The sequence below is a fragment of the Alosa sapidissima genome, chromosome 10 (genome assembly GCF_018492685.1).
Source record: "Alosa sapidissima isolate fAloSap1 chromosome 10, fAloSap1.pri, whole genome shotgun sequence".
In the NCBI taxonomy this organism is placed as follows: Eukaryota; Metazoa; Chordata; class Actinopteri; order Clupeiformes; family Clupeidae; genus Alosa; species Alosa sapidissima.
The window spans coordinates 35,957,147-36,024,646 of NC_055966.1; the positions used below are offsets into that span (position 1 = coordinate 35,957,147).

Genomic DNA, 67,500 nt, shown 5'->3' on the forward strand with positions numbered 1-67,500 from the left:
TCTCTCTCTATCGCTCTCTTTCTCTCTCTCTATCTCTATCTCTGTTTTTCTGATTAAAGGGATACCAGGCAACGTTTTTATGTTAATTAATCATCTTCGTAAGTCGGTATAATGGTTAAATGAATCATTACAGGGCGAATGAAGACTCTCTCGCCCGCCCCTACTGCCTGTAGGAAGAATATCCCGCTTGCAAGTTCGGTGTATCGTACCCGCCGACTTTCAGTCTCACAAAGTCTCAGACATCGCGAGAAGCAGGATCAGTTTACATCCTGCATCCCCAGCACAGAGGCAGGCTAACGAAACGCTAGAGATTGTTGCAAACGTGTGTATAATGGCAGAGCCGGCAAAGAAGCAGTGAAAACCCTTGACAGAAGATGCAAAGAAAAGGAAAAGAGCTTCAGACCGAGCGAGGGCTCACACACGTATCAACACGTACAGACGCTAGGGGGAGCTTCGAAGAGAAAAAGCATCAGGCTTGCCTGGTATCCCTTTAAAATGTTCTTTGGAAGTGCGTGGTAAAATCTATATATATCTCAGATACCAAGGTCTTAGTTCATATGCTTAAAGCTGGACTGCTCTAACCCTCCATACGCAGAGAGAGAGAGAGGTGACATCAAAGCATCAAACACATTTGGTAACTTGATGCCATTTCCTGGCTGTGCTGCTGACGAGACCTCCTTGTGCGGTTTGAGTGGAACTGTGATGTCAAACGAGATGGAGATTAGTCCGAATGGCCTGATGTGCTTTGGAGGTCCTTTGCTATTAACTTAATCTAATCATGGCCTCTTACACCTCTCTTTCCTCTGTCCCTCTCTCTGCCTTTCCTCTTTCTCTCTGTGTCCCTCTCTCTGTCTCTTTTCTTTTCCTTCCTCCTTTTCTTTCTCTCATTTGCTTTTTCTCTGTTTTCTCTCTGTCCCTCTCCCCCTCTTTCTCCTTCTCTGCCTATCTCTCTCTCTCTCTCTCTCTCTCTACCTCTCTATCTCTCTTTCCTTTTTACCTCTCTCTCTCCTTCTGTCCCACCCCATGTCTCTCTCCCTCTCTGTCTCTCTCTCGCCCTCTGTCCCTCCCCACACTCTCGCTCTCGCTCTCTCTGTCCAGTGTCGATGGACAGTGGCTCTCTGCTCATGTCGGAGATTGTGGACATCCCCGACGACAGCTCGCCCTCGGAGGACTCGTGCCTGCTGGAGGTGGGCGTGGGCCTGGTGCGTCGCCGGGGGGCCAGTGAGGGTGGTGGTGGCGGTGGTGAGTACGTCAGCTTCCGCTGCCTCACGCCACACACGTCCGAGGGCTCGCCTGTGGCCGCAGCAGGCCAGTCCAGGCGCTGCTTCCGCGGGGAGAGGTCCAACTCCTGCTCCTCCCCCAGCACCTACAACACCTCCACCTACAGGTCAGGAGGAGACACTGCACATCTTTTTTAGTGATGGGAGGGATGGATGACCAAAGAATAGACAGTCTATCTATCTATCTATCTATCTATCTGTCTGTCTGTCTGTCTGTCTATTTATCTATCTATCTGTCTATCTATCTATCTATCTATCTATCTATCTATCTGTCTGTCTGTCTGTCTGTCTATCTATCTATTTATCTATCTATCTATCTATCTATCTATCTATCTATCTATCTATCTGTCTATCTGTCTATTTATCTATCTATCTATCTATCTATCTATCTGTCTGTCTGTCTGTCTATCTATCTATCTATCTATCTATTTATCTATCTATCTATCTGTCTATTTATCTATCTATATATTTATCTATCTATCTATCTGTCTGTCTGTCTGTCTATCTATTTATCTATTTATCTGTCTCATTTCTCCTCTCATCTCTCCTCTCCTCTCTCCTCTCTCATCTCTCCTCTCTCCTCTCAACTCTCCTCTCCTCTTCTCTCTCCTCTCTCCTCTCCTCTCATCTCTCCTCTCCTCTCTCCTCTCTCCTCTCATCTCTCCTCTCTCCTCTCCTCTCTCATCTCTCCTCTCTCCTCTCATTTCTCCTCTCCTCTCTCCTCTCCTCTCTCCTCTCATTTCTCCTCTCCTCTCTCCTCTCCTCTCTCCTCTCATTTCTCCTCTCCTCTCTCCTCTCCTCTCTCCTCTCCTCCACAGGTCTCCTCTCTTGCGCAGGCAGGCGTTGTTGGCCTGTAGCTGTTCCCAGTTGGAGCAGCTCAGTGACGCCACACGTGGCTCTCACTGCTCGTCCATCCCAGAGATCCGGCTCCTGCCCTCCACGCCGTCACGTCACGACTCGTCCCTCCACCACGGCCCTCCTGCGGCACGTCCGGCGGCCCCGGCTCAGACAGACGCCTCAGATCACCATGGCAACCCAGCGCTGGCCATGATACCGCTCCCGCGCCTGTGGCACACCAGTGGGCGTGGCCGGAGGGACAGTGACAGCCCCCTACAGCTGGTCAGGTCCCACAGCGAACCTGGTCTCAGCTCCTCAACTGACACAGGTATGGTGTGTGTGTGTGTGTGTGTGCGTGCGTTTACTTGCGTGCGTGTACGTGTGTGTGTGTGTGTGTGTGTGTGTGTGTGTGTGCGTGCGTGCGTGTACGTATGTGTGTGTGTGTGTGTGTGTACGTGCGTGCGTGTGTGCATGTGTGTGTGTGTGTGTGTGAGAGAGAGAGAGAGAGTTGAAGCCTGTAGTTATAAATACTGTATGTAACAGTGTTTAAGTGATATCTAACCAAGTGCAATTTTATATTAAGATAAAAAAAAAAATCTAGTTGGTATTGCTTTTAGTACATACTTACTTTGGATTTTCTCATAAAATTATTGGACTTAAAATAAGTCAAAATCTTCTTAAAACAAAACAAGTAAATGTATCTGTCCACGGAGTAAGTAAATGTATCTTAATTTACCTTAATTAAAGATAAATTTAGTTACTCCATGGACAGATATTTTTTTTTATCTTAACACTTGGTTAGGTATCAGTTTTTGCAGTGTACTGACACTGACTAGGTGTTAAGAGTTTTTACTGCACTTTATGTACACACAAGCGGCACTTAAAATATCAATGTAGTGTAATGTGTGCAAGGGCATTGCACACCATTATGTCATCAATTATATGTGTATATGGTTTATATGCATGTGCAAAGATGTCCATTCTGATTCAGTCCTAACTACTCTGGTGCAGGTGAACTGACCGGTTCTATTGGCAGTAAAGGTGTGAGCGTCGAGTCTCAGACTTCCACAGACACAGGTGAGAGGACCCATAGACTGCACTGGTCAGATTTGGTGTTATATCACTGAAGTCAGATTATATTGTTATTTTTATTTTATATTGTTGACTTTTATTTAAAACACACTGATTGATAGTCAGTTAAACAAAACAGAAAAATGAAGCACATCATGGTAGGAGGCCAGGCCTACTTGTGACTAATGAAGTGCAAAAGTTACTTACGTCATCAGCTCTGGACTTCCTTCATGGTTATCATTTTTAGCTCTGGACTTCCTTCATGGTTATCATTTTTGCGTGTTTGGTTTCCTCCGCTAGGTCCTGGCTCTGAGGCGTGTCTGCTGCAGCGTAGCTCGGTGGCGCCCCCCCTCGCTCTCCCACAGAAGGGCAGCATGAAAGCCGTCGCTGGGCACCCACCGTCCAAGCTGCCCGCTGGCACACCACTGCGGCTGCCCAAAGACTGTGCCCGCTCCCTCACTGACCTCAAGGTACCACACACCTTACACACCCCTCTCTCTTCCACCAAACTCTTAAACACTTATCCCTAATACTGACACGTGCACAAGGCCCTGTCTCACTGACTCTTCATAGCAGACAATGCTTAAGACTAGCGCTAACCAATCAAGCATCTAATCATAACAGATCAGATTTTCAGCACTTTCACTTTGACCTTACTCTACACAATAAACTTTAAAACTACATGTCACTGTTATGTTTGTCAAGGCGTGTCTGTGCACACAAGCTGGTTCAGGCTATTGTCTCTAAGCAAACACATATATAATGACTCTCCTTGTTCAGGTGACTTCAACTGAACTCTCTCTTTTGTTTTTTTTTGTTTTTCTCAGGTGACCCGGGTGCTGGTGGCACGCTTCCTGCATCGCTCCAGGAGGAACCTGGCTCCAGCCGCTGAGCATTCTGGGACATGTAGTCAGGGGCCCAAGAGGCGAGCAGGAACTGAAGGCAGTCTACCCCTCGAGCAGGTGTGTGTATGTACACATTGTTGTGTGTCTACAGTGTATGAGCAGTATGTCTGCCACTAACTGAGTTAGTTTGTTTATAAATGATACCAAGATTCGCAGAGAATAGCATGAATTTGATTTATCGATGGTGCAATTTCAATATCTTGTTAGTTATTTGGCCTCAATGAGACGTGGTCTGGGAACCAAACGTTCATTTTCTCGTATTTGAAAAAAATGCCCAGATCCGTTTATTGGGTGCCACGGATGTCTATCAAATGCGTCTGTGCATAGCTCATCATCGTCTTGCTTTCCCCCCTGTTCTGTGATTGGTTCCCTATCTCAGGCGAAAATTTGCTCCATGGTCTCCAGGCTGCCTTAGCAGCGTGAATCAAATTGCGCGCAAGGCAGCATGGGAACACCCAGGCTACCTAAAACTAGTGTTCATGTGTTAGTAATGTGTACTGTGTGTGTGTGTGTGTGTGTGTGTGCATGCGTGTATGTGTGTTCACATGTGTGTGAGTGTGTGTGTTCACATGTGTGTGTGTGTGTGTGTGTGTGCGTGCGTGCGTGCGTGCGTGCGTGCGTGTGTGTGTGCGTATGTGTATCCAGGCCCTTCGCAACACCTGGGGCACCAGCAGAGGTCAGCAGTACCAGCAGCACGTCCATCGCCACCACCACTCACACAGCGACAGTCGCCATGACACCCGGCGGCGGCCCGACGACCCAGCCGCGTGCGCGGAGGGCATCCACTTGCAGAGCTGCGGCGACCTCAGCTCCTCATCTGTGGCGTCCCTCCGAAGACTCCTCCAACAGACCCATGGCTCCTCAGGGGGCCTGCACTCAGAATCAGCATTGTAGAGAGGGAGGGAGAGAGAGAGAGAGAGAGAGAGAGAGAGAGCAGGGAGGGGGGAGGGAGGGAGAGGGGGAGAGAGGGGAAGATAAGGAGAGGGTGGGGAGGAAGAAAAGAAACAGGAAGAATAGAGGTAGAGCAAGAGAGAAGGAGGGAGGGGAAAGAAGAAATAAAAGGACTGCAGTAAGAGAGAGAAGCAGAAAGAAAGAGAGAGAGCATCAGAGAAGGGAGTAGGGAGAGAGAGAGAGAGAGCATCAGAGAAGGCAGTAGGGAGAGAGAGAGAGAGAGCATCAGAGAAGGGAGTAGGGAGTGAGAGAGAGAGAGAGAGAGAGAGCATCAGAGAAGGGAGTAGGGAGTGAGAGAGAGAGAGAGAGAGAGAGCATCAGAGAAGGCAGTAGGGAGAGAGAGAGAGAGCATCAGAGAAGGCAGTAGGGAGAGAGAGAGAGAGAGCATCAGAGAAGGGAGAGCGGGGAAAGAGGTCAGAGAGATGAGAAGAAGGAGGAATGAAGAGGTAGAGGAAAGCAAAAATGAACAGAATGAAGAGAGGAGGTAAACAGATGCAAAGGCAAGGGTTTGCAGTGAAAACGAGGGCGAATGATCAGATGTGCATGCGTTTGTGAGCAGGCCAGCAGGAGAAAAGAGACAGGGCAGTGAGGACTAAACGAGGAGCAGGGCAGAGGGAGTAGGGGAGAGGGAGTAGGGGAGAGGGAGCAGGGGAGAGGAGCAGGGGAGAGGAGCAGGGGAGAGGAGTAGGGGAGAGGAGCAGGGGAGAGGAGCAGGGGAGAGGAGTAGGGGAGAGGAGCAGGGGAGAGGAGCAGGGGAGAGGAGTAGGGGAGAGGAGCAGGGGAGAGGAGTAGGGGAGAGGAGTAGGGGAGAGGAGCAGGGGAGAGGAGTAGGGGAGAGGAGCAGGGGAGAGGAGTAGGGCAGAGGGAAGGGCAGTTCTGGTTACAAGACAAACTGGGTCAAAAACAGGCTGGACTTAAGAGATCCATCCACAGGCAATGGTGTGACAGCGATTCGTTAGAAAACTATCGTGACAGCAAAAAACATGAACAGAACAAAACAAGCTAACAATCTTCATCCCCCTTCTCCTGAGTCAGGCCACCTCACTGACCCTATACAGTGGACGTGTCCAGATCCACACTCTACCCAGGCTGCTGCTGGCCACACTACTACTGTAGATGGGACACTAGGTAGTGGCCAATAGAGTGTATTTGGGACAGGGTCGGCCGGTGGGAGAGCCTGAGTCTGGAGGGCAGCCCAACTCAAGCCAACCCTCTGGTGCTGATCCACTGCTACACTCTTTCATACTCATCTGTCCATCTCATCTCTTCTTATCTGTCTCCATTCTCTCTCTCTCTCTCTCTCTCTCTTTCTCTCTCTCTCTGTGTTACCAGTCTTACCTCATAGTATTTGTTTTGATTCAGGGCTGAGAGGAAAGTGGGTTTCTAGAGGTCATTTCCTAGGACACACATGCATATAAATACACACACACACACACACACACACACACACAAATTACAAATTATTATTCAATACATCTGAGTCCTATCTTAATTAAATCAAATTTGCCATAGCAACCCGCTCTCACAAGCACAAACACACACACACACACACACACAGAAATACATACACAAGCTCATAATGGCAACTGACCTGATAACAACGGTCACAGAAGGCCAAGTGCTAGGCTATATGGTATGACAGTAGGGTCGTCTCCACTGCAGCAACTCGGGGGTAGTTTCACACTTTTGTGTGTGTCCCCACCGCAGGAACTGCCCCCCCCCCCCCAATACACAGGAACTGCCCCTGCCCCCCCCCCCCCGAAATAAGTCCTTGCTCAGGGGCAGGTACTTCTGATTGGCCCTGTACATGCCCCTGCTTCCTGGGTAGTGCTCTGAGTTCCTGCGATGGAAACGCGACTACTGTTGCTGTGCAGCCTTGGAGTTGCCCTGTCCCGCCCTCAGTCCAGGCTGAACTCAGAGATCCTGAATGCCATGAGCACAGAGATCCTGAATGCCATGAGCATAGAGATCCTGAATGCCATGAGCGCAGACATCCTGAATGCCATGAGCATAGAGATCCTGAATGCCATGAGCTCAGACATCCTGAATGCCATGAGCATAGAGATCCTGAATGCCATGAGCGCAGACATCCTGAATGCCATGAGCATAGAGATCCTGTATGCCATCCATTACCCATTCCCGTCTGCGCTGTCGATGACGGCGGCTGTACATCTTTCTCTTGAGTTAGTCGTACACGACCTTACATGGAACTAGACTATGACATTGACCAAACAGGAAACGTCTGTTGTCATGGAACGGAACCAGCAGCTAGCTTCACCGTTTGTGCATCAGTCAGCCTGCCTTCCAGGAGGTCTGTCTGAGGTGGTCACAGCATAAAGAGAACACTGCACACTTCCACCATCACCCACACCAATCACCCAACAAGTCTTATATCAGTGGAGGGAGTTTTAAAGAACCTATGTTTACTTTGTACAAGTGCATGTCTTTTTATGAGCAACTAAAAAGAGTAGTGGGCCCGGTGGCAGAAGGATGCCGTTGGATGTTTATATGCACCTGAACCACCTCCAGCTCTCCTTAGCTTTCCTGGGAATGAGGCTGCATGTTCTGCCAAAGCTTAATTGATCCCATTTCTCTTTCTTTCCATCCTGCTTTCTCCTCTTTGTTATACCCCCCGCCCCAAACTACAGTTCAAGGAGACATATTGTACAGAGTCACTTTCAGAATGCCAGTCCAAATGTTTGTGGGTAAGGACTCTACCCACAGGCTGTAGAATTGGCCCGTTTCATTCGGTGTCTTCTGACAGCACAAAGGGCTGCTTTCTGGCCACTGCTTAGTGCAAACTGCAAATTTGTCATGACGCATCAATACGCACTGGATAATGTTGATAATGTCCACTATTCTAACCCTATACACAGCCCTCTGGTTAGGTGCGCACCGTGAGAGTATTGGCTCACTTCAGGCAGTTGTTTATCCAGGCAGTTGTTTAAAATGATCTTAGAGAACATTTTGATTGTTTTTGTGTACAATATGCCTCCTTAAACTTAAAGAGTAGAGAGTAGGCTTCATTGGGGCAAATCTATGTATAGAAATTGACTTAACAAATGTATGCATTGACACAGTGATGCAACCAAAACAATGCCCATGGTTGAATATGTTGTAATGATCTAAATGTCCACATATTATAACTAGGGCCAAATTAGTATGACATGGATTTATATAAGATGGTGCACTGTTGCTCTCTGCAACCTGTTTTAAAGGCATAGATATTGATGGTGCTGTATGACTACATTTGCCAGCATTTCCTTTTACAATATGATCAGCAAGCTGCTTTGCTCCTATTTGTGAACACTTAAAGGCTAGTCCTAGACTCCTCTCTGCACTTGAGGGTGCCTCACTCCACTGGCTGTTCATTGTTGGTTTGGTCATTTTCCTTTCAATTTATTAAAACCGAGGACAATACTTTGAACTTGTGAGGTTTACCTTTAACTAAGGTGTATAAACATGATATTGTCTATTGTCTATTGTGTTTTTCAACCACTGTGCCGGAGCACACTAGTGTGCCGTGAGAGATCATCAGGTGTGCCGCAGAAAATTACCCAAATGTCACTCACTGGTCCAGAAAAGCAACTGTTGCATCAAAGAATTTATAACCACATGCTCTCATTGATTGTGACTATGATTGCACTATTTGTGGTATGCAGACATTGTACAACGGGGGCCCCATATCCAGTATTCACAGAATCATCACATATCTAGTTCATAACAAATAAATTAGTCACCTACAAATGAAATATTGTTTTTTTATTGAGCAGGTCTTGCATAGAAGCCATAATAAGGCCATATCTGTGTATTATTTGAAGTTTTAGGCTATGGTATGTTAATTTTTTCTTCACACAGGATGTTAGTGTGCCGTGGGACATTTTAAGTGTCAAAAGTGTGCCGTGGCACAAAAAAGGTTGAAAAACACTGGTCTATGTTGTGTTATTGTGGCCAGGCTGGAGCCTTTTTTGTTTTAAAGAGTTGTTTTAAAGAGCGCCCTCTTGTGTTGAGGGAGGGATTTGGCCCACGGTCTTCCATCGCAGCTGCACCCTCACTGAATAGCAAGCACCAGGACTGATAACACCTACTGATATGAAGCTCACACACACATACACACACACACACAATTGGTGTAAATAATTGACGCAATGCACAAAATAACTCACACACACACACCTTCCCCCAAACCACTTGGCAATGTGCACGCAATCACATACGTAAACGCACTCAGACTCTCTCCAAAGCACTGAACTGACTTTGAACAGGAGCCCAAGGTTCTACCTCCTATCTTGCACATTGATGGTATACAGTAGCCTATAAAGGGTGACTATAAAACTGTGTGGATAGTTAATGAAGCGTGGACAATAGGACATTATTGAAAATTGGTGTTAATAAAGGTTTCGAGTAGGTTCTAAATCACTTTAGAACTTTTAAAGCAAGTTATGTATTAAACATGTATACTGAATAAATGTAAAATTACACATGCAAATGAGATGATAAAGAAATATAAATATATCTGGTGTGTGGTTTTGAATGACTATTTTTAGAACATCTGATGACTATCTTTCAGATACTGCCTTTACATAAAATACAAGATAACCAGAGCATGGTGCAGAAATTTAAAGTTACAGTCAGTGATCATAGGCGATTTCAAGCCCATAACATTTTTGTCACATTCAGTAATTATCTCCTGATGACCCGTTAGCCCTCCATTCCATGTAGGCTACACTGGAAGGAAAATAATAACTAGATGTACCGCATAGCGGTACAAAATACGACCGCCGCTCAGTCCTGTACATCCGTTCCGCGAAAATAAATCACACTTCAATTTGTCTCCATATTTTACTCCATCCCCCACTCTTGAAACTTTTGTGTATGCTTGTTTGGCATGCTTGAGTGTGTGTGTGAGGCTGCACAGAAAGTAGCCTACTGGTGCTGAAAAGGTGAATAGATTGTAGAATAGCCAAAGAAGATGTAGCATTGTTATAAAACCTTTAAAATCTCTAAACAATCACAAGTAGGGCAGTTCATCACAGTTCATCCATTGCAACTGGATTGATAAAAGGTCACTTACACCTGTAGGCTACATTGTATTTGGGAAAAGCAAAAGGTATCAGCATAATGTTATTTATTTATTTATTTATTAACAAAAACATCTCTGTCAGTTCCATGCCGTTTTCAACAGCTATCAAAAACAAAGGTCATTTTTGGATGGATGGATTTTTTGTGAATGTTTCTTCTTCTACATAAGATTTTAGTCATCTTTAGTTCATGTTATACTTTATTGTCAATGCACAAATTAAGTAACAGTAGTCTGAAACGTTATTGTTAATGGACAAATTAAGTAACAGTAGTATGAAACGAAATGCTGTTTTACTTCTAACCAGTGGTGCAAATAACTGACATGTTCAAATGGGCCTTGATGAAATGCGTCGCTAGACTGTTCATACACATTTTAACGGGCCAAAGTTGAAGAGCTGTTGTCCGTTATTGTTCGTGCAAATATAGGCTGATTCATGTTCCCTTGCATTGTGTAACTGAGGTCCATGGCTAGTCTGGCTTTCACCAGACCAAGCTCAATCTTTTAAGAAATCAAAAAATAAATAGAGGGCAGATCAGGCTGGGTTCACCCAGCCTAGTCCATAGGCACCCAATATTGTTTAATTTTCCGATTGAGATATCCACGCTCTGGCTATTCTAAATGCAAAAATGCATCAGGGAGTTATGACAAAACTGTAACTAACAAACTAGATCCTAATAGAAAGCTGTTAGCTTCCCTAAGTTACAGGTAGCCTATATAGGCTTATAGTTAGGACTATTTACGACATAAATTGTCAATAGGCTATGCTGGCGACACAAATAAAATCTCCTTTGGAAACCAATGGCTTACGCCTTACAGTATCAAGCGGACTTAAACTGTCATATCTTGGCGAAAAGTTGTAATAAAATTCACGCAGCTCCATGAGTCAAGGAAAGCGCGAATGAAGTAGCCACTTCTAAATGGGACCCACTACACAGTAGCTTAAGGTGTGTTGCTAAAGCAGCCATAATGAAATGAAGGTGTCATTGTTTGGATACTTCACACACACGTGCTTTTTAATTTCACAAGACTACAACTACCAAGCTGGAATCAAAGCACATCGATTCCCCTCTCACACCCTGCACGCACTTAAAACAAAATAAACAGGCGTCTCAGTCTCACGCATGTATAGGCAAAACTGTATCAGACCGGTGTAACGTTGGTAAATCTTCCATTGCACAGAATGATTTTTGTAGCAAGTGCAACAAATGACAGTCGAAAGATACAATTACAGTGCTGCTATCAATTTGCTTGGTATAACCGCATTTATAGTTTTCTACAAATGCAATCAATCAAATTGGCCTCCACTCAACCAACGCTAACGGTAACAAGTCCTTATTGATATTATTAAGATTAAGATTAACGTACCTGCAGTAAAAACCAAGCATGTTCGATAAACATCCTCAGATTTATTTCGGCTTCAAGAAGAAATGGTAATTACATTTCATGTGAACATCATCCTATCCTTAATAGACGTTCTCTGCGGTAAACTACAGTCCTTGTAGGAAGCGTCCATTGTTTCTCCAACCCACTTTTAACTTCCAACAAAATTACGTCTCACTGCAACGATGCGCCATCTAGTGGACAAACGACTACTTATCGCCAATACTGGAAATGCAGCCATGATGATGATGATGAATATTTATTTTGGCTTTCTTTTAATCCTACTGAATTTGTAATTATGTATCAGCCGTTCTAATACCGATAGTATGTGGGTGCCTGTGTGTGTGTGAGTGCATGTGTATATGTGTGCACCGCCATCTACAGGCCAATGAGTGTACAGTCACTAAATGTACACATAACCTAATTTTTTTTAGACACCCCATGGATGAAATTCTACGAAACTTGGCATACCCCCAGAGAATGCCAGGTCAATCATAAACATAAAATTTGGTGCAGTTCTGAACAGCTTAACTGAAGATAGGGGCGATTAAAGCAGAATAATATTGCATTTTCATTTTTTACCGGGGGGGGGGGGGGGGGGGGGGGGGGGTGCAAATCACAAATGAGTGATTATGGGCCAGATTGATGTGGGCCCTTGAGACCAACATACCATAAAAGATTCTTCATCCTCAGTGCCACGGTTCAGGTAGTTATTTAGGAAAAACTGCTTTTTTTGCGGTTCGGGGGCCCCCGGGGACGAAACGAAATTTTTCCGTAAAAGTCTAGTGGTGCTACATACCCACCAAATTTCATGTGCCCCGGTGGTTCGGTGTCCCGGGTATCGTTGACCAAAAATTCAGGAAGTAGATGACGAAAAAAAAAAAAAAAAAAAAAAAAAAACTTTGACAATCCCTATATGACCGCTAGCGGCGGTCATAATAATACCTGGTCTCAGTAGACAGCAGGCTCTGAAAAACAGGCACTGCAGACATTTGAGGCTTGACCTTGCTTGGGGACCTTTGCTGTTGATGTGAGGTAATATCTCTCTCTTATAGCCTACCGTCTATACATGGATTTCTATGCAACGTCACGAAAAAATGCATGCGCAACCAAGAGGCAACCATAGAGCAACGGAAAAGAGCAAACGTTTATAACGTTGTGGACGGCCACCAAGCGTCTTCTGGCTGTGCGCGCATCTAGTTTTGTTGGTAAACGGGAAACCCGTGTATGGGAAATATACTGTAGGTCGCGAGATGCTTCGATTATGAAGTCGGACTTTTACTTTGAAGTAAGCACTGAACAGGAAATTAATCAGGCGCTGATTTGGCGCTGGCAAAGTTCACGTAAAGTGTTCCTGGATAGTTATTTTCTCTCCTTTCTTCCAGTACTGTTGAAAAAAGTATTTAGTGTTTCAAAACCGTTAGCGTAGAGTGATACAACGTATTTAATAGTAGATCAAACATGGACTAACGTTACTATCCTTGTGCAAATCAGTGAAGGCGTCATCTGTGAAGACAGCTGCGGTCGCAATGTGGAAGCTGGTACCCCTTCAATCTGGAGGTAGGTTAGGTTGTGGTTTCGTTTCTTGTTTCAAACCAAACGTTTGCTGGACCAAGATAATGTTGTCCTTTCAAACGGTGAATTTTCGTCAAACTTGTACGCTAAATAAAGCTAGCAGTCACCGGCTAACTTTGGCTGCAGTGACGTTACAGTTTGTCATGTGAGCTGTTAACATTAGATCTACTTGTGATAGCAAAAGGCATTTGACTTAGTAGCCTACTTCGTGCGCGATAACAGATGTGTCCAGATGTTTGATGAGAACGTAACCAGATGAGCTTCATACATCCATTGATTTTCAGGCGAAACATTTTACTTGCTGCCTGGAAAAGAGTATGTTGTGGGTCGCAAGAATTGTGAAATCCTACTTGGCAATGACCAGTCCATCAGCCGTGCCCATGCTCAGTTGTCTCTTAGCAACCAGGTAAGTCACGTCGCACCGGTCGCACCAGCCAGGTACGTGGGTTAAAATAAATCCCATAATTTCGTGGTGAAGGTATAGCAACACATGTTGCTCAAATTGTTGCTTTTGTATTAAAAGACGTTGACTCTGTTGACTTTGACTTTGAAGTTTCATATTCTGTCTGTGAGGTCCATGCAGTTCCACACAGTGACACACTGACAGTTTTCTGACATCTGTTAAGGGGTTTATCCACTCATGTTTTGTCTGCACCTAGAAAATCAATATTTCCCCAAACCACACCCTTCCCTAGACTGTAATAATCCCTCACTGTGCAGTTGGAGAGAGACATTACCAGTATAACATATGACAGGGAGATTGGAGTAAGAACTGTGGATATGAGTAGCCTACTTTTTTAAGATGGACTACATTATCGAGAAGGCATCTTGAGCATGCAATGGGTCGTTGTGAACGTTGGTGTGCAATTGTATATGAAGAGGCTGGGCCCTAGTTTGAAAGATGGTGGACAAATTGCAACGTCACATGTTTAACAAAAGGTAATTTGATAACTAGGCCAAATCAATTTTCTAATTTAACACTATAGGCAAGACACTGGATTGCACTGAAGAACACTGCTCAGTCAGCTCCATGCTCCCACATGTCACACGATAGTTAGGCCTAATAGTTCATACACAAAAACTTTGCATGTTGACAGACTGCACTTTGACCTCCATTTCAAATAGGGCTTGGTGAGTTCTATTTCCATATATTTGAGTGTATGAGTGAGTGCACTCATTGCCAGTTGCAAATTCTGTGTTACTCTCTTGTACAGAGTCTGACATTGAAGGACTCCTCTAAGTATGGCACTTTCATCAATGATGCACAGCTGACAGCCGGCACTGTCCAGACCCTGAAATCTGGAGACAGGTTGACCTTCGGGGTCTACCAAAGCAAGTTTAAGTAAGTGTGTTTTTGTTTTATTTGTGTGTGTTTGGATGTGTTTAAGTAAGTGTGTTTTTGTTTTATTTGTGTGTTTGGATGTGATTATGCTAAGGGTCGTTCACACTAGGAACAATAACTGTGAAGATAACTGTAACTATAACGATATTAGCATTGTTACCGTTATAGTTTATATGTGGATGTCGCCATTCATATTAGTTAGAGTGATACTCGTTTGCTGTTATCGCTAAAGTTCTCGTTAAAGTTCTCGTTCTTGGTGAGGAGAGTGTGAGGGTGTGTTCGGTTTCTGTCCGGTTCTTGTCAGGGTTGAAGAGGAGAGTGTGAGGGTGTGTTCCTCATGCTTGGAGAACGAGAGCAAGGCGGAGCTGTCCCAGGCCCTCTCCTCATTTGGTGGCCGGCTAGTGAGCTCATGGGACCAGGAGTGTACCCACCTCGTTATGCCTTCTGTGAAGGTCACCGTCAAGGTCAGTCCCAGACCCCATCAATCACCTCACATTTCAGAAACGTTTCATTCATTTACCCTGGACAATCCCCTCAGCAACAGCACTATAGCTACTGGCCCAGAAGCTTGAGGTTCTTACACTAATATGTGAACTTACCAAGGAGTTTCAGATACAGCAGAAGCAAATAACATCCTGGTATTAATCTAATTATGTGAAAACAAAAGATTAACACCAGACATGGGGGAGTCGCCATTTTTACGACCTGAGACTCGCTTGATCAGCATGTATAAAAGACTTGACTTGACTTGACTTTGACTTGATATTCATGACTTGAGACCTGACTTCAGTCAGATGGCTTGAAATGACTTGACTTTTTATATATACAGTGGCAAGAAAAAGTATGTGAACCCGTGCTAAAGTTGACTAAAAAGAGGAATAAAAAATGGAAATGGATCTTAATGCCTTAATTAAGAAAATGCGAGCGAACCGATCGCTGTTACTAGACCAGCAGCAAGTGGCAGATCAAATGAGTTAATCTGCGAATATGGAAGGCTCTACCGTTATACCAAAAAATAATAAAGTTTGGGTACACATATGATTTATCTGACAACTCAGAAAAGAAATGAACAGCAGTCTGCAAGGTCTGCTGTGCGCAAATTAGCGACATAACCACCACCACCACGTTGATTTTCATCTGTCAGAAGTTAGTTCCTAACGTCAAGTTTGAGGCATGTTGAGTTGGCTGTGAATCAATTATGCTTTTTTGTGAAGGATATTAGATTACAATGTATGAAATGGCAACGTGAAACATTTTCTTGTCTAAGTATAATCTGTATGCTAGCCGGTGATATGCTGATATTTAAGTCAGTGTAAACTAGACTAAAACGTCCCTGTCTCATAAGTTACAGTAACAACAGTCAGTAAGTAAACTGCCAGCAATCGGCATAGAAAAGTTAGCTTACTTCCCATGTTAGGCTTGTGTATAATATGATATAGCATTGAGGGCTTATGTATAATATGATATAGCATTGAGGCTTATGTTTAATATGATATAGCATTGAGGGCTTATGTATGATATGATATAGCATTGAGGCTTATGTTTAATATGATATAGCATTGAGGGCTTATGTATGATATGATATAGCATTGAGGCTTATGTTTAATATGATATAGCATTGAGGGCTTATGTATGATATGATATAGCATTGAGGGCTCATGTACAGTATAATATGACATAGCATTGAGGGCTCATGTATAATATGATATAGAATTGAGGGCTTATGTATAATATGATATAGCATTGAGGGTCCTAAAACTAGCTTGTGCAGCTCTAGTGTTGTGCCGATGCGCTTATCAAAATTTGGTAGTGACATTGACGGTAGCGTTTGATTGATTGATTAGTTCGTTACGTTTTTCAATGTTATTTGAGCTGATGGAGTTGCCAGGCTGGGTCCTTAGAGATGACGGGTGTAACTTGGATTGTTTGAATGCATTTTCATGATTTGATGTAGCCTACTTAAAGTTCGAGACATATTGAAACAATAATAGGCTATTTTATAATAGGTCTACTTGAAATACATTTATTGTTCATATACCTTTATAATGCTTGAATACAATGCCTTTTGAGTAATGAGTAGCAAAACATTTTTTTTTTGCAAATAAAACTCCAGCAGTTCATAACTAGCCTACTATAGCCTATTTCAAAATAAAAACGTGGGTAAATCATCATGAATTTGTATGACTTGACTTGTGACTTGCTTGACCCTAAGCTTTGACCTGCCTTGACCCAAGCTTTGACTTGCCTTGACTTGCCATCACTTGACATGTGACTTACTCCCACCTCTGGTTAACAGCAAAACACAATTTGATTGTAACAAAACTGTGGTCATTAAGCTTGTCTGTTTACAAACAAGAAGTCAGTTTTGATTTTTCCTTCTGCCCTTTTCTCTCTGTGTTCTCTTCTGTCTCTCTTCCTTTGCCCGTGTTTCTCTCCATCTCTCTCTCCTTCTCTTCTCTCTGTTCTCTCTCCATCTCTCTCCTTCTCTTCTCTCTGTTCTCTCTCCATCACTTCGTTCCCAGACCATCTGCGCTCTGCTCTGTGGGCGGCCCATAGTGACGCCGGACTTCTTCAGTGCGGTCAGCGCGGCCCTGAGGGAGAAGCGGAGCCCTCCGCAGGCACAGAGGTACTCCTGACCACTAGCCACATTCAGAATTACTTAACACAGAATACTGTAGCTCAGTGTTATTGACCGGACACTGGTGATCCACTTTAATCTAATTTGGTGACCAGTGGCCCACTATAATCTAATCTGGTGACTGGACACTGGTGGCCCACTATGATCTAATCTGGTGACTTGTGACCAGTGGCCCACTATAATCTAATCTAGTGACTGGACACTGGTGGTCCACTATAATCTAATCTGGTGACCAGTGGCCCACTATAATCTAATCTGGTGACCAGTGGCCCACTATAATCTAATCTAGTGACTGGACACTGGTGGTCCACTATAATCTAATCTGGTGACCAGTGGCCCACTATGATTTAATCTGGTGACTGGACACTGGTGGCCCAGTATGATCTAATCTAGTGACTGGACACTGGTGGTCCACTATAATCTAATCTGGTGACCAGTGGCCCACTATGATCTAATCTGGTGATTGGACACTGGTGGTCCACTATAATCTAATCTGGTGACCGGACACTGGTGGTCCACTATAATCTAATTTAGCCCTCCATAGATTCATCATGGGCTGAAAATATTTAAGCCGACCATATACCGACCATATACGGACCATATACCGACCATATACCGATGTTTGATTCGTTTGTTTTCACGGTTTTCAACTCTTTCGTTGCCGCCTATTCTGTTATTATTGTGTAGAAAGCAATCAAAGGAAGTGGTAATGGAACATCAGTAGCAGAGGAGCTCCTCACTCACGTGAGCACACGTCTGCAGCTGGCTCCATACTTGACAAGAGAAAGTTGTGCTATCAGTCACCCCCCTCCCCCGCTGCGTGTGTGCGTGCTGCTCCAAGGCGCCTTGTAGAATGCTAAACAGGCTACAAGACGTCAGATGGTTACCTTGCTGCCTAAGGAAACTCCTCTCCTGAAATAGATAATCGAGTAAATAGTCTCCTTACGCGGGTCTTCATGCCAAGCTCAGAGGAGTTTAGTTTGCAAATGTGGAGAGGAGTGTTTTCAAAAAAGAGTGTTGTCAGGAATGTTGTCTGTAGAGTAGGCTATATAGGGATACAGAAATGATCAAATAAACTAGTTAACACAAGTAACCACTTCTACTTAATGTAATGTATGTGCTAGTTTTTATTTTGTTATTTACCATTTCTTAACTGTTACACTCCTTATCCATGCTTTTTGGTTGTGGCCTCTTTACGGTCATAACTTTAGAGTACAAACATCTCCATAAATATCAATAAGCAAATATAACCTCTTAATTTGTTCTCAAAATGCACTAGATTGATGCATTTAAGCGACTGTCTCATTAAATTCCATCACACACAAACCCCAGTCCCTAACAAGGTGTGTGTGTGTGTGTGCGTGTGCATGTGCGTGTGCTAGTTATTACCCTGAGATTGACGAGCCCAGTCTAACCAAAGAGGATGTGGATCTGAGCTCTCGCCCTGAGCGTCAGCGACTCTTTGCTGGAAAGAACTTCATCTTCCTCAACTCCAAACAGGTAGTTCACAAACCTGCAGCTGCACAACTAAATATACTGAGCAGGAGATATAGGAGATATACAGAGGATTTGTATTTCTTACGTTTATTTGAAAAATACGGATTGTGTGTATTATATACTACTAAGATTTACTCTTTTAACATTTCATTTAAGACACTGATGTGGTGTGCTTAGTTAGTACTGTGTGTGTGTGTGTGTGTGTGTGTGTGTGTGAGTGTGTGAGTGTGTGTGTGTGTGTGTGCGTGCGTGCGTGCGTGCGTGCGTGCGTGCGTGCGTGCGTGCGTGCGTGCGTGCGTGCGTGCGTGTGTGCGTGCGTGCGTGCGTGCGTGCGTGCGTGCGTGCGTGCGCGCGCGCGCTAGTGTTGAGTTTGTGTCGTCTGCATTCCTACGTATTTGTGCAGTGTCTGAGTTTTACGGTTGACAGGCCACATTACATAAGACACACACACACACACACTCACACACACACATTCACCTCTGGGGTCCCACTCTCACTGTTCTGGAGAGCCACTGCATTTTATTAAAGAGCCTGTTTGTACATGGGAGGGCTTATTGCTGGGACAGACCCCTCTGTCCAGACGCTAGGCCATAAGCGTGCCTTTATGTAAGATTATTTTATGTAATTTATTAATTATTAATGTATAAGGCCCGGACGATGGATCTATTATGAAACACTTGGCTCTTTGTCTTCCACTATTTGACTGTCTAATGGTGATGATAAGTAAAAGATCTACCTACATACTAATGACTTCAATATTAGTATATTCCAATGAGTGTTTCTAGATGAGCCTGTGGCTCAGAGTAATTGCAGCAGGCTTTTGTATGTTTCTTATATTTAGTGCCCGTAAGCAAGTTGGAGACTATAGCCTCTAACTACAGATAAATCACATGAATGGTGTGTGTGTCTGTCTGTGTGTCTGTCTGTGTGTGTCTGTGTGTCTGTCTGTGTGTGTGTGTGTGTGTGTGTGTTTTGGCTGTGTGTGTATTTGTGTGTTGTTCCTATAGATGAAGCGCTTGAGTCAGGCAGTGGGTTATGGAGGTGGGCGGAGTCAGCTCCTGGAGGAGGGGTCTGTCCCTGTGTCACTCCTGGAGTCGCCAGGGAGCTGCGTGATTGACATGGCAGTAGGCAGCTCTCAGACACTAATCTCTGCCTCTTCCAGGAAGTGGATAGATGCTGTGGGTCAGGTTCTCCACAGGTAAGTACCGGCAAACTCACAATACCAGGCCATCAACAGCTCTTGTGATAGAACCTCGTGTGTGTGTGTGTGTGTCTATGTGTGTGTGTGTGTGTGTGTGTTGCTTGGCCTTTGGGGTGAGGAAGAGGGAAGATGGAGGCTTGTTGCCATGGTTGTCACTCTACTTCCTGTGTGAAACAGACAGGGCCAGCGGTGGATCTCTGAATCTGAAATCGGATTGGCTGCCATCTATGTCAATAACTCCACCTACTGCAATCCTTATGCTCCGACGGCGACAGGTTGGTCCCTGCTGCAGCCTGCTCCCATTCACAGACTTGCACACCCTTATTCTTACACACACACACACACACACACATAAAGGAGCTTTTCTCTGTGCGGTGTGTGTCGTGCAGAGTCTGTGAGGATGAGGAAGGTCATCCCAGGGCCCTCGCTATCCCAGAGTGCTGCAGTGGACGAGACGGTTCTCCCAGCGGCGTCGCAGAATATCACCGCCTACGTGGTTAACACAGAACCCTCACAGGGCATCAGCGGGTATGAAGGGAATACACACATATTCCACACATTCCATATGTCCATGTGTACACACACACACACACACACACACACACACACACACACACACACACACACACACACACACACACACACATTGACATGACAAGAGACGTACGTGACTGTAACATCTTCTGCCTAACTGAGACGTGGTTAACACCGTCAGTGCCGGACCATGCAATTCAGCCTGTACATCGCAAGGACAGAACAACGGATTCTGGCAAAACTAGAGGAGGGGGGGTATGCATTTTTGTGAACAACAGCTGGTGTGATAGCCGGAATGTCATGGTACTAGCAAAACACTGCTCACCTGGTTTGGAGCTCATCACTGTGAAATGCAGGCCATTTCCCCTTCCCCGGGAGTTCACATCCGTCATCATCACCACCATCTATATACCACCTCAAGCGGACACTGATACAGCACTGAAGGAGTTGTCCAGGACTCTCAGAAAGCAACAGAATGACAACTTGGATGCAGCTGTGATTGTGGCTGGTGACTTCAATAAGGCCCGTCTCAAGAAGGTCATGCCGGATTTTTATCAGCACGTCAAATGTAACAGCAGAGGGGAGAGGACACTGGATCACTGCTACACCTTGTTCAAAGATGGATACAAAGCCAAGTCTCTTCCTCCTTTCGGCAAATCAGATCATGCTGCAATATTCCTTTTGCCCAGGTACCAGCAAAAACTGAAACGCGAGCCTCCAGCCATGCGTGAGGTGACGCTCTGGTCAGAGGAGTCTGAAAACATGCTCCAAGTTCCGCTGAGCATTGTGGACTGGGATGTGTTCAGATCTGAAGAGAACATCGATGAGTTTACAGAAGCAGTAGTAGGGTTCATAGGGAAGCTTGTGGATGACACTGTTCCCAAAGCCATCATGAAGACATACCCAAACCAAAAGCCATGGGTAAACCACTCCATCCGCGAAGCTCTGAATGAACAAACTGCTGCTTATAGATCAGGACTTCTATCTGGAAACATGGAGGAATATAAAGCTGCCACATACAATCTACGGAGAATGGTGAAAGAAGCCAAGAGACGGTATGGGGAAAAGATCCGGTCCCAGTTTGAACAGTCAGATTCCAGGTGTATGTGGCAAGGGCTACGGGTGATGTCGGACTACAAATCACCAACTTCCACCATTGGGAACGCTGACCCCTCGCTGGCAGATGAGCTCAACACATTCTACGCGCGCTTTGACCAAAATGTGGAGGACATCACCCAGGCGCATGTTGAATGTGCGTCAGTCCTGTCAGGCCCAGTGGAGACTGCGTTCATGACGCTCTCAGAGCATGACGTGCGGAGAGCATTTAGGAGCGTGAACACCAGAAAAGCGGCAGGTCCAGATGGCACTCCTGGACGAGTATTCAAAACCTGCGCAGATCAACTTGCTCCTGTATTCACCAAAATATTCAACCTCTCTTTGGCTCAGTCAACTGTACCAACTTGTTTTAAAAGATCAACAATTGTTCCTGTTTCAAAGAATTCACATCCTGCTGGCCTGAATGACTACCGTCCAGTTGCTCTGACGTCTATAGCCATGAAGTGCTTTGAGAGGTTGGTCAAAAATTACATCTGCTCATCATTGCCCTTAAATCTAGATCCCTTGCAGTTTGCATATCGGACTAATAGATCTACTGATGATGCCATCAATTGTATACTGCATACTGCATTAGCCCACCTTGATAACAGGGCAGGGAATTATGTGAGACTGCTGTTTTATAGATTTTAGCTCAGCATTTAATACAATCAAACCTGTATTACTACTCACTAAGTTGGAAGATCTTGGACTGAATTCATCTCTGTGTAAATGGATTTGTAACTTCCTGACTGGTAGACCCCAGGCCGTGCGGGTGGGTAGTCACATCTCTTCATCCCTTACGCTCAATACAGGAGCGCCACAGGGATGTGTTCGAAGTCCATTGTTGTATTCCCTCTACACATACGACTGTACAGCAGTACATTATTCCAACATCATTGTCAAGTTTGCTGATGACACAGCAGTAGTTGGCCTCATTTCAAAGAACAATGAGCAGGTTTACTTGAGTGAAGTAGACAGGTTATCTAACTGGTGCCAGGAAAACAACCTCCTCCTGAATGTTACGAAGACCAAGGAGATGTTTATAGATTTCAGGCGTGATCAGCATAAGATTTATCAACCACTTATGATCAATGACTCAAGTGGAAAGGGTAGAGAGTTTTAAATATCTTGGAGTCCATATTACTAAAGACCTAACTTGGACCATCAGCGTCTTTTCCACCTCAGACGCCTCAAGTACTTCAAGTTACCTCAACAACTACTGAAGAACTTTTACAGAACCACCATTGAAAGTGTTATCACTGGGAGTATTAACAGCTTGGTATGGAAATAGCACTGAGCTAGACCGTAAAGCTCTGAAGAGAGTAGTCTGAAGAGATCAGCTGAACGTACCACCAGAAGTGCCCTACCCAATCTACAGGAAATTTACCTAAGGAGATGTCAGTCGAGAACAAGAAAAATGATCAGGGATCCCAGTCACCCCAACAACTGCCTCTTACCGAAACGTTACCGCTGCCTGAAGTCCAACACGGAGAGAATGCGGAAAAGTTTTTACCCCCAGGCTATCAGGATTCTAAATGAGGATTGTAGCAGGAGCACCAGCATACAGTACAGCAGCCTAAACACTTTGCACTTTGGACTTTATTTCTTTATTCTTCTCCCTTTTTTATATATATATCCTTTGCACAGTCTTGGAGTCAGTGGAACAAGCATTTCACTGCATTTATAGGCTACCTGTATAATGTATGTGACAAACATTTGATTTGATTTGATTTGATTTGACATTGGTGCACATATCACATATAGTCATGTAGTGATGCTGCAAGGTTGAAGTGGTTTTTGAGGAATAAGATTATTTAGCCATAAAAATGTGAACTCATTTGCCTGTTTAACAATGTGGTGTGATGGATATTGCCTGAGCCATTACCTTTTTATTTTATTGACCTGCTCCTTGTTCAGTTCATTCCTTGTTCACTTTGTTTTTTTTCTGCCTGTAGCCCAGAGGTCAGTGAGATGACCTCTGTCGGAGAGACACCGGAGAAACAGCCCAGTCGTGCACGGTCAACATCACATCCCAAGACAACACCCTCCTCCTCCTCCTCCTCCTCCTCCTCTTCCTCCTCCTCCTCTTTTTTCCAGAAGCCTCCTGTCACCAAGGACACGCCAGCCTCATGTACCACCATCACAGAGACGATGATGACGCCACTTACTGTCGCTCAAACCAGCCAATCAGAGAAAACCAGGAAGGCAGACCTGGCTGTGTCCAGCAAGAGGCCCAGCGGCCGTGACGCTGACTCAGCGAAATTCAGGGCTCCACAGGGTGCGCTCAACAAGACGTCCCCCCAGAAACAGTCCGCCCTGACAAACTTCTTTCAGCCTGTCAGCAAAAAAAGGTACAAATTTACTGTTGACTGGAACATGATGATGGAAATCAGTGTCCTTATATGCCTCACTGTGACTTTGTATACATCTTAATACTACAGTATAGATATATATGGCCATCTCACCCTGTAAGCAAAAGAAAGTTATCACCCGGAGAGAAGACATACTCTTTTCTGATTGGCTGGCGGGGTGGCTTTTAATTCTGAATAACGGGACACCTATGAAGTAGATCTGGTAAAAAAAAGTTTAATCGCCGTTCCATATCAATGCTTATGAATGGTAACTATAACAACCATAGTAGGACGACGGTTGAGCCTGGAAGCAGGCTTCGCAACAATGGAATCAACTGTAAACAAGCTTACTGTCCATGCTATCCCTGTTATAGGGCCAACGAAAGTTGTACAACAAGCTGAACTAGTGAGCTTCTTTTTAAACGGAACCGCCTGTTTCCTTTGCTTTACAGTGGCAACCGGGTGATAAGTGGGATAACGGCCTTCGAGGTGTCCAGTTATACGGAATTATACGGAGTTCTACTCCGCTGCGCGTCGGGGAGTTCTGCCTCTCGCCCTCGTCCATTAATTCCGTATAACAGGACACCTCGGTGGCCGTTATCCCTTACTTAAAGCAGTATGCTGTTTTTTGTGCAGCTGACCCATAATGCTTTGTTTCAGACCTCGAGATGGCAGCGTGGAAGCAAGCCAATCAGAGATCAAGCTTTTCCGGTTGGATAGCGAGGAAGAGGAACTCAATAAAAGGAATTGCACCCCTGCTGTGGCTCACACTCCCACCGTTAACCCCACACACACGACCACGCGCACACACACAGGCACACACTCCACAACCACCACGACTGCAGCCCCGAGTCCCCAACACCGGACTGTACAGGGGTCAGCCTCGGACCGCAACCAGGACAGAAGTTCTGGTCCCGCTGCAGGGTTTAGCGCTAGTCCCAGCCTGGGTCTGGGTCCGGCATTAGGTTCTGCGTCAGGGCTGGGGTCATCCAGGGGAATGCTAGACGGACTCTCCAGTGGGTTCACAGGACAGGAGACTAAGAAGAGAAAGGAGATGGAGCAGGAAGAGCCTGCAGAGCCAGATCTGGACCTGTCCCTAGAGGAACTGGAGTCCATCATGATGGACGACATGGACATGGACATGCCCCCTGAGCCCACAGCCAATAAAAAACAGCGCTTGGACCAGGAAGAGCAAAGCTCAGCCAATTGGAAAGCACACCAGAACCAGAAAGAAAATGGCAACACCAGTTGGCAGAAGTCTTCGGAGACTCTGAAACAAAACACTAAAAATCAGACATCAGAGTGGGGCAGTTCTACCAATCAGAAGCAGTTGCCGGAGCAGGAAAGGAAAGCCTCCACCAATCAAAAACAGAAGGTGGAGCAAAAGGAAGATGTCAAAGAAGAGGAAGTGTCTTTTGTGGTAACTACCGGCATTCTGTTCTACGCTAACTATAATTGTTATTTTCCTTTTGTCTGACCAAAGGATTTCTACTACTGTATATCATGAGAACTGACCCAAAGTTATAGGTGGCCATTTGAATGTTTGATGTTTGTATCTTTAAGGTTGCAAAACCTAACGGACCCACTCCGTCTGATGAACACCAACCTGTCAAAAGCAGCTCTGTAAAAGAAGAAAAGAAGGTGACAGACAATCTCACATACACCCAAGGGGTACAACAGCAGTAAACAACATAATTGCCAGCTAATGTCAAAGGCGAATGTTGAATAGTTGAATAGTAGTTGGTTTATTCTATGGTTTAATTAGCTCATTAGGCATAGACCACCAGATCCGACACTTATTTTTCCTCTCAGTAATTGTAATAAGCGAGACGAATGCCTGTGTGTGGGGGGGGGGACTCCCATATTCAGATGCATGTGTTTATGTGTGTGAGCCTTTGTGTGTTCCATCCTGTGTGTGTGTGTGTGTGTGCGTGTGTGTGTGTGTCTGTGCGTGCGTGCGTGTGTGTCTGTGCGTGCGTGCGTGCGTGTGTGTCTGTGTGTGTGCGTGCGTGCATGTGTGTCTGTGCGTGTGTGTGTGTGTGCGCGCGTGCGTGCGTGCGTATGTGTGTGTGCGTGCGTGTGTGCGCGTGCGTGTGTGTGCGTGCGTGTGTGTGTGTGTGCTCCAGGACCCTAAGACTGACCCGGAGCTGCCCAGGGGGCTGCTGCTGGTGGAGTTCAAGTCTCTGGTGGTCAGCTCCTCACGGACGCGCACGGAACCCCTGCAGCACCACACCTCCAACCACAAGAACTTCAAACGGTTCCGCAAGGTCAGTCACATGACCTATCCCAGTCATCTAAACTAGTAGGTCAGGCGTGTGTGTGTGTGTGTGTGTGTGTGTGTGTGTGTGCGTGTGCGCGTGTGCAAGCTGACTTTGTGTACCTTGTTCTATTGATAGGCTCTTTTTTGTGTGTTTATTGTGTGTGTGTGTGTATTGAGAGTAGCTGTGCTCTCTGAATGGAGTTCTGATCCCTGGGGGTGTGAGTGACCTCTGCCTTTGTAACAGGCCTTATTCCTTGCAGCCACCAGAGGGCGCACACGTGACTACTGTTTATGTGCTCACAGCCACAATCAACAAGCCAGGCAGGATATGCCTGTGTGTGGCCATTTCTAGAACATGCATTTGTCTTTGTGTGTGTGTGTGTGTGTGTGTGCGCGCATGCGCATGTGTCTGTGTGTATGTGCGTAGGTCCCTGTCCCAGGCTCGCAGGGTCTCCCTCAGATCATCGGCGGCTCTGACCTGGTGGCCCACAGCAGAGGGAAGAACTCCGAGCTGGAGGAGTGGCTTAAAGAGGCCGCGGAGGTGAGGGGGGGGGGTTTAAGAGAAGGAAAAGTCAGATTGTGTGTGTGTGTGTTTGTGTGCATGCTTATGTATCTGTACTGTCTGTGTGTGTTTGTGTTTGTATGCTTGTTTATTGAGTGTGTGTTTGTTTGTATATGTACTGTGTGTGTGTGTGTGTGTGTGTGTGTACTGTACTCTACTATAAGCATGATGAAGTGTGTTTGCTCTTGCGAGTTCAGGCCTTTGGTGCAGTAAAGTTCCATTATTTTTAATTGTGTATGTGATGCTATAATTGTCTGTGATGTGATATGAAAATGATATTGAGTTGAGTTAATGCTGAACATGGTTATGGGCCTTTAAGCATATCCAGTATATTTACATAGTAAAATTGTTATTACAACCGTCTCAACCTGTGTCTGTGTCTGTGTCTGTGTCTGTGTGTGTGTGTGGTAGGAAGAGAAACAACAAGAAAAGGAGCAGGCAGTGGGAGATGAGCTGTTCAGGTAAATAGATATGCGTCTCTCTCCTTCTCTTTCCTTCACCCTCTATCAGACCGCTGTACTTGCCTTTGTTAGTTTATTTGTTATCACAATCACATGTTTTTTTTTTCCACTTTTTCTTCAAATTAGGAAATTGAGGCAATGAAATCAAAACTGATAAAGCACATGTTAGCCTTTGATTGTGTAATGCCTTCTACACACACAGGCATGCGCACACACAGAGGGGGTAGCTTGCTTCTAAGATAAATTCTAGTGTTTGTTACATAAACTCTCCATCTCTTTCCATTCTCACTGCTTCTCTGTTAATCTCTCTCTCTCTCTCTCTCTCTCTCTCTCTCTCTCTCTCTCTCTCTCTCTCTCTCTCTCTCTCTCTCTCTCTCTCTCTCTCTCTAGCTCAGTGCCATCTCTACGTACAGCTAATCCTGGCAACAGAAATGCTGACTTAGATAATTTACTCACTCACACACAAACACACTCAGAGTAACTGTATATCCACCAACCTCCTTTTTCTCCCACATAACACATCAGTACAGTCTAACACAAATTTGATCTCCGCCTTTTTTTTTGTCCATTTCTTGTTTACATGTCCACATGGTCCAGTGTGTTTAAATGTACGTTTGTTATCTTGCTGTTGTTTATGTTCCTACTCATTCACTGATGATTGCTAAGTAAACACAGAGACGAGCCGGTTTGAAGGGTCATGAGAACTAGTGTAAGAAGCTAGTCATGTCCCCACGAGCCCCTGAACGCTCAGAAAATAAATCCCTAATGCAGACTGCCAATGTCCGTGGTGAGGAACATGCTAGAACCCAGGTGGTGAGGAACATGCTAGAACCCAGGAGATTCTGAGGACAGTCACAGGGCAATATAGTAACAGAACAAAAAGGCTGTCAGTCAAAAGACCAGCTTCTAGGCCCCAGCTGTGGCGCGACTGGCTGGGGCACCTGCACCGTACGCCGGCGACCCGGGTTCGATTCCCGCCCCGTGGTCCTTTCCGGATCCCACCCCTGCTCTCTCCCACTCACTTCCTGTCACTCTCCACTGTCACCATCATTAAAGGCATAAAAAGCCCAAAAATGTAACTTAAAGGACCAGTGGGGTACTACGAAGCACGTTAGACATATCTAGGCTATGTAGACATATCGAGGCTTGACAAAGCCTTGACTCAGCAAGTCAAGCATCTAAACTCAACATCGCAAGTTTGGGTATACGTTGAGTGATACTACGATTGCAGTTATGCAGATATATTTTGCAGATATATTTGTCAAACTAGGCTTTCAGCTCAGATCTGTGCGTGTTCTCGGTGTTGGGATGACATTGGCCAATCGTGTAACGTGGAGACGCACAAGACCGCCTCTATTTAAAAACAATTACTTCCGCATTCATGAGCGATAGCTTAATCTACACTGCGGTCATTTTTTGTGTCTAACCTATAACATCAATTGTCATCAGTTGTTGTATGGTATGCACGTCCATAGTGGGATATTTGCACGCACAGCACTATTAAAGCGCATTCAAGATCCAAAATGTTAGTAGAGGTGGAGCTCCACCTGTAAGATATATGACAGAATCCTACACGTGAGAACTTCGTTTTTAAGACAATTGATTGGTCAGTGTGCGGTAGATTACACGATTTGAGCTATAACTTAACACATAACCTCCTCCCGACCAGGTTTGGTTGACAGCATAAGATACCATGGTGTAGCCTAGAAATCTAGACGCGCCCCTAGCGGCTGCCAGGGCTAGTCTAGCAACTCTCCGTTGGCTTGTGAGCTCCAGAAATCGAAACTTAATCAGGACATTGAAATCGTGTATAGAGTCGTTTGGTGGGCTTAACATAATGATTGATTGAGTTGCAACGGTTTGGCTTGAATTCCCTGCTACTTGAAAACAAATATCCTATTGCGTCCTATTGCGTGCAGAGGGAATTTGAAAGACAACTGATTATCATTTTAATGTGGGTCTGGCTCGCCAGGCTAACCATGGTGATATAGCGACACTAAAACGGATCCAATTTTGTGTCACAGCATAGCCTGGCTTTGAGGGCAACATACCTCGCTAACCCACTAATCGAGATTCGTAGTACACCCCATAACTTCTGGATGTAGCCGCATCTTGTCTGTTTTGAAGAGCAAGTTTGATCCAGCTGTGTGTGTTTGGGGGGGGGGGGGTCCCATATTCAGACAGATGTGTCTTGTTGAGGGAGGCTGATAGAGTTGGTGCTGGTGTAACTAGCAGAGGCATGGGAGAGGTAGGTGGAAAAAGTACACACACTAAAACCTAAAACACTGTTGCCAGGAAACCATGGCAGGCCCCTGATGTAACCTCAGCAGAGCAAGGTGTGTCTCCTCTGCCTGAGCAGAAATGGACCACTCATCCCAACATCTCTCCTCGGCCATGCAGAAAAAGAAAGGGAGAGGAGAGCGGAAGGAAGGGAAGAAGGGAAGTGTGAGGGAGATAAATGGCAAAGAAAACAGCTCTGGTGCCCCCTCCTCTCCTGTACCAAAGAGAGGAGAGGGGAAAAAAAAGGCGCCAGACATATTTTATTGTGTGCCTGTTTGGTTTGCTTAGTGGAGAACGTTGTCTGATGGGGACGGTCAACAGTGATATTTTTAAAGCCGGCTGATCTTTCCGTCCAGCGAGGGGTGTCCTTGACCTGCTGTTGGAATGTTAAAAGCTCGCTGGGAGGACTTTTATGACTCTATATTCTCATTCTTTGCTGGTTGATGTGCTCTGGTTGAAATTCCTCTTCTTTCTACCTGTCTTCTGTCTTTCTACCTGTCTATCTATCTGGTTTGTTATCGATAAGCAATTAAGCAAACCATTTTGTTTTAACAGGTACAACCCCAGACCTTCTGGGAAGAGATCTATGAAATTCTGACAAGTGCAAAAAGAAGAACCAAGAAGAAAATGTTTCATTCTTAACAGTTCTGGGACTTGTTGATGGAAGCCTGAGTGTATGTTGGGATTATGTTGAAGCCCAGCGAGGCTAGTTTGATCTAGATAATATGCAGATAATGAGTGATATGCCTTAGATCAGTGTATGTGCTGGCCAGACAAATCCCCTGATTGCATGATGTTTTCGCAGTATTCTATTGTATGTGTTTAACATTTTTGTTTACAATTCACGGATGGCAAGCAATGTAAGAAAAACACAAGATGCGAGTTCTTATTTGAATATTTTGAAAAGATTTATTTGTTCTTAATAAAAAATATTGTATACAAAACATTTATTAAAACCTTCCTTTCTGTCTGTAATCAGAAGGATAAGTCACGCTTTGAGCTTGGGCGAATCAGCGGGCTGAAAGAGAAGGTAGAATATATACCTGCTTGTGCGTCGAGACCTCCTCACACACTCGTTTCATTATCGCACTCTGCCCACACACTGTTTTCGCAACTTAGTCATGTAGCTATATAATCATGTGATAGTTAGCATGTATCATTGTTATTATAAGCAGTTTTCATGTATATGACGCACACCGGATTCCCAGAGATTGAGCCAGAGTGGAGGATTTGGGCGGAATTCACTACAAGCCTACCATCATCGACGTCAGACAGACGAACCGCAGACAGGCTTGTTCCAGAGAATTAAGATTGGCCATCTTGGCGTGAAAACAACAGCCGCTGCCCACCAAGCTGCTGCCCTGGTCGTGGCGAGTCTGGGGGTCTTGCAGGGCTGGTTTCTGGTCGATTGGTATTGTGAGCTGGCCGGGGGACACGTCCGTCTGTGTTTCCATTTGCCGTCCGTCATGTTTGAATTCCAGCCATTGTTTTCGGTGGGACTGTCCAGGGGACCGCGCATGACTGACCTAGGCCAGTGAATGAGGATAGACAGGCCCTACTCCCCAAGCTTTTTAACCCATTCTCCATTGGCTGTACTTGCACGAGACAGACACAGTAGTTTGGCACAGTAGAAAACATTTAAGGAGAGTTGCCTTTGACTCACAACAAAGAGCTGCAACGTGAGAGGTTTGGTACCCACCAAAGTACACAGTAACTGAGGCGACAGTTGTTGTCAGAAACGTGAAAACAATGGCACTTGGTTGAGTTATGTTAAGAGAATGGAGACAATGCAGAAGACACAAGTCCAGGAGGTAATGCCTTACATTCAGTTGCACAGCAAAGGAGAAACAACAGGGTCACGGACAAGCAGTCTTGCCTTCAAAGAGCCACCATGCAAACAGGATTTCATTCTACTCCTCATACTACTCAATTAACCAATTTCTCAACAAACTTCAGGCTAATGATTAATTCTAGATGCACTAGAGCTAGGCTGCATCAAAGCCTACAGCCATGCAAGCCATATAAGAGATCAGACGATATGCCTCAGGGTCAATTCATTGCATAGCAGAACTATTTCAGACTGGCTCAAAGTTTCAGCTGCAGATCTATAGGAAAATAAATGAATATTTTTTTTTTTTTTAAAGTAACAAAGCTTTAAGTAATTAATTAACAACCTAAAGGCAACCTGATCTGCATTTGGTTGGTTGTTATTGAGGTGGCAGGAGATGTAGTCATTTCCTGTGTATTAGCCACATTGTGTATAAACCGCAGGACAGTGTTTTAAGCTAGTCAAAAAAAAAAACGAAACCATATTAATACCATATTAACTGCCACCGTGTATTTAACCTCATAGCTGAAGAAATCAATGTATAAACCTTGGCTTATAGTATAGAAATGATGGTAAAGGCATCAAGTTTTGTCTGCAATCAGAATAAAAGAATGTGCCTGTGTTGAATCTAACCATGTTTAACACAGCCATAGCTACTTGAAGCCGGGCACTACTAACATTTCTACCCACAAGAGCAGGCTGCAGATCAAGGTCTTGTATATTTTTGGCATCTTGGAGAGTGTGTGTGGTGTTCCACTTACAGTGCCATCTACTATGCCCAAGCAGGAATCCATCTTAAAGAGAACATCAGTACCTAGGTCATGTGTTCAGTGCAGGCCTGGATATATTTATGTCTTTCCATGCACTCTGTTTGTTTGAGGGCCTAATGTGTCCTATTACACATATTTTGAGTCAAATTAGTCGCTTGTCTTAATTTTAGTGTTATTGTCCAAAAACAGAGGTCAGTTAAGCTCATTCAAGCATCACCAGCACAGGGATATTTTGGCACTTTACTGGCTGAAAGATTTGGTTTAATGTTGGATTTCTGAGCAACCATTTAAAACTTCAGATGAGTTTGAAGGAATATTTGGGTATATGGCCAGAAAGCATTGCTTCTGACATGCTTTTAAGTGTTCTTTATGTGCCTTGACCCTCATCTGGAAAGTGACAAAGAAAGCTGTATGTTGATTTGAGTCAGTTTACGTCAGTGTTTGTGGAGGTGGTGTGTCATTTGTGCATTTTTAGATGCCACAAATTCAACAAAACATGGTGTTTTTTCACAATAACAGTTTGACTAAAAATAAAGGTCAAAAGTGTGAGCGACATCAAAAAAAAAAAAGCCCTGAATGCATAACATGAAGAAAATAGCTGTACATGGCCTCTGAGAGCTGCTGCCCATGTGGAAGGCTTCCTGTCGACCCGGACACAGAACAGGAGAAGGAAATTCTATTTGCTCCTCTAGCCTCTATTCACTTTCATCTTTAAGTACTCTTAAAAATGGTAAGAAAGCTTTCAGGTTAAAATAGAGATATCCACTGCATACATGAGATTTAGAAAATAAAAGAGATGCCACCCTACGTGGAAAAGCAGCATTCGTTCTCACCAACTTGTCTTCCTTCTCTCTCTTGCGCTCGTTTTCTCTCTGCGCTTCTCAGAGGAACCCTCCCCCTCCCCCCCCCCCCCCCCAGGCCTCCGCCCTCCCCTCTCTGAAGGGCTCCGCTGGCGATGAGCTTGCCCCTCTTCTTCTTCTCCTTGAGTCTCTTCAGCAGGCAGCTGGCGATGCCCAGAGCGCCACCCTTGAGGAAGCGCACAAAGTTGTCGCCCACCAGCGGGCCCATGGCGAACAGGCCCGGCTCGGCGCCGCACTCGAACGTGTACGGGTGGATGTCCAGCGGGTTGCGCTTGCACGAGATGGGCCGGCTGGTGTCCAGGCCCAGGTAGCGGCCCTGCTCCTTCAGGAAAAACAGGTTCGGGTGCGAGCCGATTAGCACCAGCGCCATGGAGACCTTGAGGGCGCGGAGCGAGCCGCCGGGGCCCTGGAGCACGCAGCGCATGTCCGGCTGGAAGGAGACCACGCAGTGCTCGGGGAAGCTGACGTAGCTGGCCTTCGGGCCTGCGGCTGGGGCAGGGGCAGGGGCAGGGGCAGGGGCCCCACTGGCGGGGGAGGCCGAGCTGGGAGTGGGGCTGGGGGCCATGGGGGGGCTCTGGGAGCACATCATGTGGTAGACGCGGTGGTACTCGGGGTAGAGGGTCTTGGGCAGCTGCTTGAAGATGAGCTGCGGGTCATCGGCGCGCTTGCGGAAGGCGTGTAACACGGGGATGCCATGGTTACGGGCACACAGGACGGCGTCGGCCGCGCTCAGCCCCGCGCCCACCACCAGCACGGGCTCAGAGGGCGCCGCGCCAGCGGTCAGGGCCGCACCGAGGGCGCGCACGCTGTGGAAGACGAAGGGGAGGTCCTCGCCCTCCACGCCGAGCCGCGCCGGCGAATCGGACGCCCCCGTGGCCAGGACCACGTTTTCGGCGAACAGGCTGAAGGGGACGTGGGTGTCATCTTGGACGCGCTGGTAGCCCCGAACCTCCCACAGCCCCTGCGCCAGCCCAGGGGAGACCCCGATGCCGCCGCCCACTCCGCCGTTGACCATCTTTTTCCCCTGGTCCACCTCGTCGGCCATCTTCTCCTCACCGTCGCTGCTGCCGCTGCTCTCCACGCCGTTCTCCACGACGTTTCGCTTCACGCCGTTCGCCAGGTCGCCGTCCTTGCCGTGGCCGTTGGTCAGGTCGTCCCCGTGGCGACCGCGGTGGAGTCTCTGCACAGAGGTGACGTAGGTGTTGTCCACAAAATTCTTCTGCAGACCCATCAGCTTCACGTAGTTCTTGTAGTACGAGGAGATGTCCTCTGGTGAGGCGCGGTCACTGGCCACCCCCCTGGACACAAAGAGCCATTAAATAAGTCACATTTCAATCCAATTTTACTTCATTACTGATGATTCTTCATTGATAACATAATGTCACTACCCTCTTTTTGAGTGTCAAAAAATGTGTCTACTTGAACAGCTGTTTTAAAGCCTTCCTGCTTGTTGGCTGTTCATCTCATCTTCTCTAACCTGACTCCATCCCTCTATCTTCTCTAACCTGACTCCATCTCATCTTCTCTAACCTGACTCCATCTCATCTTCTCTAACCTGACTCCATCCCTCTATCTTCTCTAACCTGACTCCATCTCATCTTCTCTAACCTGACTCCATCTCATCTTCTCTAACCTGACTCCATCCCTCTATCTTCTCTAACCTGACTCCATCTCATCTTCTCTAACCTGACTCCATCTCATCTTCTCTAACCTGACTCTATCTCATCTTCTCTAACCTGACTCAATCCCTCTATCTTCTCTAACCTGACTCTATCCCTCTTCTCTAACCTGACTCCATCTCTCTCTCAAAGCCCTAAATCCATCTCATTCATCCCGTTAGTCATTTCACTTTCACAAACAGATTAATCTAGATTATATTAGATAAATTACATTTATTTGATTGCATGAAATAATATTAGATTGTCATTACGTGGAGTACAGATACAAAGCCAGTGAAATGCAGAGCACATCCTGCCTCACCTGCGTTTGACTGGGCACATGTCCCTGTAGTTGACCCCTGGCAGCTCCATCCAGATGCCCAGGCTGATGGTCAGCATTGAGCCCTCCATAGCCTGGAGAAACAGCGCATCATCAGACCCGAGCATCGTCAGGCCCGAGCATCATCAGGCCCGAGCATCATCAGACCCGAGCATCATCAGACCCGGCACACACAGGGAAAGCGCATCATCAGACCCGAGCATCATCAGACCCGGCACACACAGGGAAAGCGCATCATCAGACCCGAGCATCATCAGACCCGAGCATCATCAGACCCAGCACACACAAGCACAGCTCATGGCAGGCTTAAAGGAGCACGACAACTTTCTGGGAAATTGGGTCATTTGCCATCTACCCCAGAGTTAGATGAAAGGACAGCCCATTAGTTTACCGTTTAGTGGGGGAAGTTAAGCACAAAAATGTATCACTTTGTGATAAAAGCATCAAATTTGGTGAAAAAAAATAACAAAGGGGGTCCGATCAGATTTAGAATGGTAGGTGCCTCAGATTTTGTTCCCTGGGGGCCACGGCAGCCAATTTTTATAAAAGGTGAAAAAGGGTTGAACAGCTAATACAGTTACATATTTTACCTTAAATCTATGTCATCCACACATGCTCATAAACAAGGCCCTTAAATATTTAAATAATAAATAATAAAAAATGTGCCCACTGGGATACAAAATAGTACCGTATGCCAGTTCATCAGAATTTGTCAGAATTAAGAATCCTTCAAGAATTCATATTTACATTTATAAAAAGACAGTGGAGGAAGTGACAGAAAGCAAGTGGGAGAGAGAGATGGGGTGGAATCAGGAAATCACCCGGGTCGGACTCAAACTCGGATCTTATTTAGCTTTAGGTTAACTGTGGGCTAACTGGTATAACACATGCCCAGGGAATTATGCTAAAGTAGGTTAACAGTGTCAGACTAGGGTTATCACACACACAGAGAAGAGAAGGGTATGTATCCTCTAATCTAACTCTGGGTGTGTACTGTGTATGATGGGACTCACACACACAGAGAAGAGAAGGGTATGTATCCTCTAATCTAACTCTGGGTGTGTGTATGATGGGACTCACGTGCCAGAGAAGAGAAGGGTATGTATCCTCTAATCTAACTCTGGGTGTGTGTATGATGGGACTCACGTGCCAGAGAAGAGAAGGTTATGTATCCTCTAATCAAACTCTGGGTGTGTGTATGATGGGACTCATGTGCCAGAGAAGAGAAGGGTATGTATCCTCCAATCTAACTCTGGGTGTGTACTGTGTATGATGGGACTCACATGCCAGGCGCCCCCAGGGGTGGCCTTGCCCAGCACCAGGTGGGGTATGTGGCGCTGAGGCTCCAGCCTCCACTGCAACACAGGGGGCAGCTCGAAGCCCATGTCTGCGTTGGGGTGCAGCAGAGTGTCAAACAGCACCGCCACGGGGTTGGCAGAGCGACCCTCCAGGCCCTCACACAGGAGCTCCAGGTCCTGTACGCACACACACAAACACACACACACACACACACACATATGTATGCACAAACACATTTTAAGGGCTCATTCCAAAGTTCTTTAAGGTTATAATTAAGCCACACAAATTCACTACTAAAACACCTTTTAAAGGCTCGTTCTAAAGTCCTTTAAGATTATGATTAATCCACACAAGCTCACTACTACAACAAGTTAATTTGTGTGAACTCGAGAGAACATTTCTAAGGCTGTTGTTTATTTTGTGTGTGTGTGTGCATGGGCGGACTGGCCATCTGGCATACCGGGCCTTTGGGCAGCCGTGGCCTACTGGTTAGCACTTTGGACCTGTAACCAGAGGGTTGCCGGTTCGAACCCCGACCAGTAGGCACGGCTGAAGTGCCCCTGAGCGAGGCACCTAACCCCTCACTGCTCCCAGAGCGCCGCTGTTGATGCAGGCAGCTCACTGCGCCGGGATTAGTGTGTGCTTCACCTCACTGTGTGTACACTGTGTGCTGTGTGTGTTTCACTAATTCACGGATTGGGATAAATGCAGAGACCAAATTTCCCTCACGGGATCAAAAGAGTATATATACTTATACTATATTTTTCCGGTGGGCCGGCGCACCTTTTGGGCCGATAGAATAGGCTATATATATAATTTAATTATTTTGGCCAACTATCGGCCCAAAGGAAGGGCAATCAGCAGCCCATTGGTTACATTTCAAAATTGACACTGGACTGATCCAATAACAGCTCACGTCAGGCCCCACCCCTCCCATTTTGGCTCAGAGCCAGGATTCTGTGAGCGCATCAAAAGTTAATCGAAGTTGCCTACAAAAAATTGCGGCGGGTGCCGGTAGTGACAATTTTGCAAAATTAACACCAATGTAGAAGCTTAAAAAATGCAATATTGCAAGTAGGCTAGCATATGTCAGCAACATGTTGAAGTTCGTTGAGTTTGAACAAGGATGTAAGCAAGCATACAGAGCAAGGGACAGTGAGCAGGTGGAGAGTGCGAGCCTAGTTGAGGCTACATGATAAGAACTCAGTGGTAGAACAGGTGTGACATGCATGCCATGCCATGCTGACTATGATAATGATGACTTATTAATTGTGATAATGTAATGATATGGTAGCCTAATGATTATAATAACAAATAGCGCAACTTAAATTTTCTAAATGAATGATTTGCAAACCCGGACAGCAAAAGAGTGTCAAATCAACGTTAATTGTTGGTCAGATTGATCAGTTTCCGTCAGACGCCCAAAATTCAACATCGATGGCATGAATGGTGGTTGGTCTCTCAAAGTAGAGAAGGGTTCTATCTTGGAAGGGTTATCATGGTAAAGATGGGCTAAAAGACTGTAGACTGACGGAAATGTAGGTTACAAAACGTCACGTCATGCACAAGCCAACTAAGCTACAGTATATATAACCTATTCGATAGGCTACTGGAAGACACTAAGATAATTAGTTCATGTAGCTGTACTGTTCCAAAATGTACCAGCAATGTAGGTAGGTAGTATACAGTAAATACAATATTTCCAGCAACAGCCCTGTTTGTGTTGTTTCAGTTGTCCTACAAGGATAACTGGTATAAATTACATTAAAGACAATCTGGGTAATTTAACTCTTTACACATAGGCTTCAGTAATTTTTGGTACTGCTGTCAATTGTAGCCTATTTAATAATTTGAAATGATACTTTGAATTCAAGCAGAAACTCTTATTTAATAATTGCTTGTTAGCCTACTTGAATATGGAGATCATATGCTCCATGCCTACCTCTGATCAGTCAGAGTGATAGCCAATGAGGCCTACATCACTTTCAGTGCTCCATGACAGTTGAAAATATATGCATATTTAAGGGTAATGCAAAGATTTTGTATTTAATTAGGTGTGCCCCACCGATTTGAGGGCCGCTTGGGCCAAATATGCCAGGGACGATTTTTGGTCCCAGTCCGCCCCTGTCTGTGTGTGTGAGTGTCTATGTGTGTGCGCGTCCATGCATGTCTGTGAAGTGAAGTGTAAAAATTCTCTATTATTTCCTTGTTTACTAGCTTCAGTACCCCTCCACAATTATTGGCACCCCTGGTAAAGTTGACTAAAAACAGGTATTAAAAATACTTTTTTGGTGATTTATTGTAACAATGCACAATGAAAACAATGAGGAAAAATCCAACCTTGAAGGGAAGCAAATTTATTCTGAGAAAAAGAAACATAAACAAATAAATATTTTTAACAAAAACACATTGCCACATGCTGCATTTTCCTAATTATATTCAACTTCTTAGTTAATGAGAGTGTTACCAGTTACCAGGGGTGGCAATAATTCTGTAAGGTGCGTATGTGCGTGTGCGCGCGTGCGCGTGCGTGTGCGTGTGCGTGCGTGTGCGTGTGCGTGTGCGTGTGTGTGTGTGTGTGTGTGTGTGTGTGTGTGTGTGTTTGTGTGTGTGTGTGTGTGTGTGTGTGTGTGTGTGTGTGTGTTACCTGCTCGGTGATAGGCAGGTGCTTGCTCTCCTGCAGCTTGCGATACAGCACTGGGTTTGGGTGCACTGTGGCTGGGTCCAGGTAGGGGGTGTATCCACTCAGCAGGTACGACAGGCAGATACCTGAGGGGCCGTTACCTGGGAGAGGAAGTCAAAACAATGCCTAGTGTCCCAGCAGTGAGAGTTCATGTGTTTTCCATTCTCATCAGTGATAACACTACAGGCTATACAGGTCTGAGATGTGAGATTTAGTGATGTAAGGAGAAACTGACTTCGACCACAGCATTGGATAAAAATGTCGGAAACAATCCTCAATTATAACCTTATAATTGTGCAATGTGGCCACAGATCCAATGGATTTACAGAGATATCTAATGTTCAAAACCTAGTGCAGATCCAATTGTACTTACATTTTAGTAACATTTTAGAAACATTTGATTAGTAAAGAAAGTAGAAGTAGGTGAATTTATGAGAAATAGGAGAGGGCACAGAATGTTTGTGTCACAGGATTCTGTAATTACAAAGATCACTGAAGCTGTCCAGCAGGTTGTACTGGTTTATGTAACCTAAGGTCACCATGCGGCCTTGATTACTTAACGTTTGCTGGCACACACAACAAGTTCCCTCACACTGTTGTGGAGCAAGTGTTTGGACTGTGCTGTGGGTGTGTGTGTGTGTTTGGACTGTGCTGTGGGTGTGTGCGTGCATGTCTCACCGATAATGACTACTGGCACAGTGGGAGGGCCGTCCCTGGGCAGAGAGCTTTCTTCCAGTAGAGGCATAGTAGCAGCCAGAGACAGAGCTGGCACTGCAGGGAGATCACACACACACACACACACACAGCACACATAAATACACACACAGCACACACAAAACACACATGTACACACACAAAACACACACAGCACACACACACACAATCACAAACACACACACACACATATGCATCCTGGTCACTCATCATAGTCTCCTCAGTTACCATGTTTCCTGTATCGGCACAACATGGAGGGAACTTTTTGACAGTAAAACAATTATACAGGAAATACTTAAGAATACATGTTTTCTTTGTGCCTATATGACACATAATAAAAATTAATCATTGAAAAATGACAAACAATGCAGCTGTAAGAGTTACACAAGTCACGTTTACATGGACAGTTTTTTTGTCATTCTGAATAAACTATTCTGATTGAGAAGTTTGTGCCGTCTGTTTACAGCAGGCAATCCGATTGGCCGTATACATGGCTGTTTAATTGGAATAGGAATACACTAACTCTTTTTTATTCCGATTGAGCCGTTATTCTGTTTTTAATTGGATTAAAAGTGTCCATGTAAACTTGACTACAGTAACAGGATAAAGATGTGCCATGCCGCTCAATTAATGGTCTTATTCTGCATTTGTTTAACGAGATGATTTGACATTAGCATTACAGTAATGTGTAATTTAACGTGTGAATTTGAATGAGTCACCTGATTGATAAATTAGCAAAATAATATATAAAATGTGACATCTTCCATTTAACTTTAAAAAAGTGACATGAACTGATCTCCGAACCCACAAAGTTTTACCACAAACATTCAACACAGTGCTTCCCCATACCTGTGTGTATGAAATACTATTATACTTACGATGTACTGAGGCCACAGAGCTACAAATAAGACTTGTGTAGACAAGCAAGCTCGAGTGTTGCTGGCACTCTACAAGATCAGTCACAGCTGCAAAATCAAGTCTCCACAAAATTTAAGGTCAAGCTATTTTCAGAGGAGCAAGACTTCACAAAAACAGCCAAAGACAAGAGGAGTCGAATCCAGTCAAGCTGTGTCGGGTCAAATGGGAAAACATGGAAGATCTGTCCCCACTGCAAAAACAGCCCATAATAACATGTGGCCTTCTCCAAAGAGTCACTCAAGGGAGAAGTGGACAAACTTCCTGTGGCTCTGTTGTGGTACATACGAGACGCAACATCTCTCCTGTATCTAATCATCACACAGCCTCCTCAATACACGAAAAACTCTCTCCTGTATCTTATCATCACACAGCCTCCTCAGTACAGGAAAAACTCTAACAAAGAATTTGCACATCCCAGCCGGGCCAAAGCAAACACAAGAACTAAGAATGCTTTTCACTTGTTCTGACCAGAGAATATCATAAGCGTCCATTCCGTCTGCTGTCTTCAGATGCTAATATGAACTTGTACACTTTGCAACTGTTGTTGTCCTGTTGTCCTGAAAACAACACTTCTGCTGCTCTTACATAACTTGCACCACTATGCCACTTGCTTACTTAGGTCAAACAGAACTACCTCAGCCATTTATTGGCCTGACTTTGCACTATTATATTGACTGTCTATGCACAATTTCAACCCAATTTTGCTGCTCTTATTTCTTCATTGTATGTGCCTTTTTATTTACTCATTTATTGTTTACTTGAATGTTATGTTTGCCTGTGGACTTAATTGGTAAAATATGTCTTGTCTTCACCGTGGGATAGTGAGAAATGAATTTCGATCTCGTTGTATGTCTGGGCATGTGAAGAAATTGACAATAAAGCAGACTTTGAATTTTGAAGTGGCTTATGATGATGTGTTCTTGGGTTATTTATTTGTTGTGTTGGAGCAAGCTTATTACTGCTCTGTGGCCATCAATTATATGATTATTAGTATTGTTATGATCTTATGTAGATTTGACAGGGGATACATCTAGCTTCAATTGTGTGTGATACACACTATGCTTCCCAGCTGCACTTGACCCCTTTAAACAGCATCTACTAGGCTGTAGTGTAGCCTCTTTTGGGGTTCTATCAGGACTATCGCACTCCTGCACTTCTGGAATTGCTGGCATTGGTCAAGCACAATGCGGCCAAAGTCACAGCATTCTCCACACGGTTAGACGGCAGCATTCTCCACACGGCAGCATTCTCCACGCGGTTAGACGGCAGCATTCTACACGGTTAGACGGCAGCATTCTCCACACGGTTAGACGGCAGCATTCTCCACGCGGTTAGACGGCAGCATTCTCCACGCGGTTAGACGGCAGCATTCTACACGGTTAGACGGCAGCATTCTCCACACGGTTAGACGGCAGCATTCTACACGGTTAGACGGCAGCATTCTACACGGTTAGACGGCAGCATTCTCCACACGGTTAGACGGCAGCATTCTACACGGTTAGACGGCAGCATTCTACACGGTTAGACGGCAGCATTCTCCACGCGGTTAGACGGCAGCATTCTACACGGTTAGACGGCAGCATTCTACACGGTTAGACGGCAGCATTCTCCACGCGGTTAGACGGCAGCAGTCTCCACACGGTTAGACGGCAGCATTCTACACGGTTAGACGGCAGCATTCTACACGGTTAGACGGCAGCATTCTCCACACGGTTAGACGGTTAGACGGCAGCATTCTACACGGTTAGACGGCAGCATTCTACACGGTTAGACGGTTAGACGGCAGCATTCTACACGGTTAGACGGCAGCATTCTACACGGTTAGACGGCAGCATTCTACACGGTTAGACGGCAGCATTCTCCACACGGTTAGACGGTTAGACGGCAGCATTCTACACGGTTAGACGGTTAGACGGCAGCATTCTCCACACGGTTAGACGGCAGCATTCTACACGGTTAGACGGCAGCATTCTCCACACGGTTAGACGGCAGCATTCTCCACACGGTTAGACGGCAGCATTCTACACGGTTAGACGGCAGCATTCTACACGGTTAGACGGCAGCATTCTACACGGTTAGACGGCAGCATTCTCCACACGGTTAGACGGCAGCAGTCTCCACGGTTAGACGGCAGCATTCTACACGGTTAGACGGCAGCATTCTACACGGTTAGACGGCAGCATTCTCCACACGGTTAGACGGCAGCAGTCTCCACGGTTAGACGGCAGCATTCTACACGGTTAGACGGCAGCATTCTACACGGTTAGACGGCAGCATTCTACACGGTTAGACGGCAGCATTCTCCACACGGTTAGACGGCAGCATTCTACACGGTTAGACGGCAGCATTCTCCACACGGTTAGACGGCAGCATTCTCCACACGGTTAGACGGCAGCATTCTACACGGTTACACGGTTAGACGGCAGCATTCTCCACACGGTTAGACGGTTAGACGGCAGCATTCTCCACACGGTTAGACGGCAGCATTCTCCACACGGTTAGACGGCAGCAGTCGGCAGCATTCTACACGGTTAGACGGTTAGACGGCAGCATTCTCCACACGGTTAGACGGCAGCATTCTCCACACGGTTAGACGGCAGCATTCTCCACACGGTTAGACGGTTAGACGGCAGCATTCTCCACACGGTTAGACGGCAGCATTCTACACGGTTAGACGGTTAGACGGCAGCATTCTCCACACGGTTAGACGGCAGCATTCTACACGGTTAGACGGTTAGACGGCAGCATTCTCCACACGGTTAGACGGCAGCATTCTCCACGCGGTTAGACGGCAGCATTCTACACGGTTAGACGGCAGCATTCTCCACGCGGTTAGACGGCAGCATTCTCCACACGGTTAGACGGCAGCATTCTCCACACGGTTAGACGGCAGCATTCTCCACGCGGTTAGACGGCAGCATTCTACACGGTTAGACGGCAGCATTCTCCACGCGGTTAGACGGCAGCATTCTACACGGTTAGACGGTTAGTCGGCAGCAGTCAGCACACGGTTAGACGGCAGCATTCTCCACGCGGTTAGACGGCAGCATTCTACACGGTTAGACGGCAGCATTCTCCACGCGGTTAGACGGCAGCATTCTCCACGCGGTTAGACGGCAGCATTCTCCACGCGGTTAGACGGCAGCATTCTCCACACGGTTAGACGGCAGCATTCTACACGGTTAGACGGCAGCATTCTCCACGCGGTTAGACGGCAGCATTCTCCACGCGGTTAGACGGCAGCATTCTCCACGCGGTTAGACGGCAGCATTCTACACGGTTAGACGGCAGCATTCTCCACACGGTTAGACGGCAGCATTCTCCACACGGTTAGACGGTTAGACGGCAGCATTCTCCACACGGTTAGACGGCAGCATTCTACACGGTTAGACGGCAGCATTCTCCACACGGTTAGACGGTTAGACGGCAGCATTCTACACGGTTAGACGGCAGCATTCTACACGGTTAGACGGCAGCATTCTACACGGTTAGACGGCAGCATTCTCCACACGGTTAGACGGTTAGACGGCAGCATTCTACACGGTTAGACGGCAGCATTCTACACGGTTAGACGGCAGCATTCTACACGGTTAGACGGCAGCATTCTCCACACGGTTAGACGGCAGCATTCTACACGGTTAGACGGCAGCATTCTCCACACGGTTAGACGGCAGCATTCTCCACACGGTTAGACGGCAGCATTCTCCACACGGTTAGACGGCAGCATTCTACACGGTTAGACGGCAGCATTCTCCACACGGTTAGACGGCAGCATTCTACACGGTTAGACGGCAGCATTCTCCACACGGTTAGACGGCAGCATTCTCCACACGGTTAGACGGCAGCATTCTCCACACGGTTAGACGGCAGCATTCTACACGGTTACACGGCAGCATTCTCCACGGTTAGACGGTTAGACGGCAGCATTCTACACGGTTAGACGGTTAGACGGTTAGACGGCAGCATTCTCCACACGGTTAGACGGTTAGACGGCAGCATTCTCCACGGTTAGACGGTTAGACGGCAGCAGTCGGCAGCAGTCAGCACTTCTCCTCCAGCATTCGGATGGTGCATGATGGACAGCCTGTTGTGAAGGAGGCCCCTACTCTGTCCACCTGGCACACACAGACACGGACCTCTACCCCCACACACACCCCACACACCCACCCCACACACACCCTCTGCTGCTATGGGCGCACCACACGGGCCTATACCCCCCAGCCCCCCACCCCACACACACCCTCTGCTGCTATGGGCGCACCACATGGGCCTATTGGGCCATCCACCTGTTTGTGACCCGCTTTCAGTGGCCGGCAGCGTCACAACAGGCCTGTGACCGACCGCGGACAAAGAGTCGGGCCGGTTGTTTTTTGGCCCCGGGCTCTCATTGTGTGAGCGTCTATGTTGTTTTTCTCGTCTGCGCGTCGTCATGCTATTTGATCTCATCTCTTTCAATGGCCCAGCTGACTCTCTCAGCATGCAGACAGACAGAGGGAGACAGTCAGGATAAAAAACAGTGTGTGGGGGGGGGGGGGGGAGAGAGCAAGAGAGGGAAAGAGAAATAGAGGGAGAGGGTAAAGTGAGGCAGAAGAGGGAATGAAAGTCCAAAACAAACCGTCTCTTGTTCTACTTTTTTCATCTCTCCGTCACTCACTTTTCCTCTCTGCCACATAGTTCTGTGGCAACAAAAACATCGTTGGCTCAGATCTACTCACGGAGCCCATGGCACAGTGCACTTCAGCCTGAAAGCCTGTGATGGGTGGTAACTTGTGAGGTGGTAACTTGTGTGGCGGTAACTTGTGTGGAAGTAACTTGTGCTGCTTTTTTTCTTATCAAAGAAGAAGCTGAGCAACAGGGACTTTGCCAGAATATTGTGGTTAGGATCTACTGACATGAATGCTATCCAATTATATCAGATGTTTTATGAAATAAACGCTTAATTTAGGCTATTGTCTAGATTATTTAAAGCAGCAGTTTATTTTATCATGTAGATATAGGCTTTTTTTCCCTCTGATGGAATATTTCTGTATCCAACCAATGATGGAGACCCTGCTTTCTCTGGTGTGCATGAGCATTTGACAAAGAGAAATGAAGAGGAGATGGAAATCCCACTTTAGCCCAATAAAGTCTTGCTATCAAATTCTGCAGATGGATATTTACTCATAACACCGCTATCCAGCAATTCTGACCCAATCCAACCGAAATCCTCAATATAATCTGGACATAGCCGCACCTGCCGGGCCCACAGGTTAATGGATGGACCGGTTTGTCGATAACACATATAAACAAACGAAACACACTGTTATATATGCATATGCAAACATGTACACACAAGAACACACACAGATCTACAAAAATACCCCCCAGACAGGCACACACACACACACACATACTCTATGAGAACCGGCACTGGCTGGGTTTTGCCGCTTGTAGCCAGAGCCATTGAGCGGGAGACCGCACGCGCGCGTGTGTGTGTGTGTGTGTGTGTGTGTGTGTGTGTGTTTTTGTGAGCGCACTCATTGTTTTCCTCCCAGCCGGCCCAAATCCCCCCTGATCACACCTCTGCGCAGCGCATAATCCGGCTCCCGGCGTGTTTATGTCCTTCCGAGCCGCCCCAGGCCCTTCCACACCCCCACTGTCTGTTTACCTTCCCCAGCACCACCCGCTGCCTGCCTCCGAGGGGCGACTGTGGGGGGGGTCACGGGTGGAGGTGCGGGTGTAGCCGGGGGAGCCGGGGGTGCTGCTGGAGGAGGTGGAGGAGCCGGGGGTGGTGCTGGAGGAGGTGGAGGAGCCGGGGGTGGTGAGAGTGGTTGAGAAGTACATGGGCAAAGAGTGGCAGGAGGGTGTTGCAGGGGGTGGAGGTGGCAGGAGGGTGTTGCAGGGGGTGGAGGTGGCAGGAGGGTGTTGCAGGGGGTGGAGGTGGCAGGAGGGTGTTGCAGGGGGTGGAGGTGGTGAGATGAGTAAGGGGCTGGAGCTGAATGGGGGGGGGGGGGGTGTTAGCTGTTGGCAGGGGCTAGACTGGCATTTGCGCTCCACTGGTTGCCCATTTAACAGTTGTCTGACCACATTCACTCTGGCCACACACCACAGCTCCACAGTCACATGCGCTCGCTCGTATCTGTCCATCCACCGCTCATAGGAGGAGAGAGAGAGCAAGAAGAAGAGAGAGATGAAAAGAGCTAGACTGGTGGGCGGAATGACACACACAAACAGCCAATCCAATGCCAAATGCCAGTGCTTATAACAGGAGGCACCATGTTACAAACTTGACCATAAAATGTTAATTAACTTCCACTTTATGGAAGTTGAACAACAGAAAATACTAAAGCTTTTCAATATAAGTATGCATATTTTTAAAAAAAATGCTTCTACACACATATATCCAGTAAGTTGAATTTGTGATGATAGTAAAAGTTTACAAATCATATAGCCTACTTCACATCACCCATAAAATGCAATATAAATGCACTTACACATTTTGGTATAAAAGTACAGTAAAAATGGACCACAACCCACATTTTAAACTAATCTTTAAAGGAATCATCAATGGCACATTTTTGTAACCTTACACAAACATACTTCAAACCTTCTCACACACAAAACTAGCTAAACCTGTCAATAATATCTTTAGACAACAGCCAGATAATGGTGAGTTACTATAGAGTCACAAATTGGTATTTTCTAAAGTTAAAAACAATGCGTAGTCCTCCTGCCAGAATGACTGCACATTAGGGGAAGAAAAATAAGACTTAGGGATGAGAGAGCAGTGCAAGCCTGTGGATTCGCATCATTGGCACCTACAGTAGTGTATTGCAAGCCTGTGGATTCGCATCATTGGCACCTACAGTAGTGTATTGCAAGCCTGTGGATTCGCATCATTGGCACCTACAGTAGTGTATTGCATAGTTGTTGCACTTACATCACTTACATTTCACATAATGGTAGATAGTGACAACTTGGTCCAGCCATTTCCATGTCTACTGTCTACATGGTGTGTGTGTGTGTGTGTGTGAGTGTGTGTCTGACTGTTTACTGTATGTGTGGTTATTCATCCTGTTGGCTGGCATCAAACAATGGCATTCCACTATTTTTTAAGCTATTTCTCGAAACCCCTTTATTTTTTCTGATCAATGTCTTCTGTTTTTACAGTGACTAAGAATTTAGCAGGTGCACTTCTATTCAGTGATTAAAATAACCATGCTATCAATAACCATGTATATTCAGGCCACTTGACTGGAATGCAATTGCAATACCTCTGACAAAATGAACATGACCGTATGACCTCACCGGCAATCCCACAATCGACCGACAGCAATATGGGCATGTGTATGCACGTGAGTGTAGCATGTGCGTGTAATGCATGTTGCGCGCATGCACAGACGAGACGTCTGGCTAGATTCACTCTTCAACATATACACTACAGAAAGCGGAGCGAGTTGATTTGGTGACACTCAGGAGTGACACACAGGAGTGTGTCTGTCATTATCAACCTTGCATAATTTAGGTCATAGCCGTCCTCCCTGTCAACATGTAAGGGTGGCATTGGGAGAGGTACAATGGGCACAACATTGAAATGTTTTGTGTGCGTCCGGTCTGTGTGCTGGCGGGCGTGTTTCGCTTACCTCTGTGGAACAGACACTTCTGATGAATTCTGTGATGCGCTATCCGTCCCGTCTCACTGGTTGCCTCCGAGCGCTTCGGCGGTATAAATAGCCCGTGTTGGCGGTGGGAGTGTCCGTGGGCCAGGCATGATGACACGAGCCGTTTGGTTGCAGGATGCGCTGTCCGCCGACCGCCGCACTTTGCAACAGACAGGATCAGGGCAACCTCGGTGGTGACTCTCCGCCTTGCAGGAGACGCATGGTTTAATAACAGCCGGACAGCGGACACGCAGCGTACCCCGTGAGCACGGCGGCAGATATGCAGTCTCCCGCATCACATGTACCTCGCGTTGCACCGACAGGCATGTAGACCGAGCGCAGATTCGCAACCAGGGATGCTGCGCGGAGTTCACCGGCTGGTCCACAAAGAGGAATCTTAATCGATCATTTCTCGATGTTGCATTCTTACCTCAGGTCAGACCCAACCGCGTGAGGCCAGTTTAGAGACAAGCACCACTCTTCATTCAGAAATAGTGGTGACTTCCAGGATCCCACACTACATAATTTCTCGCATATTTACCAACCTCCAGATTCTACAGCAGTTGTCCTCTGTGTCCCTTTGGTTCAGAAGACAATGGTACATAATAATATATCATGGTATTTAACCCTCCTGTTGTGTTTGTGGTCAAATGTTCTCTCAAAACTATTGTTAATTTACTCTGACTATCATGAGGCTCTATGACTTTGTTAACACAGGGCATCTGAACACAGAAAACACATTTTGATTATTTTCATAACAATTTGGGTGTTTTATGTAACTTTAGAACACCCATGTGTATTCCCGGTCAAAAATTACCGGCCATTAGAAATGAATGGGTGAGAAAATGGTCAGTGTATAAAATTGAGTCCAGGCACATAGTTATTGATCAGATGGGCTGTATCTGTGCTTCTGTACATTTACACTTTAACCTTTCCCCAATAATCTTCCTCTTTCTGACTTGCATGAGCTCACGTCAATGAGGCCTGACGGCCATACATAGCAGAAGTTCAAAACTGGTAATAACCAATATAACTTAAGTTGATGGTATCACAACATTAGATGATAATATGTGTTACTATGGATTTATAACAAGTTATAATGCAGCGGCCATTTTTGACCAGGAACACAAAACTAGTAAACATAGCCTAAAATGAACACAACAGGAGGGTTAAAACCTTTTGTAGTAAGCCTGTGGAAACCAACTTAATAGTTTTACCGTGCTTTTCAATTAAAATGCAGCCTATTGGCCAAACTGAGTAGCTTCAGATGAGTTTCTCCAGGTCATACCAGGAGGGTCTCAAAGGTCCGGCCACCAGCAGGTTTCCTCAGATGTTTTGAGAAGGAAAGGGCAAATGGAGAAAGGAAATGAGATATTCACATCAAGTTGCCACCTATGTGATGTGTGAAATCAAATAAATATATAGCACAACAAAACCTCCTCAGGAAGGACGATGAAGATAAAGCAAGCATTTTGCAGAAGCAACAATTACATTATGTTGGCGTAGCCATATACACGGCAAACCCTAATTCGTTCAATAAACATAACATTTTCGAGGTAACACGTTGCCCTAAATATTTTATGTTATGTATTGTTCAATAAACGAACAAATTTACGTCAAGTGTACGACATGTGCCAAATAGTAATGCATGATGAATTTTAGTACAATAAACTAGTTTTGCATGTTACAACAACGTAAACTTGCGATGAAAGAATACCTTCAATGTATGTTTATGTAACTTATACATACTTACTATTTTAACTTGAACTTTTAGTTAAGTCAGCATAAAATGTCTTTTTAATTTAATTAAAAGTTCATTAGACATTTCTTATAGTTAAATGTGTTTTAGGCTGCTTAAGCTATGAAAGTAAAAAAAACAGTTTTTATTCAGAACACTTGAGTGTTTATTCAATTGTTACTCAACTCAACAATCTTTTTCGGAGTTAAAAATGCATCAAAATCACAGAGAATAGAAATACAAGCGCTATAGAAACTCTACACACACACACAGATGTAGAATACACCATCAATACAATTTCAAGAACACACTATATATACTGTACCTTTCCCAAAGTGGCAAAAGGCAAAATGGGCCAGACCCCACACACATCCACAAAGGAATTATATTACAGCTCAGAGCATACTATGATAAGTAATACATAATCAAAATGCACCTTTATGCAAAAAATGAACATGGGCATTGACAAGGCAGTCAAAAAGTACCACTCTCAAACACTGGATAGGTGTACACACAAACACTGAAGAGGTGCACACACACAAACACTGAGGTATTATTATAAACATTAACATCCACCACAATATACCACCCTGCAAACACCTGGGTACACAATACAATTGCTCTCTCCCCATCTCACTCATATTCACTCAGACACACTCACTCACATTCACACTTTACAGCTGATTTGTCAGTGTTAATACTTTCCTTTTTAGCATCCCCACAATACCAGCCTGCAAACAGCTAGGTACAAAATACAATTGCTTTATCCCCGTCTCTAACACTCACTCTCACTCTCACACACACTTGGAGTCCCCTCCAAGACGATTCCTACAGAAGATGGAGTCAGAGGATGCGGTGCAATATCTTCCTCAGTGAAGCAGAGGATTCCTGTTCCAATGTGTCTGTATACGCCCGCGTCATTAGTGACCTAAACATAACACACACACACACACACACACACACACACACACACACACACACACACATATATATATTTAATTAGAAATACAGCACATTGTTATTACTTTTAAAACCTAATCAAGTACAAATTACATCATAATTGGGCATTGTGCATTGGCATTACCAAATACATATTCAGACTGGAAATACAAAAAGGTCCAGATTGAAAATTGTGACCAGCCACCCTCATGGTCATGTTGGGCTTGTAGGTAGTAAGGAAAATCAGAGCACATAGTAACATATTTGAGTACTGACTTGAGATTATAAAGTGAAATTGAACCTGGATTACATAAGGGTGGGATGCTGATTTCACATTATAATATAAATTGTAATTTTGTGTCCCATTAGGATGAACCACAAATTTCTTACAGCAAATTGACTCACTCTTCATGGCATTATTGGCCTTAGTTATTGTGTTGAACCTGAGCGATTCAGCCCTGCACACGACCGGACTCGAACCCGCGAACAGCAGCACCTCGGATCGGGAGGCGAGCGCGCTAACAATTGAGCCAATAGCCCAGGCTACTGGCTCGCATGCCAGCAGCACTCTTGAGGCGTCGGGGAGTGAGGTTTACCAACGTTCCACAAGCACAGCTAAGCTAGCTGGCATCCGTTTGATACCTTTTGGGTTCTCTCAATAGTACTAGAATTGGTGGGTCTTCAATCATTCGTTTTCCAAGCATTTAGGCTACATGAAGCACATGATATGCTTATGATATGACATATATGAGTCGACTGAAACGCATTCCATTCAGATAGCTAGGTCGATACCAGGCTCATAATTCACTTGTATTCGCAAAACGAAATGTGAAGTAACATGTCATTGCATACTTCCATTTCCAAAGCAACGAAGGCTGCTTAAAACAACTTAACATTGTGCATATTATTGTTAATATTGTGCTATCAATGTAACTCAAACAAATAAGGCTTGTAAACAAGAGCTGGCAAAAGGGCATTATGACAACGTAAAGATCAATGCTTTTAAAGTGACAGTTCACCATTTATAAGTAAAACAGCATTTCTTCAGAAATTAATGTTTAAAAACACACAGTAATGGTCTGTAAATAATAGGCCTTTTATTTTACTTTAGGTGTTTGAGTTATCATTTAAATGTCACTCACTCAAAGCCACTCACTTAGGGCACCGAAATGGCCAGCAGGCCACCATCTTGACATGTCTTTATTAAAGGAACCATATGTAAAAAATGTATTTCAATTAATCATAAAATTGCCCTAATATGTCACTAGACATTAAGAAATCATGTTCATTTCAAATACTTATATCACTGACAACAGTAGTCTGGCCAGGATATTGTCATTTAAAACGTGAAGTTGCAGCCCTTAACTGATGTTGATATTGTCATGTTGTGTTTTGGCCTAATGCGCCACCCTCCACCTATCTACTAATCTCAAAGTCAGTAGAGTTTCGGCATCCGGTTGCCAACTCTGCCAGTCAGAGGGGAGGGGAAGGGGATACACCGCTCTACAGTAATTTGAAAGTGATTGTAGTACCAGTTTTGGCCACAATCTTACATACGGTTCCTTTAAGATTTGATTTACAATACAGTAGGCTCTCTATTGATTTTAATGAGTAGGCCTAGGCCTTAAAGTTACAGTATTTCTATCACAATTTACCGGACTTTGACCTTTTGTCGGTTTTTAACAAAATTCTGACTATGATTGTTCCTTGTATTGCATCATGAGCACTGCGCCTATTGCATTCTACTGTTGTTAGCCTTAAGCCTAGCTCAGTCATTATGCTATACCACATCTCCCTCCATTGGAAAAGCAAGCTGCATTGAGCGTGATAAACTGCATTTAGAATGGCAAATCCATATTTCTAGATATTTTGGTAAAAGTAACTTAAAAGTAATGCAATAGTAGTGTAATGCCTTACAATTCAGAGACAGTAATATTATAATGTAACAAATGACTTTGAAATGACAGTAATAAGTAATAGGCCTACTTTACGATTTTGAAGTAACTTGCCCAACACTGCTGGCAATAGGATACTTAATTGCAATACAGTTCTTTCATTTTCAATGTTGTTGACAGACAGTTAATTACCAGGCCATACAGTGGTGGAACAAGTCAGAGCCGGGCCGGGACCGGGGCACTTTATTAAACTCATCATAACATAATTTTACAACATAGGCTACACATGCCCGCAACAGCGGGTCTTACAAGCGTCAGCGCCACGGAGAGCAACTATATGTAATTTTGAAGTCCATCGAACGTACATGAAGTGTAACCAAGAGAACAACAAAAACATTAGGCTACATGACCCCTAATAATAAAACAACAATAATACGCAGCACTATTTGAAGGGCATACGACGAGCCTTGCGCTCCGCGAACTCGTCCACGATGCTCTGTGTAGGCCTATGTCCTTTTTATTTGCTCTCTCATTCTCTATGGACAACATGGCAAGTCCACTCAGTCTCTCCTGTCCCACTGTGCTCCTCAAGTGGTTTTTAATGGTCTTTAACTTGGAGAATGAGCGCTCAGAGGTTGCAACGGTGACGGGAAGAGTCAAAAATATAATTAGGGCGGTGCAAATCTCACTGAATGCAGAAGTTATATGGAGTGAGGATTGTCTCAAAATGATTTAAATATATATAAAAGGATATATATACATATACATACATTTATAAATATCCAAATACAAAATACAAATATAAAAATGTGACATACAAATAAATAAACAAATTTATATAAATAAACGTATCTTTGTAAATATATTTTCGAGATTTGAAAATAAATATGCTTGACTTTGTATGTGGAATCTGCATTTGTGAATCTCTTTTTTGCTTTTATGTCGATGACGTAATTTTGAGACATTCCTACTGCACACCAAGATCCACAAATAAATACCACTAGATTTGAATGCGAAGACACCCTCCATTGAACAACCAGCAGATGGCAGTGTTGTACAACATGTCTGTTATCAACTGATAGCAACTGAATCTTTCTGACGCTGTTTTTCCTAGTTCAGTTCAGTCAAGTGGTCTATGACTAGCAGGATTAACGACATGGAAGACACTAGATTAAATGGAGGGGTAAGTACAACTACAATACAACAACTATCCAGAACGATTTATTATCGGTTTCGATGTGTAGTGCCGAGATGTAGCGGTTTACGTCATAAACCTGGCAGGAAAGTTCAGAGCGGCGCAGTCAGTTTAAACAGCAAGCCGGTAAGAAAAATTATTGTCATGACATTAGGCAATTAGGCTGTATCCCGGAATACAAAAATAAACTTCAGAAAGACAGAAAGTGTGTTGTACTGTATTCTGTAGTCTGTATTCTGTAGTCTCAATGACCGAATCAGTATACCTGCTGTCAGTTGAGTTCGTTCAATTCATTTATTATGACCGCCGCTAGCGAAGCGGTCATATAGGGATTGTCAAAGTTTTTTTTGTTGTTTTTTTTCGTCATCTACTTCCTGAATTTTTGGTCAACGATACCTGGGACACCGAACCACCAGGGCACATGAAATTTGGTGAGTATGTAGCCCCACTAGACTTTTACGGAAACATTTCGTTTCGTCCCCGAGGCCACTCCCCCATCCCCCCCCGTGCTGGGCCCCCCGAACCGCAAAAAAGCAGTTTTTCCTAAATAACTACCTGAACCGTGGCACTGAGGATGAAGAATCTTTTATGGTATGTTGGTCTCAAGGGCCCACATCAATCTGGCCCATAATCACTCATTTGTGATTTGCACACCCCCCCGTAAAAAATGAAAATGCAATATTATTCTGCTTTAATCGCCCCTATCTTCAGTTAAGATGTTCAGAACGCATGCACCAAATTTTGACTGTGTGTGTGCATGTGTACACATATACACATGCACACACACACAGGCACCCACATACTATCGTATTAGAACTGCCGATACATAATTACAAATTCAGTAGGATTAAAAGAAAGCCAAAATAAATATTCATCATCATCATTCATCATGGCTGCATTTCCAGTATTGGCGATAAGTAGTTGTTTGTCCACTAGATGGCTCATCGTTGCAGTGAGACTTAATTTTGTTGGAAGTTAAAAGTGGGTTGGAAAAACAATGGACACTTCATACAAGGAGTGTAGTTTACCGCAGAGAACGTCTAATAAGGATAGGATGATGTTCACATGAAATGTAATTGCCATTTCTTCTTGAAGCCGAAATAAATCTGAGGATGTTTATCGGACATGCTTGGTTTGTACTGCAGGTACGTTCATCTTATAATATCAATAATAACCTAGGTAATGTTACCATTAGCGTTGGTTGAGTGATGGAGGCCAATTTTTGATTGATTGCATTTGTAGAAAACTATAAATGCGGTTATACCAAGCAAATTGATAGCAGCACTGTAATTGTATCTTTCGACTGTCATTTGTTGCACGTGCTACAAAAGTCATTCTGTGCAATGGAAGATTTACCAACGTTACACCGTCTGATACAGTTTTGCCTATACATGCGTGACTGAGACGCCTGTTTATTTTGTTTTAAGTGCGTGCAGGGTGTGAGAGGGGAATCGATGTGCTTTGATTCCAGCTTGGTAGTTGTAGTCTGTGAAATTAAAAAGCACGTGTGTGTGAAGTATCCAATGACACCTTCATTTCATTATGGCTGCTTTAGCAAAACACCTTAAGCTACTGTGTAGTGGGTCCCATTTAGAAGTGGCTACTTCATTCGCGCTTTCCTTGACTCATGGAGCTGCGTGAATTTTATTACAACTTTTCGCCAAGATATGGCAGTTTAAGTCTGCTTGATACTGTAAGGCGTAAGCCATTGGTTTCCAAAAGGAGATTTTTTATTTGTGTCGCCAGCATAGCCTATTGACTATGTTGTAAATAGGCCTACCTTATAAGCCTACCTAGCTTAGGGAAGCTAACAGCTTTCTATTAGGATCTAGTTTGTTAGTTACAGTTTTGTCATAACTCCCTGATGCATTTTTGCATTTAGAATAGCCAGAGCGTGGATATCTCAATCGGAAAATTAAACAATATTGGGTGCCTATGGACTAGGCTGGGTGAACCCAGCCTGATCTGCCCGCTATTTATTTTTTGATTTCTTAAAAGATTGAGCTTGGTCTGGTGAAAGCCAGACTAGCCATGGACCTCAGTTACACAATGCAAGGGAACATGAATCAGCCTATATTTGCACGAACAATAACGGACAACAGCTCTTCAACTTTGGCCCGTTAAAATGTGTATGAACAGTCTAGCGACGCATTTCATCAAGGCCCATTTGGACATGTCAGTTATTTGCACCACTGGTTAGATGTAAAACAGCATTTCGTTTCAGACTACTGTTACTTAATTTGTGCATTAACAATAACGTTTCAGACTACTGTTACTTAATTTGTGCATTGACAATAAAGTATTACATGAACTAAAGATAACTAAAATCTTATGTAGAAGAAGAAACATTCACAAAAAATCCATCCATCCAAAAATGACCTTTGTTTTTGATAGCTGTTGAAAACTGCATTGAACTGACAGAGATGTTTTTGTTTATATATAAATAAATAAATAACATTATGCTGATACCTTTTGCTTTTCCCAAATACAATGTGGCTGCAGGTGTAAGTGACCTTTCATCAATCCAGTTGCAATGGATGAACTGTGATGAACTTGTGATTGTTTAGAGATTTTAAAGGTTTTATAACAATGCTACATCTTCTTTGGCTATTCTACAATCTATTCACCTTTTCAGCACCAGTAGGCTACTTTCTGTGCAACCGCACACACACACTCAGGCATGCCAAACAAGCATACACAAATGTTTCAAGAGTGGGGAATGGAGTAAAAGATGGAGACAAATTGAAGTGTGATTTATTTTCGCGGAACGGATGTACAGGACTGAGCGGCGGTCATATTTTGTACCGCTATGCGGTACATCTAGTTGTAGGCTAGTAGCCTAGGCAAATATGAAACGGAGATGTAACGTACCAGCGGGATTTTGAACTTGCATGTTTCATGCATTTTAGGGCAAAAAATACCATGGGATTGATGTGTTCTCCATTTGAGGAACGTAATCAATTGCGGACGTGCACAGACTCAGACACAGAGCGCATAGGCCTAGGCCTAGGTTAGGCTACTTTCACTTTCTAGAGCGCATTCATTAGGATACGTAAAAGATGCTTCATACCAAAACAACGATCAAACATTATCAAATGTATCATGACGTGTTGTCACAAAGACTTACTCCAATTAGAAAATCGAAACCAAAATCATGTAGCCTAAGTGTAAGTGTTCTCTCATTGACGCCTAGGAGACAATATCGTTGATCCAATTTTGTAAATTTGCACGTCGTAAAGTTCAATATGAGAGTTAAAATAAAGCCAGTCATACAGCAGAACATTTTATTCAATATTTTACACCTACTAAATCATCAAAGTAAATTTCAAAACTTTTCAGCAACCGTGAGTCATAACTCGTCCTGACATGGGGCAACCTATAAACCTAATACGTCCCACTCTGATGAGATGCGTGCCGCACCTCCCGCACCCCCTCAAGCCCCGCCCCTGAGGCCATACTTACACCAATATCTAGTCCGTCAAATAAACAATGGACCAAAGTCATGATTGGTCTATGAGAGCATACCAGGGATAGAAATGAGCAATAGCCACCATCCAAATGCATTTTAAAAAGTAATTTCCGACCCCGGTGCTCACACTGATTTCACAAACAACTCGGAAGCGTCACGTCATTACCAGGACTATACTGCCCTCTACGGCTCCATGAATCGCGCCTCGCCCCCCACACCGCCAACTAGCCACAGGTGGCATTACCACACAGAATAGAGCTAATAAGAGCCTTTATTTATTTATTTGACTAATCAATCAACACATAATTTGCTTGGGAGCAGGTCCTTGTCTGTAAGATTTTGAGCGTCAGTAAAGAGATGCTTGACTTGACGGTGATTTCGGGTGACGCCACTGATTGTGGTTATTGTTTGCAACTGCTGGAACCCAATAGGGGTTGGAACAATTAGCCTTACCTACTCCTTTTGAGTCAGAGCCACCACCAGGTTTTCACACGTTTACAGTCCACACAGGTTCTGACTGCAATCTCTAGTCATCAAAAGATGATGTGAGTAGGAGCCTACAGAATTATGATCAACGTGGAAGTTGGTAAATTGCTATTTATCAGCACCCCATTACAACGGGCCTTAAAATAGTATTATTGTTATATTGGACACAAGTAACCCTTGTGTGTGTGAATGTATCAGCAGACAAAACACTCTCCGTTGTGCCCTACACCTCTTGTTTAAAACAATAGACTACATTTACAAAAAAGCATGGAAGCAGTTCTCTCTTCTCAGGAAACTGAGAAGCTTCAACACAGGCAAGCTTACCTTGACCATGGTCTACACAGGTCACTCATTGGGAGTGTTCTCTCTAGCATTGTGTCCCTGTATGGGGACCTCTTAGATAACACAGGAACAAGCTGATTAACCCGGCCATCAACTATGTGTACTTTGTGTCTTCTGTTTTTCACTGTGTTGACAGATTGTCAAAAGACACATTTCCGTTATATGTCAATTTAATGGATTTAACTTTATCTTATATCTTATCTGATCCCCCTTTTAGATTGTGTTTAAAAGTGTTGCTTAGTAAGATTCATCTACACCATGAGCTTACGTAAAAGTATTGCAAGGATAAAACATGCTGAAGGCCTATTGCATTATCGCAAAGGTTAAAGTGAGCTCCTGATTTGTCTTCAATAAACTGTTTTTGTTTTGATCTGGACATGTTTTAGTTTATTAACCTGATGAATGATCCAATCATGACTCACTTTTAGTGTCTTGGCAGAAATTGACCGGTTTTTATTAAACATGTTCAGGTTTTTCTTGGAGTTCATGATATCATGCACCTTTAAAAGGTTCCCAGGACCTTTCTGAAAGAAAAAAACAGCCCCACAATATCACAGCCCCTCCACCATAATTCTTATTAGGCATGGGTTTATTAAAGTGCGCTTATTAGGCATGGGTTTATTAAAGTGCGCTTATTAGGCATGGGTTTCTTTTCAGTATAGTCATTCTTCTACTGTATGTGTATGCCAAACCCACCAAAGGTGTTTCTTGCCAAAGAGCACAATTTTCATTTAATCTGACAATAAACCATGGTTAATAATAATCCAAGTCAATGTAGCATTCAGTAACTCCTGCCATTTACATCTGTAATTAAATAACAGCAAATGCTTTAACCTGACATACTGTACCCTCTAAATAATCAATTAGCGCTGAGGACACTTTTGAAGACTTGGTGATGATTCTTTTTTCTGTAACTCTTCAACAGTGGTTCTTTCGTTGCCTCTCTTCCCATCCTCCTTATGGTGATTGAGGGCAAGATAAACATCTTTGTACAAAAAAGTTTCTCACATTTCCAGTTGATTAGAACCTTTTAATTATTGTTTAAAGTGCCATTTTCAACCAAGTGACTAGTTGTAGCTATTCCCTGACTCACAAATGTAAACACACTTTCGTTTTATTGAAATTTAGTGTATTCTCTCTTGTCTTTCCCATGTCAGAACAGTTCCAGTTAGCTTCTAAGTGGCTAGATTTCCTTAGTGGCAACACCACTTCCTATAAAATAACAGGCTCACCGGTAGGCCAACTAAGATCCCTGGTTTCTGTAAACTCTGCCGATTCGGCTATCCTCGGTTCTCTGGGTGTTCGTCTGTGAAAGGTGTCCTACTGTCGCTAGACGCTTCCGAGTAGTTGGTTGGTAGCCCTACTACTGAAGGTCTCGGGTGAAGGACGTTTCAACGAAGCCCTGCACTGTTTACTAAGGAACCTAGCCAACAAAGCAGTGTTCTCACGCCGGCTTGTGGTGACGAGTGCCAGGGGTCCCCTTGCCATGTTGTGTTTGCTTTTAGGATGCACTGAGAACCAGTTGCCACTGCTGTTTTGCCCTCTGTATAATTAATGTAAAGTAGCTTTTGCCCGTTTTGTTTGTTTTCTTTTCTGTTTAGTTGGTTTCATTTTGTATTTATTTGACTTGGCCGTTACCTTGTAGCCTCCTGTTGCCTCTCTCCTTCACGGCATTAGGGCATGTGTGGTACTGGCTGCCCCAGTAGTTTGCTACCAGTAAAATCCTTCCTATTCAGCTTGCTCTACTGCTTTCCCAGTCACGGAGTGCTAACCATCCCCTCCCACTTCTCTCTTCTCCAGAGTAATAGTGAAGCTGCTCACGGGGCAGGTCGCCGGATCTGAGTCCTCCTCTTCACGCACTGCTCACAGTATTTTGTAGTGGTAACGTGCACCTCACCATTTCCTGTGTTCACATTGTTGCAGTAGTTGTGCCTATGCGTGTGTGTGTGTATGTGTGTCTGTGTGAATAGGCACCAGAGTCAAGAGCACGAGTGTTGTGTCGGCCTCACACTTCTCCCAGGACAGGTAACTGCTCCCCATCAGCTGACTAGCTATCTCTGCCCTGCTACTGTCCCAAGGAGTAATATCCCTGATGGCAGCCATTACCACTTCCCCTTGCCGTTCACCCCAGTGGGTGCGCGCTCTAGTGCTTAACCGCATAAATGGCCTTTTAAGTGAATTCCATATTAATAAATCTTGTTTATTTTTGTACTGGAATCACGTCTCTGTCTTTACTTATCTTATCTGTGTGTCTCATTGGCGTGCTGTTGCAAAATCAACGAGTTCACTATATTGTTGAGGTCAGACATGTTAAGTTTTTACCCGTGTAACCTACACTGATCCAGCTCTGCCAAGGCCCTGCTTCTATCCTCACTGGTAGCTTATAGTACAGTGGTGTGTTGGAGGGGGAGTGGCTAGCGGCGAAAGCCAAAGTGGGCTTCTTTTACCGATATATTTAATGATATCTTTTGCATTTCTTATTCAAACGATGTCAAATTTGGCACTGCACTTACTCATGCCCGTAGCAAGACACCTGCCAAATTTGAAATCAGTCTGACAAACGGGCAGCGAGATATGCGTGCCACAAACACACAGACAGACAGACACACAGACACACAGACGCTTCTTGCTTTATAGATAGATTCATTTCTCTAAGAATAGAAAACCCTTCAAGGTTGGATTTTCCTCATTGTTTTCATTGTGAGATTGCAATAAATTACCAAAAGATTATTTTTTTATACCTGTTTTTGGTGAATTTTACCAAGAGTGCCAATACATCTGGAGGGTATTGTAAGTTATAAGATGTTATCCACTGTACATCACTTTGGTCAGTTTATGCCGTGTTTAAACGTGCTTTATACATTACATTAACTTACTACTTACTTACTTAGGCCTACTCACTTACACATTTACATTTTAAGGTTGCAAATCAAAAATCATTGTTCATTTCTTTAGGAGCTAGGGTGTCAAGTGTATAAATCCAAAATGCTTCTCTTTTTAAATTCCAAAGAGTTGATGTCAGCTAGGGCTGTATCTTGATTTCTGATGTTGGATCGATGTTCAGATATTCTGATCTTCAATGGCCGACTGGCTTTGCCAATGTACGCTGGGCCACAGGGGCATTTGAGCATGTATGTTAGATTAGGTGTATTGCAGGACAGGTGATAATGCCTTTGATGTCAAAAAACTTCCCTGTGCGCGAATGCTGAAAGTGCTCATTTTCTGTGTGAAATTATACTGAGTGCATCGACCACACCACTACTTTAACCTTTGGGATGTGCATGTCTCTTGCACAAATACTGTAAGTTATACAGTAGCTTAGTTATCTACGTTTGACATTTCAGTGGTGAGCAGGCCATCTGGCTGTTTAGGATTGTTTGTTTCTATTCAACTTGAATGTTAGTGACAGATTTTCACAATTTCAAGGTGAATTTCTTGAATTTCCCCTTGAGGATCAATAAAGTATCTATCTATCTATCTATCTATCTAACATATCTTCGTCAAATGCCATTATTACTTATCAGCTCATAGCACATCCAATAATTCTCCAAATACACTCAAACAGATCGACATCTCTACCAACATGGCTACAGGTATGCCCTTCAACATCTGACCAGGTTCGCAGACACACCTGTTTATTGTCTCTACAACTCTACTTGCAGATGATAATATCAGTAACATTCACTTCAAGCCCACTTTATCATTAAACATGTAGCACAATATGTAGCGTCATTGCTATATGGTCATTGCTACCATGCGTTTAAAATGACCTGACACTCATTTGAGAGTCACGACTAGCTTTCCCGATTATAGCCCATTAGGTTATATTAAAATGCCTGCTGGTAAATGTCTTCACCTGGCTGTTGTGATATTAGACACAGCTTTTTTATTGTCTCCAACTCTACTTGCAGATTATTATATCAGTAACATTCACTTCAAGCCCATCATACTTTGAAATCTTATTTCCCTTGAAATTATATCGTCCTCTTATCTTTAGTCCGGCTCTTCATCTTTCACCTGGCAGTCTATGGTGTAATGAGATTTATGTTGTAAGATGTGCCATGTTTGTTGAGATATGATGTTGATATGGAAGTGGGGGTCAGGCAGACAATGATTGACAATTATCATTAGTATTTAAAGGGGAAGCACAAAAATATCTTTAATGCAATTTACCTTCATAAAAACGTACATATGTCCGGTAAACAAACAACTTCGTAAACAAAAATAAAGTTTCAGTTTGCATCCCGTTATGGCTCGCTTATGGCATTAAGCAGGCGCTTGCCCAATCCGTGCGCCCTCGCCAGGACACAGTCTATATACTTTCCCCAGAAGGTCTGCGCGAGGTCTGCAAACAGAACAGTGTGCTTTGGCTGCTGCGACGACCTCAGCTGCATTAGAAAGTCCCACAGACTATCCACATTTTCCGACACGCGCAACTTGCGGTAGTGTATAACTGCTCGTGATGCAGCTTCCCAGCATTCACTGTTGATCTCCCCATGGATGCCCGGCGGGATAGGGACGCCCGCGCCGCTGGATATAATAAGGACTCGCGGCAAAGGAGTAGAGGACGCAGTCAAAAGCGTCAGACACAAGAAAATAGTGCTTTGCCATTGGACTTTCAAATATCTCATCATCAGAGAGGAGTTGGTAGGACACCTTGGAGAGTCAAAGAGAAGATTGAGACAGTGAGGCACACAAAGGTTATGCAAAGTGGAATGAGTGTCAACTTTGAACCGGATGATAGGTAGTATTCTTTTCTCTGAGTGGAGTTATCAGTGCGGTGTAGCCTAGTCCATAGCCTGATCGTTTTGCCATTGCAATTATAAACCAGATGCATTCTGCCATTGCAATTATAAATCAGATGCATTCAGTTGTGTTAAATAACGATATTGACTTCACACTCAAATTAAACTTATTTGAAAAAATGAACTTACATTACTCAGCTCAGTGTCCCGTAGGCGTCCAAAATTCTTCTCCGCGAGAAATTCGGACAGTGATGGCCAAGTGTGACTTTATAGTCTATGTGCGCCAACGTCATTGGCGTCATTGCCATATAGTCATTGCGTTTAAAATGAGCTGACTCTTACTTGAGAGTCACGACTAACCTTCCCGATAATAGCCAATTAGGTTACAATAAAATGCCTAATGGTAAATGTCTTCACCTAACTGATATTGCTTATGATATTAAGCAAAACTAGCAGGCAACAGTGGCTATCCAGCGTTGACTATAGATAGACGGATGTAGATAGATAAAGGGACAGACAGTATGCCAAACAAAACGATAGCTTAAAGAAAATAGCCTGAATAGGATAAAAGTGAAAATAGATGAAGGGAACTGTGCAAATTTAATTTTAGATAATTGCAGTCAAAGGAGGAGTCTCCTCTCCCATCACAGAGGAAAGTTATTAGGCCTACATGATAGCCTATAATATAATATAATATCATATAATATCATATAATATCATATATAATGCAGCATAACAGGCTATATTATAATATAAACTAATAGGCTAATATAATATAAAATAATAGCCTATAACATAAAATATGCCTGATACAATTATTCGGACATTCTATCTGTGACCTATTGCAATCTAGACATGTATTCTGTGACAGGCTGTTACAGCATTACAGAGCTTTGCTCTAAGGCCACCCACAAGTAAACATTAGGAGCCTTCGCTATTACATTTCAATGAACTTCTCAGATAGAATATCCTCAATGTCCTACAGTCAGTGACAGCAGGGTATCACTGGTATATCTCTGCTATGAACATAAAGGGGGAAAATGACACATGCGTATACCTATTGTAAATGTGTTTGCTAGCATGGATAGGCTATAGAAAAATAGGTATATTGTGGTACCATGGACAGCATCCTGATGAAGCCAGTACTCGAATGACCCGTATGGACCTAAACGGTAACTTTCAGGTTTGGTTTTGATTGGCACTGATAACATCCAATCACTTTGCGAGTCTAAGCTCTCAGCCCTGACGCCCTCTTCCTGTTTGGACCTGCACATGCACAGTAGACACACATGGAAGACGCCACACGTTACTGTCTATGACTTTAACAGGGTGAGAGTAAGCATGTAAAACGGCCAAAGCAACGGCAGTCGTATTATTTTATAACAACCCAAGCGTGCAACACAATGGTTTGGTTAAGCAGATGTTGTTTCCGGAAGGTTTGTAAAGCTACTTCGTGTTTTCCAACATAACCTAGCAAAGGCTAGGTAACGTTATGTTAGTTAGCTAACCGGCCAAGTCCATTCAAATGATGGGATCAGTGTCTACATTCTTTACGCTGTCAGCTCTGTGAATATTAGATAGGCCTATTAACCCATTAGTAAAAAAAACCTCAAGCTCTGTCAATGACGCCTTGCAAATGTAACATCAACGTTAGCTAACCTCGCTGGCTTCAATCAAAGTGGAAGCTCGTAAAAAGTCGTAGTTTGCTAACATAGCCCCACAAACTCTCAAATGTCTGACCGACTTTCTGTAAGTAGTGATATTCTTGTCATTGGCCTTATGCAGTGCAAACAGTGTGATTACTCTTTAGATGAGTTTTCTATGACTTTGTCCATAGCAAATTCTACTGTGCGCAACTTGGCCCACCAGCCTTAACAAGGTTAAATCTTTTAGCAAACATCAAAAAATGGCACAAGAACAGTTTGGACTGATGCGTGTCAACAGAGTAAAGGTAACAAAGTCACACTGCCAGAACGAGTGTAACTTACTTATTGTATAACTGTTTTCAATGGCCAGACTGTTAAACTCGGTTTAGCAAATTAAGCCTTATGCCAACAACCGAATACTCATAAATTGCACCTTAATTTATTCTCACATGGAGATACATTCCCTATAAGTTATGTGTACTAGTCGCTCCTGTAAGAAGTCTTTGTGTTTTTTCATCTGACAGTATGCAAACTTTGTTGATCACCTCCGGGTGTATGTGAAAGGAGGATCAGGGGGGATGGGGTTGCCTCGTCTGGGGGGTCAGGGTGGAGATGGGGGAGATGTGTGGGTGGTCGCCTCCAAAGACCTCACCCTGAAGAGCATCAAGGACCGCCACCCAGAGAAGCGCTTTATGGCCGGAGTCGGCGACAACAGCACGTGAGTAGGCTACAGTACTGATGTATGTAGGGGCAGGTGCTGTTCAAACGTTGTCAACTGGGATCTCTGTATAGTGTATTTGTGATGATAAGTTTCTCCGTTTGCAGTTTGTGTCCAGAACAGTTGTACAGATGCATCAAAAAAAATTAGAATAAAGTGGAAAAGTTCATTTGGAAAGTGGTCAAGCCTTTTTTTGTTTTAAACTTGATGATTATGGCTGGCTGCTCTACGAGTGCCGTATCAAAGCATATTCATGGAAGTTGACTGGAAGGGAGAAGTGTGGTATGAAAAGGGGCACAAGCAACAAGGATGACCGCAGCCTTGAGAAGATTGTCAACCAAAGCCAATTCGAGAACTTTGGGAAAGGGCACAAGGCGTGGACTGAGGCTGGAGTCAGTCACCATTTTGCAGAGACATGTCCAGTAAATGGCCATCAAGTGTCGCATTCCTAGTGTCAAGGCATATTTTGACATACTTTGATTTTTTATTTGATTTCCATGAGCTGAACAAGGCTTGAAATATTTCACTTTATGTGTAACTCCTCCGATTATATTTGCATTGGTGCCTACTGCCTAATGCTCTGTTTTCATTAAGACTTGAAAGCCAAGGCTAAGCGATCAGTAAAAGCTCAGAACCTCCAATACATGTTTGATAGTTGAGGGAGACACTTCCCTCCCAGTGTTCAAATATCCTCAAAATGTACCCTCTAATATACGATGATGGTCCTCGTCATCAGCGATGCTTTCTCATCAGTTGGCATTTGTCAGTCGTCCTGGTCACTACATCAGCTCAAGGTCACCTTAATTTGGCTGCAATGGAGAGAGGAGGGGAAGGAAAACAACAGGAGGACAGAGAATGACCTTCACAAGTGAGAGATGACCTTCACAAGTGAGAGATAGCCAAGATATGAGCCAGACAGCAGGTCCTGACATTTAGGGTCAGCTTTTTGTTTTCTCAGTTTTTTGTCCCTGTCCTGTATGATGATTTGCCTGAAAATCACTTACACTTGATGAAACACGAAGGCCTTTGTTACTTAATCTATCTGTAGTGCTTTGTAGACCAAGACAAGAGTTAATGGCAGTCTTGAAATGGGGGTTCAACTTGCAGATGTCCAGTTTGTAGCACAGTATAGTGCAGAAGGTAAAGGTTTACCTTTTTGTAGCTAACGTTGGACTGGGTGCATGTTTCTGAAAACAGGGATCACTTCTGAGGACATCTCTGTGTTGCTAGCGTCTCTGTGTTGCTAGCATGTATGTCTGCTTTAATCTGTTCTGTTGACAGCATTTGTTTATATTTTACCCGTATAGTGTCCGGGCACTGAAAGGAAAGAAAGGATCTGACTGTGAGATCCTTGCACCTCCAGGAATCACGGTCACTAATGACAACGGCAAAGTCCTAGGTTAGTAGGTAACTACTGTTAAAGGTCTGATCTTGTCCTTGCCAGACGTGATTGAATAAATTATATGTGCCAGTTATTTCTACGTTGACACATACATCCATTTGTGTTGCCAATAGAGTTAAAAGGTGCTGTTCACACTTTTTGCTCAAATTCAGTGTTTATAAACAGTCCTGCCGTTGTGTGAAAGTGTGAAACAAAAACAATGCATCAAACTAAACCACAAAGTTCCAGCCAGTCAACACATTGCTTCATGAGCTCAGTATAGAGGAATGTGATTTGATTATGTGCTGAGCTAAATATCACAGAGCTTTAGTGGACCCTGCATGTTGACATCATTGATTTATGTATTTTGCTGACCTGATATGGACAGGTGGAGATGTACAGAAAGTACTTTACAAACACTTTTATCCAAAGCCACAGAGACAGGCAAAGTCGCGTTGAGGAATGGGGACGGCCATCAGTCACATAGGGCTGCAGCTAACGCTTATCTTCATAGTCAATTAATTGATTTATTAATTAGTTGTTTGATTGATAAAATAATGATCAGTGTTTCCTAAATTATGTCCTCAAATGGCTTGTTTTTTCCACATGCCAAAGATATTTAGTTTACTATACAAATCAATAGTCAAAATATTTAGTTTACTATAAAAATCAAAAAAGCTGCAATCAGTGAATTTTGAGACATTTTCCTTAAAAAATTACACAAACCGATTACCAAAACAGTTTGCAATTAATTCCAACTAATGAGCTAATGGATTAATTGCTGCAGACCTACAGTCATGATCCCTGTGCCTGTGTCCCCTGCCAGGCATGCTGAACGCAGTGGGGGATAAGGTCCGTTTGGCCAGAGGGGGCCAGGGCGGAGCCTTCCACTCGGACTTCCTTCCCAGCAAGGGCCAGGTGCGCCATGTCAGG

At 44.4% G+C, this 67,500-nt stretch overlaps 5 protein-coding genes across 11 annotated transcripts in view; 4 read left to right on the forward strand and 1 right to left on the reverse strand.

Annotated features, from left to right (window-relative positions):
- Positions 1–5,009, forward strand: part of fam189b (family with sequence similarity 189 member B) — an 11,690-nt gene extending 6,681 nt beyond the window's left edge. The window contains exons 9-14 of the mRNA XM_042106774.1: positions 1,099–1,387; positions 2,099–2,445; positions 3,129–3,194; positions 3,489–3,658; positions 4,016–4,150; positions 4,739–5,009. Coding sequence (XP_041962708.1) covers positions 1,099–1,387; positions 2,099–2,445; positions 3,129–3,194; positions 3,489–3,658; positions 4,016–4,150; positions 4,739–4,987 — 1,256 coding nt within the window. The 3' untranslated portion in view covers positions 4,988–5,009. The remainder of the gene's footprint in view (positions 1–1,098; positions 1,388–2,098; positions 2,446–3,128; positions 3,195–3,488; positions 3,659–4,015; positions 4,151–4,738) is intronic.
- A 7,790-nt stretch (positions 5,010–12,799) lies between these two features.
- Positions 12,800–30,249, forward strand: nbn (nibrin). 6 transcript variants are annotated; one of them, XR_006034574.1, is made up of 17 exons: positions 12,801–13,067; positions 13,367–13,488; positions 14,297–14,424; positions 14,729–14,888; positions 16,947–17,050; positions 18,445–18,562; positions 19,567–19,757; positions 19,938–20,035; positions 20,150–20,288; positions 23,345–23,740; positions 24,401–25,160; positions 25,304–25,381; positions 25,867–25,872; positions 25,941–26,007; positions 26,428–26,541; positions 26,974–27,023; positions 29,859–30,249. XR_006034574.1 is itself a non-coding variant. In XM_042106768.1 (16 exons), the coding sequence occupies exons 1-15, from the start codon at positions 13,037–13,039 to the stop codon at positions 27,012–27,014; spliced, it is 2,439 nt and encodes an 812-aa protein (XP_041962702.1). In that variant the 5' UTR covers positions 12,800–13,036; the 3' UTR covers positions 27,015–27,023; positions 29,859–30,249. The 6 variants fall into 6 exon arrangements, 5 of the variants coding, with proteins under 5 accessions (XP_041962702.1, XP_041962698.1, XP_041962699.1 ...); XM_042106768.1 differs by lacking the exon at positions 26,428–26,541 and having other exon boundaries at positions 12,800–13,067; XM_042106764.1 differs by having other exon boundaries at positions 25,867–26,007.
- Positions 20,300–23,336, forward strand: LOC121720538. The gene is made up of 2 exons (XM_042106777.1): positions 20,300–20,461; positions 20,511–23,336. Exon 2 carries the CDS (start codon positions 20,595–20,597, stop codon positions 22,038–22,040), a length of 1,446 nt encoding a protein of 481 aa, XP_041962711.1. The 5' UTR covers positions 20,300–20,461; positions 20,511–20,594; the 3' UTR covers positions 22,041–23,336.
- Positions 30,250–32,589: 2,340 nt separating the features above from the next.
- On the reverse strand, positions 32,590–48,291 carry osgin2 (oxidative stress induced growth inhibitor family member 2). Its single transcript, XM_042105892.1, has 7 exons — positions 47,996–48,291; positions 39,420–39,512; positions 38,706–38,842; positions 36,043–36,234; positions 34,742–34,833; positions 32,822–34,059; positions 32,590–32,621 (listed from the first exon to the last, which is right to left on the reverse strand). Exons 2-7 carry the CDS (start codon positions 39,484–39,486, stop codon positions 32,590–32,592), a joined length of 1,758 nt encoding a protein of 585 aa, XP_041961826.1. The 5' UTR covers positions 39,487–39,512; positions 47,996–48,291.
- Positions 48,292–64,075: 15,784 nt separating this feature from the next.
- The window catches only part of gtpbp10 (GTP-binding protein 10 (putative)), an 11,750-nt gene continuing 8,325 nt past the window's right edge, over positions 64,076–67,500 (forward strand). The window contains exons 1-5 of one of the 2 annotated variants that reach the window (XM_042107896.1): positions 64,076–64,258; positions 64,660–64,773; positions 64,993–65,186; positions 66,494–66,585; positions 67,394–67,500. The exon at positions 67,394–67,500 is cut by the window's right edge and continues 38 nt beyond it. In XM_042107896.1, coding sequence (XP_041963830.1) covers positions 64,226–64,258; positions 64,660–64,773; positions 64,993–65,186; positions 66,494–66,585; positions 67,394–67,500 — 540 coding nt within the window. In that variant the 5' untranslated portion in view covers positions 64,076–64,225. The remainder of the gene's footprint in view (positions 64,259–64,659; positions 64,774–64,992; positions 65,187–66,493; positions 66,586–67,393) is intronic. The other variant, XM_042107897.1, reaches the window with a different exon arrangement.

Bases quoted from the DNA above. Each gene is read 5' to 3' on its own strand.
- nbn (XM_042106764.1), top strand. From the start codon at position 13,037: ATGTGGAAGCTGGTACCCCTTCAATCTGGAG. The intron at 13,489-14,296 runs GTAAGTCACGTC...TCTCTTGTACAG, and splicing joins AGTTGTCTCTTAGCAACCAG to AGTCTGACATTGAAGGACTC. The intron at 20,036-20,149 runs GTTGGTCCCTGC...TGTGTCGTGCAG, and splicing joins TTATGCTCCGACGGCGACAG to AGTCTGTGAGGATGAGGAAG.
- osgin2 (XM_042105892.1), bottom strand. From the start codon at position 39,486: ATGCCTCTACTGGAAGAAAGCTCTCTGCCCAGGGACGGCCCTCCCACT. The intron at 38,843-39,419 runs GTGAGACATGCA...TTCCTCTCCCAG, and splicing joins TGTGCCAGTAGTCATTATCG to GTAACGGCCCCTCAGGTATC. The intron at 36,235-38,705 runs GTAACACACACA...GTGTGCGTACAG, and splicing joins ACCTGCCTATCACCGAGCAG to GACCTGGAGCTCCTGTGTGA.
- LOC121720538 (XM_042106777.1), top strand. From the start codon at position 20,595: ATGGTACTAGCAAAACACTGCTCACCTGGTTTGGAGCTCATCACTGTG.